This window comes from Monodelphis domestica, chromosome 1, assembly GCF_027887165.1.
Source record: "Monodelphis domestica isolate mMonDom1 chromosome 1, mMonDom1.pri, whole genome shotgun sequence".
Taxonomy (NCBI): Eukaryota; Metazoa; Chordata; class Mammalia; order Didelphimorphia; family Didelphidae; genus Monodelphis; species Monodelphis domestica.
The window spans coordinates 501,052,287-501,124,375 of record NC_077227.1 but is presented as its reverse complement, the minus strand read 5'-3'; the positions used below and the strand labels follow the sequence as shown (position 1 = coordinate 501,124,375).

The following is a 72,089-nucleotide window of genomic DNA, read 5'->3' as shown; positions in this document are numbered from 1 at the left end:
GACTATATTTTTATTTTAAATTATTTATTATTATTATTTTTTTAAAACCCTTATCACCTTCCATCTTGGAATCAATACAGTATATTGGTTCCAAGGCAGAAGAGTGGTAAGGGCTAGGCAATGGGGGTTAAGTGACTTGCCCAGGGTTACTGCAAAAATTAAATTTATATCTCTAATAATAAAAATATTATATTTTATGAGGTTTATTAAAGAACATTAGAAATCAAGGAATAAAGAGGATACAAAATAAAAACCACATATCCATGGCTGATTAGCCCATTTAAAATCCCTGTGCTTAGCTTACCACCATACTTGCTGCATCATCCCAAAGAGTGCCAATGGGCGGAGTTACCTCCAGTTAAATACCAATAACGTGATCCTTCCAACTGGAGACACAGGAGAGATTATAGGGAATTCTGAGAAATACCAAGGACTTCTGGGGAATGAAGTCAAAGGTTCAAATCTCCATTTACACATTACATAGATGGGAAGTGTCTAAGGTCAGATTTGAACCTAGGACCTTCCATCTCTAAGCCTGGCTCTCAATCCACTGAGCTACCCAGCTGCATTCTTAAGACTATATTTTTAATAGAAGAAATTTGGTAGGATCTATTACTTTGCTATTTTAATAGCTTATATAATGTTGGAATTAATTTTTCTTAGAATGTTTGATATTTAACTTATAAATTCATCTGTATTGTTTTTTTTTTCTTAAGAGTTCACTTATAACTTATTTGAATTTTTTTACTCTGGAGATGGGGTTGTTTAAAATCTCCATTTTTTCCTTTGTTAATCTGGATATTTTATATTTTTATAACTGGTTTGTTGGCTTTGTTATCTTTATAGATGGGAATAGTTCTTAATAGTTTCTCTTATGTATTCATTTGTTGTAAATGTTCCTTTATTCATTTTGGAGATTTGCAGTTTATTTTTCATATTTCTTTTAAAAATCACTTAAGCTAATGGTTAATATGTAGTCTGTTGTGTTTTTAAAACACAGCTCTTAGATAATTAATTTAGTAATATATTTTCTTTCATTTTGTTAATCTCTTATTTTTCATAATTTTTATTTTGGTCTTAAATTGGGGTTTAAAAATTATTTTCCAGGCTTTTTGTTTTATTTCTAATTCACTGATCCTTTCTTTCTTTTATCAAAAGGCCCACCAGTTTTCAGGATAAAGTTTATAATCACCAATGGATTTTTAAAAATTAGTTTTTGTTAATTTTTCTCTTTCATATTATCATAGTTATCCCAAATATTTCTTCCTTTCCTTCTCCTGGAGAGCCTTTCCATATAACAAATGGTATTTTTTTAGAGAGGAAAAAAAATCAGCACAACTCATCAGTACATTGAAAAAATGTGAAAATGTATACATTGGGTAACACCTCTATGAAAGGATGGGTTGGGGGTACCTTTTTATATCTTTTTATTTGTGTCCTTTTTGGTCTTTATAATTTTGCTACATTTACTTTTGATTCTTTGGTGTGTGGTTGCTTTTCCCATTTACATTGTTGAAGTTTATATGTATATTATTTTCTTGCCTCTGCTTACCTATTCCATGTCAGTTCATATAGATCTTTCTATATTTTTCTGTATTAATAACAGACATAATTTCTTTTTGTGAAGATTGGATTTAGCTATCTCCTGATTGTAAAAATGAAGGTACTTAGCTCTTCCTTTATTGAGAAGATTGAATTGTAATCCATAATCTAGTTTTAGATTTTAATCCCCAAAAGGTGGTAACTCAGTATTTGAAGTAGATCTACCTATTTTAATCTACAAAAAGTGTATGACTGCTACTGTCTAATATAATTTCAGGTCTGAAAGTATGAGTTCCCTTCATCCCTTCCTTTTTTTCATAATTTCTCCTGACATTCCAGACATTTGTTTTTCCAGATGAATTTTGTTATAGTTTTCTTAAATTCTACAAAGTATCACCTTGTAATTTGATTGGTGTACCACTAAAAGTATAAATAAATTGTGGGAGTATTTTCATTTTTATAATATTGATTCAACCCAGCCATGAGCACTGGATATTCCTCTAGTCCTTTATGTTGTTTTTTTATTTCTTAGAGGACTTATAATTGAATCTATATAAATCTTTTATGTACTTTGCTATGTTGATCTTCAGATATTTTATGTATTTTGTGGTTATTTGGAATGGGATTTCCCTTTCTATTATTGTTTCTTAGATTTTGTTATAATTGTATAGAAATACTGTTGATGTTCAAATATTTTTTTATGATCTTCATCTTTGTTGAAGCTATGTTGCAATTAGTATCTTTGCTGATTCCCTAGTTTCCTTATTTATCCCTTTTTATTTTTTGAATATTTGTTTTTGCTCTGTCAGATGTCTTAACTGCAATTCCTACATTTAAGATCTGTATGATACATAGTACATCTTTCCTCCAATCCCCTCAGGCTTATTTTGGACATATCTTAATTTTTAAAATGCATTACTTGTAAGCAAAAATATTGTGGGGTTAAAAAAATCCAATGTCACTTTTTTCATTTTATTGGAATGTTTAATCCATTCATATTTAAATTCATGAATTAGGATTATATCTTCTTCCATCTTTAATATTTTAAAAAATTATTATCTTTCCTCACCTTCTGCTACAACACAGCCTTATTTTTTTCCCTTCAGCTACTTTACTTTTGTCTTTTTAAAGTTTTTCCTTTTCCCACTGACTCTCTTCCCTTCACCTCTGTTCTTCTCTTTTTGTTTGTCACTTTATTCTCTTTGGATTTTTGCTTATTAGTGCTTTTTGTTTACCTGCTTTTCTCTGGTTATATGTCACTACCCTCCACTTTTTTTCTTTATGCCAAGTAAATTCCTCCTTCTTTTCCCCCTTATTTAAGTGCCTTTCCATTTGTTTTTTTTTTAGATTTCATTTTTTTTTGCTTCCCTTCCTAAAATGATTTCTCTGACTGTCTTCATTATTTACTTATTCTTTGTTTTTACTCTCTGGCTTCAATTTCTGATTCATGATCCCTATAATTATCTGATCTCTCTTTTTTTAATCTGTATTCCTCATGCAATCAATACTTCTTGGGTAATTATTCTAGAATCTCCCTTATAGGCAGTTTCTGCTGCCTTGTAGAGCTTGTTCTTTGGATTCCTTTCTTCCAATGTCCTTCACTATGAGAACAAGGGCAATCATTGCAAGTGTCAGAGAGGACCCATAGTTGGTCCCCACCTCCACCACATCTCTGGTTATGGAGCCTATCATGGATCTATAACCTGCTCTGGTATCTTTTTCCCATTTGCCTCAAAATCTCCTCTGGGCCCATACTCTTTTGCTCCTCCAGGTGCTAGTCACCCTTTGGAATTTTAACTAACTGGTCATAAGGTAGTATGAGTAGACTTTGCAATCACCAAATCCTTCAGACATCTTCCCAAGGTTCCCATCTTGCTTCTCTTCACCCACAGAACATTCCTCTCTGAATACTAAAGTAAGATCTTCCTGTTCTTATTTTTCAATCTTTCCCTTTCCTCCTTACCTACTCCCTTGTAGGCTTTCCTCTTTTTGAGACTACAGGAGCCACTTTCTCCTCATTATTATCCTTTGATTTTACCTAGCCGATCAATACGTTCCCTGTCAACTTTTCACACACTCTCAAGTTGTAATATATTCTTACACACACACACACACACACACACATACACACACACACACACACACACACACACACACACACACCCCAACCAAAACCAAAAACAACCAAAAAGAGTGTTTTGCCTGTAGGGAGGGTGTTGCCAGATTCTGACCACAATGCCCTATGACATCCTCTTCACTGTTACCTCCACCAGTCTTACCCCTTTCTTCTAGCGTGTCATTAGAAAGAAGTTTTTTTAATGTTGTCATTGTTGCCATTACTGTCCTTGGCTGGTACATTTATTTAATCCTCTTGCATTTCTGTTGTTTGGAGTATTTGAAAAGTCAGTAATTTCTTCAGTTTTGGTTTTCATTCCGGAAGTGTTTCAAACCCCTCTTTATTATTGAATATCTCCCCCTCCCCCCATATGGTTAAACTTAGATTTGTAGGATGGGCCAACCTGGGCTGTACCCTGAATCCATTTCTCTTCAGTACACATTCCATTCCTTCTCATGTTTTCTAGTGAGTATAGAATAACTGTTACTTAAAATTCTTTTCCTTTGTATTTGAAGGTCTTTTTTTCCTGATTGCTCACAGAACTTTTCTGTTTATGAATTTTGAATTGTTAAATTTAATCACTTGGAGTTTGTAGCCTTCGTTTTTTTCCCCTGGAGGTGATCTATGAATTCTTTCAATTAGGTTTTATTTTCTATGTTCAAAAGTTCTGGGCAATTCTATTATTTTCCATACCGTGGCGCTGAGTTTTTTTTGCCCCATTGTGCTCTTCTGAGAGATCTATGATCCTAAGGCTGTCTATATATACGGACTTTGAGAACAGTATGTTTTTGCTTACTTATTGAGCATATTTTCTTTTCTTTTTTAAATCTTTAAATGGAAACTAAGTATTGGACCTAAGGTCAAGGGCAAGGCAATTGGGGTCAAGTGACTTGCCCAAGATCACATAGCTAGGAAGTGTCCAAGGTCACATTTGAACCCAGGACCTCCCATCTCTAAGCCTGGTTCTCTTGTTGATTCACAAGCTACTCCTATATTCTCTTATAATACTATCATTTTTGCTGCTCTTCTAGATTGTCCTTTACTTTTGTATATTTTTCCATCCTATTTCCATTTCCAACCTATTTTCCCCCTTTTGTTTCTTTGGTAAGACTTGCCATCTCAAAATCCAATTTTTCTATCCTGCCCATTATTTCTGCTGTGTAGCCCATAAATTCTGTTTTCATAATTCTCATTTTACTTCTGAACCACTGAGGAACAGATTTGAAGGAAGTTATTCATTTGCTATTGTGTTTGTATCTGTGGGTGTCTTTGGATCCAAAATAGCTTTTCATCACGGGTGCCTTAAATTTCTTTCTTTTTCCAGTCCTAATTTGCAAATTGGAACTTTGTATTGGGGGAGGCTCAGTGTACCTCTGGAGGGAATGTCACAGCCTGATTAAGCTATGTTTTGCGTACTTTGGAGTTCTGTTGCTGCTTTTCTCCAGGTTTATTTTTGCCAAGAATCTTGGGATGGCTCAGGCTATCGACCCACAAACTTTCCAGAAATGCTGCAAGCAGTCTGATCTAGAGTGAAGTCTCACTGCTGCCCTCTAGGTTTGGGTTTGCAAGCTCTTGAGCCCAGTTTGGGTGTGGATGACACAGCGGCACTTTTGCCCCTGTTGCTCCAGTTTGCTAGCTGTGAAGTCCCAGGCCCTATCGCTTAGCTGGAAGACTGCAGATTCAGAGAAACAAGCTCATGTGCCAGAGAATGTCAGGTTCACCCTTGGCCTGAGCCCTTTAGTCTGGTTTAGCTGTGGGCTCCACCATAGGTTTGTGAGCAGGATCTGTGACCCTGTACAGGTCTGAGGCCGAGCCACAAAGCTGCCACTGCTTCTTTTCCTGCTGCTAGTTCAGTTCACAGTCTGTGAACAATTCTCAGCACCCCTGGATGAACCCCAGCCTCCATCCATGCTGGATCACTGACCTAGCTCCAGGGTCGGAGTGATATCTGTAGATTAGGTCACTAATACATATACATTGACTTAGCTTTAAAATGTTATCATATTTATGTTTTATTTTTATTTATTTTGTTAAATATTTTCCAATTACATCTTAATCTGCTTTTAGCCAGGAGAATTAAGGGCTAAATGTGGTAACATGTTTGACAGCTCTGTCCTAGATTTTCAATTTTTTACTTTCTAGTTCCTATTTCACCCAAATTATAATGCACAGATCTAATTTTATCACTCCGTTCATCAAATCTTCTTAATCTCTCTCTCTCTTTTTTTTAATAAAACCCTTACCTTCTGGAATCAATACTGTGTATTGGTTCTAAAGCAGAATAGTGATAAGGGCTAGGCAATGGAGGTCAAATGACTTGCCCAGGGTCACACAACTAGGAAATATCTGAGATCAAATTTGAACCCAGGACCTCCCATCTAGGCCTGGTTCTCAATCCACTGAGCTACCCAGCTGCCCCCCTCTTCTTAATCTTTTAGTTGCTTCCAATTTGACATAGGATGAAATAGAAAATCCTTACTTAGCCTGACATTTAAGGATCTACAACTCTTATTCCAATCAACCTTTCCATTTAATTGCATAGTATTTTTTATATATCCTGAATTATAACCAAACTGGATTATTGCCTTGATCTTGTCCTATCTTGAATTTATACAAACTGTACTTCATCCATGTCTAAATGTGCTTCCACCTTATCTCTGCCTATAAAAATCCTTTTATTCCTTAACATCCAGCTGAGGTTCCAGCTCTTACATGAAGTCTTCCCTGATCACTCTTATTCTGGAACACTTTCCCTGACTCTGTTCTTCATTATTATATTCAACCTTGTATCACACCTATTTATAGAAGCCCTTACTAGATTTTAAGCTCCTTGAAGTCAGGAATTGTATGGTTTTAAAAAATATATCATTTTTCATCTTTGTATCATCAGTTCCTAATATAACACCATTAAAATATCAATTTAATTCAGTAAAATTGGATAGCTGAGGTCCAAAGATCTAGTTAAAAGAAGAAAGGAAAAGGATGATATCGGGGAGAGAAAATAAGGATTAATTATAATATAGTTGGCAAAATATTTTTTTCAGTTTCTAAGATCTTTTCTTTAGGTCATCTCATTTAACAGACAGGGCTTCACAAACGCTTGCCAAAGTTGAAAAAGAACAGGACAGAGAAGATACCTCTTCTCATTTTTAGTTCTGTATTTCCACACAGTGGGTTGGGAATGATTTCCATGTTAGGAAATGGGCTTTGGTCTACAATAAGCCAGGGCTATTTTAACTGGCTTCACCCTAGTTATACACTCTTCTAAAGATTTTGAAATATCTTTAAAAATACTAAATTGTTCAAACTTTTCATTAATTCAAATGTACTTTTGATCTTCAGTTACATTCAATTCAACTCAGCATTTATTTAAGATGAAAGAATCACTGATTTAGAGGTGGAAAGCCCAGCAAGGGTCACCAGGACCAATCTCCTCATGTTACAGATGGTGAAACGGAGACCCAGAGAAGTTAGATTTAGCTCTATCTGCCACACACTAGATCTGCAGCCTTTGGCAATTCACTTCCTCTCTCTGGTCCTCAGTTTCCTCCTCAGTCAAATGAGGAAGGGACGCTAGACTCTAGATCTCTAAGCCACATTTCAGACTCTGAGTCCCAGAAGAGCACTGTTCTAGGTCCTTGGAGCAGATGCAAAGTTAGGGAAGACCTAGCTCTTGTCCTCAAGGAGTTTATAGTCTACGCAGGGAATAGGGCATTAGTAGAAATAACATAACTGCTGTTCAGTTGTTCAATTGTGTCTGATTCTTTGTGATCCTGTGGTTTTCTTGGTAAAGATACTGGAGTCATTTCTTCTCCTGTTTATCCCTGTTTTACAGATGAGGAACTGGGGCAAGCAGGGTTAAACGCCTTGGTCAGGGTCCTATAGCTAGTGAGTGTCAGAGGCTGGATTTGATTCCAGGGCCAGTGCTTTATCCACTGCACTGCCTCCCAAACAATATAATACCTTTACTCAAATTAGTCCATAGAAATCCTGTTGTACCTAAGTTCTAAGGATTTTAATACAATAAGATCATGTCTTTAAAAAAAATTCCCCAAATAATTTATTCAAAAAATCATATGAAGAGTATTTCAGAGGTTATCTTTCATTACAAAAAAAAAAACTCTTAGTAACAATTCTAAGACAGAAAGGCAAAGGCTAGGCAGTTGGGATTAAGTGATTTTCTCAGGGTCACATAGCTAGGAAGTGTCTGAGGTCAGAATTGAAACTAGGGCTTCCTGACTCCATGCTTGGTGCCCCCCTATTCTTTTATTTTATAAATGAGGAAACTGAGACCAAAAGAGGCAACGTCTCTTGGTCATCCGGGAGTGACAGGGCTGGGATTTCAGCTTGGGTGCTTTGAGTCCAAATCTGATGCTTTCCACTGCCTTGCACTCCAATCGAGCTCATAGATTTCTTACTTATCTTGAGAATGACATCCCAGAGTAACAAGAATTGTTCACACACATATGGTGATAAAAGTCTATTCCTCACCTAAAATGTCAGCAGCCTTTTTATTTCTGGAAGCTAAATGTAGAAAGGTATTCTGGGAAGGCAGTCAAATGTAATTTCCCAAAGAACAGTTGTATTCTGGTACCTGAAATCATTTTCTTTGAGTTTCAGTCATTTCAGGATTTACATTTCAAGACAAACTTGTTCGAATAATCTATTAGCACCGCCTCCACTTTGAAAATAAGGAAACTAGCCTTGAGCCATCAGTCACTGTTTACACATAAACAGGTGTTATTTCCTCAATTCCTACTTCTGCACTTCATACCACTCAAATGATACAATTAAAATGATTGGTCCAGTCTTGTTCCCATGAGATGAAGTAAGAAAAAAAGGACCCCAGCCCAGGAATCCCTAAAGATTGTTGAAATGATCCCAGTTCTGTTATCGGCTAGTTGTGTGGTCCTGGGCAATTTACTTCTCTCAGAGTCTCAGTGTTCTCATCTGTAAAATGGAATGCTACTCCTTGCATTGCTTCAAGCTCTTGATAGTTGTTAACCTTAATGTGTTCTTGAAATGTGAACAGTGATATATACTTCTATATACTTCCAGGGGAAAGTATGGGCATTCAACAAAATAGAAGACTTCCAAATATTTGTAAAGAAAAGACCAGAACTAAACAGAAAATTTGACATTGAAATACAAAAATCAAGAGAAACATGAAAAGGTAAAATAAGAAAGAGAGGGGTCTTATTTTTTGTTCTCTAAGGGCCTCAATAAGGCCAAATTGTTTATATTCCTATATGGAAAAATGTTATTTGTAACTGTCAAAAATTGTACTCACTATTATAGTAGTTAGAAGAATTATCCATCAGTAGAGATTGGGGTACTACGTGGTTTAAAATCATATATAAAAAAAGAAGAAAGAAAGAAGGTGGGGAGAGAAGACGGCACCAAGAGAAATGTGAAGGAATAAGAAAATTAGGATAATCTATACTACACAAAAAGACACATGGGAGGGGGAGGGGAAGAAGACAACTATACGAAGGAGAGGAAGAGAGAGCTAAAAGGTAATACTCAAACCTTGCTCTCAGTGGAATCCATTCCGAGAGGGAAGAGCATCTAGATATAGACATATTTTCAAACCATCAATTTCCCTATCTCCCACTTTTCACTTATCTCCTCAGTCCGACAGAAACAAACGGATAATTTCTTCCCAGGTAAGAGCATCAACATTTGGCCTGATAAGGACAACCGAGTAATTTAATTTACAACCTATTACTTGCAGAAAGTACAAATCGGGCTGGGGAAAAAAATTGTTAAATGTAAAAATCTGCCTTCCGCCGCAGCAGCACGTAGGTATTTGAAGCTTATATCTTGATCTCTGGCACCACCTACAGCCTAAAGTTTTTAATGCAACTTTTTTAAATGGCCTCATGAGATCCGGTTCAGGAGTGGTGTAAATCGGTTTTAAGAGTTGGAAGGGATCTTGAGAAATCTTCTTTATTTTACAGATGAAGAAACTGAGACTTGGAAAGGTGAAATGAGTTCTCTAAAGTCACGTAAACTGTTAGAGGTCCTGAAATATTGGAGTTGTTCAACTTCTCACTAACTTTATAACTAGGTATGGAAAACCAAGGATAGCTAAGTGGCATGGGGCATAGAAAGCCAGGCCTAGAGCCAGGAAGACTCAACTTCGTGAGTTCAAATCAATCTCAGAGACTTATTGGCTGGGTGTGACCCTGAGAAAGTTGCTTAACCCTGTATGCCTCAGTTTCCTTATCTGTAAAATGAGCTGGAGAAACAAGTGGCAATATTTTTTCCAAAAGAAAATCCAAAGGGATTTTCAAATTTTTTCAAAAAACAAAGAATGACAGAACAGCAACAAATGAAAAGTGGAAATCCATATCTGTGGATATTTTCAAGAGAAATGTGGGAGAGGAGCCTTGGTTCCAAAGAAAGGTGCAGAGAGGTAGATTTATGTTTGATGTAATGAAAAACTCCCTAACGATTACGGCTCTCCCAAAGTGGGTAGTGGAAGGGGTTCTTCAGTACTGGAGATCTCTGAGCAGAGATTTGATGATCTCTGGTGTCATATGTGATGCAGAGAACTCTTGGTCAGGTAATTAATGGACTAAATGTTTTCTGAGTCCCCTTCCAACTCTGAGATTCTAAAAAAAACTTCTATTAATGACCCTACCAGAACAAGTTTTAATTTCTCACTCTCACTGTACTTTGGAAAATAGCCAATTAAATAACGCCCCCCCCCCCAAATACCAACTACTGATTAACAAGAAAACAATGTTTGCATAGAATTTTTTTTTTAAAGAAAAAAACATCTGATGTCCCATGAATCATTGTGATAGCATTATTTAGGACTTCCAAAATAACTTGCCACCAGAAAAAAAATATCATGCTTTGAGTCCAAGCTTTCAAAACAGAAATATGAGCTGTGATCTTTATGGCTGATGCAAGCATTTCAATGTAGAATTAACAGGAAGCAAAGAGTTCTCATAATATTTATACCACTGCATGTAAAACATCTGTGGCTTCCTGTTAACTTGTTACATCATGGGACACCACAATCAGCCTCACCATTATTATGATAGGGGCTAAGTGGGGCAGCTGTTATAAGTTTGGGGAGTAAGGAGCTGGGAGTGGAGGCTGCCTCCTACTGGTGTGGAGCTTCTGCCATCTCTTTTAGTCCAGTAAACTTCTTATACTTCCAATTTTCTTCTCCACATGGGCCCATCTGTTTCCCACCATCACCACCATTTGCTTTCCCCCAGGGTATCTCGCTATCTCGGACATAGTCCTTTTCAGGTTTTCTGAAGTCCACCTTCTCCCCCTCTGGTGCCACTCTCCCCACTTCCCTGATTAGTTAACAAGGGGGAAACGTGTAGGGGAAAAGCCTATCTTTTTCATTGAACAAATGGTGGCATATGAATGTAAGAAAATATTATTTCAAACTAAGAAATGACTTTGAGAAACCTGAGAGGGGAAAAAACCCTTCCCTTCCATTTTAAAATTAATCAAGGCAGAAGGGTGGTAAGGACTAGGCAATGGGGGTTAAGTGGCTTGTCCAGGATCACACATCTAGGAAGTGTTTGAGTCTAGATTTGAATCCAGGACCTCCTATCTCCAGATCTTGCTCTCAATCTACTGAGCCACCCAGCTGCACCTGATACCTGAGGCTTTTATTAACTGAAGCAGAGTGAACAGAACCAAGAGAACAATTTATATGTGATGACTGCAATAATATAAAGGGGAATAATCTTGAAAGACTTTGGTGCTCTGATCCATGAGTAATCGTGACTTCAGAAGATCCATGAGGCTTATTTCTCACCTCTTGTCACAGAAGTCATGGCCTAGAGGTACAGGAAGATGGACTAAAGGTTATAGACACTTGAGTATACTTATTGGTCACAAGGAAGGGCTTCTGCTGGGAGCAGAGAGGAAATTCATAAGATTGTAGATTTAGAGCTGGGATCTCACTGAGTCCAATTTCCTCATTTTATAGATGAGGAAATCTAGAGAGGTTAAGAGATTTTTTAAGTTCAATCAATCAGTCCGTATTATTAGGTGCCTACTATATTCCAGGAACTGTTTGCTAAAGGATAAGATCACACAGAGAATTGCAGAATAAGAATTTAAACTCAGGATATCTGTCTTCAAATCTAGCACTTATTCCATACTTCACCATGATACCTTCTCTGGATTACCCAGAACCAGTTCCTTCAATGGGTCCCTTAATGGAATAGTTTTTGGTCTCCTCACCTTCATGTTTGGCCTCTTCTGGTTATAGTTCAGCTTGTCAATATTCTTTCTAAAAACTGCCCAGAACTGAACACAGTATTCCAAATTGGGTCAACAAAGCAGGACTAGCACCAATATTCCACAAACTTTTATTAAGTGCCTACCACATGTAAGGCACTGTATTACATTCTTGGAATCTAAAGACAACAAAATCAAGCCATCTTTTTCTGGTCCTGATGGAGTTTACATTCTATTGGGAAGTGAGGGGGGTACAACAGATATGCAGATATGTAATGATTCTCTTTTGTAGGCTGGCACCAATTTGGTGGACAGTGATAGTGATGCAAGAAAAAAGGAAACAAAATTCACAGAAGAGAGCAGAAGGAAGTTCAGAAGGGGACACAGATCAGTTGGATAGTTTTGTTCCTATTAAATGTAATAGAAAAAAATTAAAGCTTTAAATAGGGTGTGTGTGTAGGGAATCATGAATCAGGTAGCCATGGAAAAATATTCTAAATTAAAAAAAAAAAGGAAAAACTGTAAATAACCAGAAGTCCAGTTTGGAATACAATCCTCCTTTCTGTTCTTTGTATCCTGAAATACTTGTGTTTATTGAAGATTAAATTCACAATAAAAAGGTTTTTTTTTTAAAGGGCACAGTCTAATACTTTATTCAATTCTAATATTTATTTACATTTAAATTTGTATTTTCAAGGAAGTGAAATGTTTTAGCTTGGCATCACCAACTGAAATTAGCTATCGTACACAAAATCTTTTGAATCAATTTAACATTTATATTGAATAAAAAACAAAAATACAAAAACCCAAGTATCAAAAAAAATCTTCCTTTTCTCAACTACAACTCTTTTCCATCCCCCAAATCACTTTTTTAAAAAATGTAGACTGTAGGAGACAGCTGCTCCTAAGTCTAATGCTGAATCTTTGTACAGTAGCACTCAAGTATATTTCCTTATAGGAACTAGGCAGGTCAGGGTAGAACTGGGATGAAACTTTTGAATTGAAAAGGCTGCTAAGATGCTGCTGTGAGATGACGGGAGAGAAAATCATGGATTTTTACTAACTTCTCCCTTCCCTCTGTAGATATCACCTTGTGGGTGAGACAAAATTACCCAAAAGCCGAAGGTCTGAAGTTGGGTCAAAAAGTGGAGATGGGAATAAGGTGGAGCAGCATGTTCCAAGCTAGAGCTGGGAGAGGGTAAAAATGCAAAGGAAGTTCCCAAGGATGTTGTCAGGGTAAGAAAACAATTAGTTGAATATAACCTTTCATATGTAAGGATCACATGGTAAATCATAAATGTAGATAAATCGGGATTAGTAAATCCTGGTTGGACTGGCTAGATTTTAGAATTCAAGTTCCATAAGAAAAATAAACATTTTGCTTCTTTTAACTGAATTTTGTGTTAAAAAGCCACATGAGACATGAGGGGGAATAGTTAGTTCCTTGGATCTTTACTGGAGTGTTGAACAATCCAAATGTATTACAGGGTGATAATGGGAACAAGTCTGTCATTCATAAGGCACCTATATCATGGTATGGAAATATAAGAAAAGAGAGCCAAAAAAATACTTGCATTCCCTATTGCTTAGTACATTTTACCTGTTTTTCTTCATCTAATCAGTAGTCTTGGAACATTTAACATATAGTGTTTATTATATGGCAAAGTTTTTACCATGTGAAAATTTTGATCAATATGACAATATAATTTATTTTTATTTTTCAAGGACCCAACGTGGAAGTACTTAAATCATCATGAGAAAACCTCAGAGTATTTTACTGAGATGTTTTAAGCAGGTGAAAGAGGGAATTTTGAAGAGAGAAATTTAAAAAAGTTAATCCGGTATGGAATCTGCCGGACAGAGCAAAGCTGAGTGGGCCCCACCTTGAATGATGGAATAAGTCTGTTTGGGTAATTCCTGGTGTGAAGAAGAGGAAAAGATGGGAGGGGCAGTGGTGGATACGGTGATATTTTGGCCTCTATCGCTGACCACAGTCACTTCGGTTGCCCCTTCCTGAATCAGGGCATTGAGGCCTTCCAAATCTGAACAGCTGATGCCGGAGCTGGTGATGAAAGTCTGGCTGGTTGGGCCTTCGTGGTTAGTGGCGGAAGGCGCAGGAATCAGAGTCTGGTGCAAAGCGGTCCCTTCTGTCTGATCGTGAGTGGTCAACAGAACCGCCCCGGGCTGCCCGATTGGCCCGGCCTCGTTCTGACACACAGCTGGCTGAGATGGGGCAATCAAGCTGACCTGGCGCAGAATCTGCAGCCGGTTATTACTCGGGAGGTCTTCCTGGCCCTGGCCACCTAGGGCCGGAGGCACGATGTTTACGGAAGTCGCCTGGACGATGGCATTCGGCTGTGGCACCTGATGGCCCACGATGATCTTGACCCGTCCTTCACTGAACTGGGGGATCTGGCTTGGCTGGAGGGGCACCTGCAGGGGGCTGACTGTGAGAGGGGTGCCCACAGGGCGGCCGGACTCCATCTGAAGCTGCAGAACTGCCAGCTCGGCACTTTTATTGCCGTTGTATTCACTGTGTTGTTTCCGGTGGCTCCGGAGCGAGTCTTCCCTCACGAAGGAAGCTTCACAGGCGTCACACTGAAAAGCCTTCTTAGCATCAAGCTTGGCTACCTGACTGGAGCCGCTGGCTTTGGCCCGGTCCCCTCTCCCGGCCCCGCCTCCACCTCCTTTTTTCTCCAGGCTCGGCTTCTTGCTCTTGACCTTGTCGCTGTGCACCTTCTTCACGTGCGTGGTCAGGTTGCTGCGCTGCTTGGTGTCGAAGCTGCAGAAGTCGCACTTGAAGGGCCGCTCCTCACAGTGGATGCGCTCGTGGACCTTGAGGGCGGCTTTATGGGCGCAGGAGTAGCTGCACTCCGTACACTTCACGGGCTGCTCGGGCTGGTGCGTCCGGGTGTGGTGCCGGAGGCTGGTCTTGTTGCTGCACTGGAAGTCACACTCGGCGCACTTGAAGGTGTTCTCCGTGTTGTGCTTGATTCGCACGTGGGACTTCAGATTGCCTTTCATGGCGCAGCGGACCTCGCAGAACTCACACTTGTAAGGTTTCTCCCCTGAGTGCACGCGCAGGTGTCTTTTCAGGTCCGAGTTGATTTTGAACTTGGCGCTGCACATCTGACACTGGAAGGGGGCATCCCCTGCCAAGGGAAGGTGCGGAGGACAGTGAGCCCAGGTAAGAGAATCACTTCCTGAGGCACCCCAGGTGCTCCTGCTGTGCCAGCTTTGGCGGGGTGGGGGGGAGGGGCGCGAATCTGCAGCCTTCCCCCACCCCCACCCCAAACCGAAGCTAACATCTTTTATTTTGGTATCACAATACAGAACGGAAATGGGAGATTAAAAGGGCCTCTAGTTTTCCCAAATCAAAATGCAATTTGTTAATGTACTTAGTGCATTCTTCCTCCTTAATAAGCAAGCTACGGTGCATATGGTTAATTTGCCCACTTTGCCAGTTAATGTTTCATGGTTGTATAATTTTGCACAATTTGTTGATTGAGTTACATATTATACTGATTTTGCTACATGTGTTTGAATCAAGCAGTATCATGCTGTGCTAATCAGGGTATATTTTTTAAATGATTGAAATGCTTCGCTTGTATTTTATGCAGATTTTTTTATTAATAAAGATGCATTGTTTACTGCTCTGATTTATTTATTGTACAATCCCAGCTGTATGCTCTGATAGTGGAGTTAGAAAATCCAGCTGCTGGTTACTTAAAAACACCCCTTTCCCCTATTTTACTGAAAGAGGTCATCTTGATAGAGGAAAATGGCCCTGCACATACTGTCCACTGTGGTCCAAATTAATTTACTCCTGGTTAAATTCTTTCAAGTGGCTGTTTTAAGGAAAAGGCTACAGAAGATGGGGAAAGAAGATCTCTAATTTTTTTTGCAAATGAGTACATCAAATATAATGCTTAGACTGCAGAGACTGTATTTTACATTTGTATAAAAATAATAGAGGGAATAAGATTAGGGAGTCAGCCTGTGATATCAACATGGGGAACTCCCAGATGAGGAAACTCCCTCTGTTAAGTTGTGAATTTGCACTTTCTAGGCAATTGTCTTAAGAGCATTTCTGGACTTGCTCAGGGTTCTACAGTCAGTATGAGCTAGAGGCAGTTCTTAAACTCTGGTCTTCCTGGTTCCAGTCTCTAGGTCCACCATGACCACTGAGAGCTAAAAATTGCACGGGGGTTTTAAGATTTGCATAGCACTTTTGTGGAAGAGGCATGAAGGAAGAGAGAACTTCATGCATGCAAGACAGAAAGCTGGGGACATCATCTGTCAATCAAGGTGAACATTCCAAATAGAATGTTCCCAGGAAAGTCAGTTGGAGAGTCAAGCCAGGCTGAAGGGGGAAGAAGCTCTGAACTGAACCCCTGTTAGCTTCTGCCCTAGGCTGAAGGTCCCTTGGTGGGGGGGGGGGGGAAGAGCTAGGCTGAGAAGAAATTAACTTTTGTTGGTGGCTTAGAGTGTGAAGAATTGATTGCATAGGAAGAAGAAAGAAGATCCAACAGTTATCCTCCCATCTCCTTGACAGATTTTTGTGTCACAGCTGTGACAGGACAGACATTTCTCAAAATCCTCCTAATCCTCCTTATAGAGAAGGGACAACCCTATCCCTCTTACCTCAATTACCATCCTTGTCCTATTTTTCCCAATAAACCCCCTTACTTGAGAAAGGAAGAGAAAGGAGTTTTTCTTCTCTAAACCTCACAGTTCACCTTTGAATTACTTAGAAGGGTGGCTGACTAACGGGGGGAGAGGAAGGGAGGCAGGAGGGTGTGAGTGGAAAACTGGGAGGTGAAGGGTGGAGGGTAGGAAAGATCTAGATCTATTAGCCATCAGTAGTGATCAATAGGCAACCCCAGATATCCCCTCTAGTAGTATCTCTATCTCTCAGAAGTATCTCTATCTCCAACTAGGCACCTTCAGGTTTCCCCTAGTATCTCTCTAGTCAGCCAGAGTATCTCATTTATTACTACCAGAAATATCTCCTCAGTATCCTATTTCTATTATACTTTGCTATATAGCTTGTACCATCTTATTTGTTCCTCACAACATGAGAGCAACAAAGGGGAAGTACATACTATTATCATCCCCATTTTACACTTGTGAAAACTGAGGCTGAGCAGATAAGTGACATGCCCGGAGTTACAGTTAGGGAATGTCTGAGATCAGATTGGAACCTACATCCTTTGGACTCCAGGGTCTATCCACTGTGTTAACCTAGCTGTCCTAAGAGGTATAGTTTGTAACAAGAATATGGAGAAATAAGCTTTAAACTTGAATAATCCCTTGAATAAATTGTTATACCTGAGATGACATATCAAAACCCTATTATAATCTGAAATATAATTATAATCTGAATTACAATCTCTGAGGTTCCCCTTTTGTATGTCTTAATCCTATGACCTTAGCTGGTCTTTGACTTGCTTTCTTTAACTTCAAGCATAATTAGTCAGTGTGTGTGAGTGAGAGAGACAGAGAGAGGGATGATCAAATCCTTTTTTTTTGTGTGGTAAATTACCTGTTAGAGGTGTTTTGGAGCAAAAGTGTCAAACACACAGCTGAACCAGAATAAAATGTAATTGGGAAATATATGACAAAAAAATAAAAATATGAAATGCCAATATGTGGTTTTTTAAAGTCAATATGTAGCCTGCAAGAATCCTTACAGTGTCATATAGTGTCCCCATTTCCATTTGAGTTTGACACCACAGTTGAAGGGGGAATTCTTGCATCATGCAGGGTTCAGAATGGATGACCTTTGAGGTACCATTGAACTGGAAAAATCTGCTTCTCTGTAAACTCTCAGAAGGCTAAATCCCAGGAAATTTGGACCTCTCATAGCTAAGCTGTCGAGCCTAAATTCTTTTTGAATAAGGGAAGCATTAAAGCTGAAATAAATCTCTTCTTTTGCTAGGGATTTATTTTTTAATCAGTAGAAATAAATCCTTCGGGACACAGGCAAACCAATATAAAAAGAACTTAGAGATACTTCTCAAGTTCAGGTTTCAAACTAAGAGGAGGCCCTCATTAAGACTTCCCTTGAAACTTAGAATCAAGATGGCAAAGGAAAAAAAATAATTTCATAGGTCAAAGGCTCAAAAAGAATAGGTTGAAAGTAATGCTATTTCTACTTGTTAAGCTAATTAAAAATATTCCTGTTACATGTAACAAATTCTCTGGCAATTAATAATACATAAATAACAACTGGCATTTTTTTTTAAACTCTTACCTTCTATCTTGGAATCAATACTGTGTATTGGTTCCAAGGCAGAAGAGTGGTATGAGCTAGGCAATGGGGGTTAAGTGACTTGCCCAGGGTCACACAGCTAGGAAGTGTCTGAGGCCAGATTTGAATCTAGGACCTCCCATCTCTAGGCCTAGCTCTATCCACTGAGCTACTCAGCTGCCCCCACAACTGGCATTTCTAAAGCAATTTTAGATTTACAAAGTACTTTCCTGACAGAAACCCCTAGGAAGTAAGGAATACAAGTACTGTTTGTATTTTACTGATGAAGAAACTGAGATTGGAGATATGGAAAGAATTCAATACTTAAGCCTAGAAAAAACCTGGGTTTTAATCTCACCTCTGACATTTAATATCTGTGTAACTTTAGACAGGTCTCTTTATTATGACGAGCCTATTGCCTCACCTGTAAAATGGGAATAATGCCAAATGTGCCTAAGTCATAGGCTTGTCTGAGAGTCAGTTGAGGTAATTGTGTTATAAGTGCTTTGTAAACCTTAAAGCACCATAGAAAATTTGGTTCTCATTATTACTAACTGTAAACAAATCACATAGCTACAGTCAGAAAAAAGGACAAAAAAGTCTATTGATTATTATTACTAACAATTATTAATACAATTACTGACAATAGTACTTACATAGCACCTTAAGGTTTGCAAAGCACTTTAAAATTATTTTATTTTATCCTTACTAGAACCCTGGAAGGTAGATGCTATTATTATTCCCATTTTAGATGAGGAAAATTAATCAGAGAGAGGTTTAAGAGACTTACCCAGATCAGTGAGATAGGAAATATTTGAGGATGCATTTGAACTCAAGGCATCATGATGGTATTTATATAGCCTTCTAAGGATTGTTAAGCATTTTACAAATATTATCTCATTTTATCCTTACAACAACCCTGGAAGGAAGGTGCTATTGTCCAAATTTTACAAATAAGGACTTAAAGCAGAAAGAGGTTAAATATTTTGCTCGGGATTGCATAGGTAATAAGTGTTGGAGTCTGGATTTGAATTTAGTCTTTTCTGACTCTATGCAATGCACCACCTAATCTGAAGATTTCTATACTATTTTGGGCTGCTGTTTACACCTCATTTAACCATCCATACAAATGAGTTCTGCTTTCCTTAACTTATTTTTTTTTAACCCATATCTTCTATCTTTTTACTGGTTCTAAGGCAGAAGAGCATTAAGGGCTAAACAACTGGGGTTAAGTGACTTGTCTGGGGTCACATAGCTGGGAAGTGTCTGAGGCCAGATTTGAACCCAGGATCTCCTCATTCCAGACTGGGCTCTCTATCCAGTGAGTCACCCATTTGCCCCAATCTCTGCTTTTCTAACAGAGGCAAGGGAAATGACAGAAGGGAAAGAATCCTTTCTGTATCAGCTATACTGGACCTCAAATTTCCAAAGTACAAGTATGCTACACTTAGAGAAATGAGCTGGGAGGAGGTGTTCAGGCCTGGCGCTTCCTTACCAGTGTGGGATCGGAGGTGCACGGTCAGCTGGCTGGAGTTCCTGCTGGCATAGGGGCAGATCTGGCACTTGAAAGGCCGCTCGTTAGAGTGTATTCGCTGGTGCTTGTTCAGGCTACTGCTGTCGGCAGCGGCATAGTCACAGTTCTTACACTTGTATGGCTTCACGCCTGTGTGTGACCGCATGTGCATCTTCAGTTTATCTTTCCGGCTGAAGCACTTGCTACAGACTTCACACTTGTGGGGTTTGTCTCCTTCAAACAAGACAGAATCATCAGTTGGCTGTGATCAGGGAAGAGGAAAAAGGCCACAGGGAGGGGGCCAGGCTGGAATAAACTATTTTAAAGGGTAAGATTATTGCACATTTAACTTGTTTTGTGCCATTTCTGAGGTGTAGAATGAGGGGCAATGTTGGGGTCCCTGGAACTACCACAGCAACTTAGCACTCTGGGAATTTGCCTGAACTATTTTGTAAAGAGAGAGAAATAAAGTACTTATTGCATTCTAGAAACACATGACTTTAAACATATGATAGCAATTCTTAGACCAAAGGGGATTACAGAGTTTACCAAACATCAAAGCAATGTTGCTTATAGAAATCTTGCTCATGAAGTTTATGTACTCTATTTCTGTTAATAATTTAAAACATAGTGGTAAACTGAGCAACTGTTTGAATACATTTATTCATTCTTCCCGCAAACTTTCACAAAATGCTGACTACATGTAATGCAGAGGCAGATACAAAGATGAGAGAGTCCCTATTTCATTCTTAGAAGCATATTTGAGAATTAAGTTCTTGAAAAAAGTGACCCACTTCAGAATTTTATAACTTTTAAAGATCTGATACAACCTAAAAATAGCTAAAAAGGTGTCACCCAGTTCAATATTAAAAAAAAAAACACTCTGGGAATACATGGAATAAAAAAAGGAGATTACAGATACTTACCTGTGTGGGTTCTTAAATGACGTTCCATATCTTTCATGCCATATGCTGTCTTGAACTGGCAACCTAACAAGACAAACAATAACTTTAAAAATGACTCCTAAGTTTTGGGACCAACCAGAACGATGAAGGTCTTCATTAAGGTTGGTAGCTGTGTGAATAGAGAGAAGGTTTAAATGTGAGAGATGCTGTGGCAAATGCCTGGATATAAGAGGTGGGCAAGGATGAGGAGTTGAGGATAAAACCAAGGTTACAAACCTGGATACTGGAAGGGAGTAATACCTTTGGCAGAAATAGTGAAGTTGAGGAAGAGGAATAGATTTTTTTGGGGGGAAAGATATTAAATTTATGTTGAATTTGAGATATCCAGTTTGGAATGTCCAATAGGCAAGTGGTGATTAGGTACTAAATGTAAGCTTAGCTCATAGAGATCATCTGGTTATGTAGATGTGAGAGCCATCTGCAAAGATATGATGGTTAAATCCAAAGGAGATGATGAATTTACTGAGAGGAGAGATAGAAGAGAAGAGCTCTTAGGACAAAACCTTGAATGCTAAGAACTTCAGAGAGGGCCAAAACAACGTATTATGTGATGTCTCAGAAGAGAGATCATTATTGATGGGGGTAGGAATCAAAGAAGGCTGTATGTACTCAGGTAGCATCTGAGTGAAGCTAAGGGAGCATATGCATTTACTATAGCAGAGAGTGCAAAGAGAGAAGAGAAATAAGACAAAGGAAGGACCTCAAGGGGATGGGACAAGGATGAGGGAAAAAAAGGGATGAAGCAAAAGCAGTGAGAAAGGAAGGAGAACCTCTCTGAAGCCAAGTGAAGAAAGTCAGAGCAGCTAAATCAGTAGTCTCAGATGTGGCAGGGAAGTCCAAGAGGATGAGAACTGAACAAAAGCTAGCAACTGAGAATTTCTTAATGACCTTAGAGAGGGCTGTTTCAGTCAAGTGGTAGGTAGTGGTATCTCTTGATAACTAGAAAATTTGATCACTAGATAATATAATCTTAGGAGAGTATAGAGGAGAAAGATAAAATGTCATAGCTGGAGGGGATAAAGGATCAAGAGAGGGTTTTTTTTTTTAAAGAATTGGGAGGTCAGAGCATACTTGAAAGCAGAGAGCAAGAAGTGAGAAGAGAGAGAGGCTAAAAATATACATGAGAGACCAACAGTTGGAGATATGATCTAGAAGGGGTAGGACTGAATGGGATCAAGGGGACAGGAAAAGAGATGAACTGATTATCTTTCCCCAAAATGCTCTCCCCCCACCCCCACCCCGCAACCTCCAACTTTCCCACTTTCCCATTACTCTTAAGGATATCACCATTTTCCCAGTCTTCTAGGGTCACAACCCAAGTCTTATCCTTGAATCCTCACTCTTTCTTGTCCCCCATAACTAATGTGTTGCCAATGCCTATTAATTTGATCTCTGGAATATTTCTTATGTATGTGATTTCCCCACCTCTGATATTGCCACCATTCTGGTGCAGGATCTCATCACATCTTGCCTGGACTATTATATTAGCTGGCTGATATGTGTGCTTGCCACAAGTCTCAATCTACTCCAGTCCATGCTCCTCATAGATGTTAAAATGATCTTTCTTAAGTACAGGTCTGAAATGCCACCCTCCCACCTCAGTAGCTCCCCATTAGCTCCAAGTTCACATAAAATCCTGCTTGGCTTTCAAAGACCTATATAACCTTTTACCTAACTCTCTTCCATTTTCTAGTCTTCTTAGGTCTTATACCTCATCATATACTCTTCAATCCAGTGGCAGTGGCCTCCTTACTATTCTCTGACCAAGAGACTCCAGCACTAGGCATTTTCACTGGCTGCTCCCCATTCATGGAATGCACTCTCTCTTTCCTCAACTCTGTCTTTTGGCTTCCCTGGCTTCCTTCAAGTCCCAGCTAAAATCTCACCATTTACAGGCAGACTTTCCTGATCCCTGCCAATTCTGGTGCCTTTCGTCTGTTGATTATTTCTGACTGACCTTATGTTTAACTAGTTTGAACATACTTATTTGCATGCGGTCTCTCCCATTAGATTGTCCTTAAGGGCAGGGACTTAAAAAAAATCTTTCTTTGTATATTTAGCAATTAGCACATTGTACTGATCCTTACTAAATGCTTATTGACTTACTGACTAAAATTTTTAGAATAGTCATTATAGAGAATGAGAAGAATCTGACAAGGTTAAGTGAACTGGGGAGCAATAGAGAGGACTCAGCTAGAATCACATGCCAAATATGTCTAGTATATTTCCCCTATCTGCAAATGTTCTCCTCTTTCCCTAATGAACATATTTAACTACCTTGCATTTATTTTCTTTAGAATTTATTCTGTATATACTTCTAAAGATATTTATCTCCCCAGTTAGAATGCAAGCTCCTTGAGGGTAGGGATTGATTCAACCTTTGGGTTAGTACATCTAACCCCCAGTACAGCATCTGGCACATTGTAGAAGTTTAATAAATGAATGTTAGTAGACAGTGGGTAATATGATTTTAATTTTGTAACTTTCTCCAGTGATGCTCAGAAACCCAGGAGAATTTGAAAATAAATAAGACTATGGATATGGTGACCAAATGAGACATGTATATGCATGTGTTGTTGTTTAGTCATCTTCAGTTGTGTCTGACTCTTGTGACCCCATTTAGGTTTTTCTTGGCAAAGATACTGAAGTACTTTGCCATTTCCTTCTCCAGCTCATTTTACAGATGAGGAAACAGAGGTAGAGTGAAGTGATTTGCCCAGGGTCACAGAGCCTCTAAGTGTCTGAGGCCAGATTTGAACTCAGGAAGGTAAGTCTTCTTGAGTCCAAGCCTGGCACTCCATCCACTATGCTGCCTGACTTCATGTGCATATACCCACATATGTGTATTTATACATAGAGCTATATATGCTGTGTGAAGGATATTTACCCTCTCCCCTTTCTGGGGTCCCAGGTGACATCATCTCCTGTGACTACCTGCATACCTGGCATCAGCCTGAAATTGACTCAGATGGCTAGGATAGGATCAGGGGAGCCAAGAGGTTATAAAAAGGGTGAAGCAGGAAGTTTGCTCTCTCTGACTCTAGCACTCTGCCTATAATCTTTGCTGCTGGGGTCTGCCAGAGGAGCCACGTGGGAAAGTTTAGATTAGTGTCCCTTTTCTCCCTCTCTCTCATCTTCTACCTATCCAAATAATCCTAATAAATTTCATTAGAATCTAAGGAAACAAAGCGTACATTATACGGAGAATGAGGAAGTTTATTTTGCTTGACTCTGCATATTTACTAGAAGGAATTAGTTTTTCTTTTTTTTCTTTTCTTTTTTCATGGGATTGTAGAGGATGAGAGAGAGAGAAAAAAAATTTCTGTTAATCTTGAAAAAAACTTAATCAAAGAAAGAGAGGGCAGGTCCTATAGATGTAGAATGCTGGATATGCTTTCAGAGGAGGTCGCTGTAAAGTTAGCTTTGCTCACTCACTTTATTTTGTTACAAGAAACCTCTTGAGGATAATCTGTGTTTATATATAAATATAAAACACATCAATAAAACTTTTATAACCATAAAAAAAGGAAGAGGTTCTAGGGTAGAGGCTAATGAAGCACTGAAGTGCTTGATTGCAGGATCAGGGCTGGATAGGGAAGCAAGAGAGGCCTGAGTGGGAGGGAATATGTTGGAAGAGCAGGGATGCACCAAGGGTCCAAGGACCACAGGGTGGATAAAGGGCAAGTTTTCTGTGAGTGAAAGGGTAGGAGCAGTGAAGTGAAGGGTAGATAAGTGATTAGAGGGGGCAATTTCAAGTTTTGGATCTTGGTATCATTCTCAGAGAGAGTGAAGTCTCAGTTGTGACTATGTCAGTATGGGAGAACAGAGCTGGTCTCAACTGGGGCTGAGGACTTATGTACAAAATGCACATGCACAAAATGAGGTTCCTGTGGGCCATGGCAGGGGGTGATATGGAGAGGAAGCCCTTGGCCTATGAAGTCATCTAGAGACCTGGGAGAGAAGAATGACCTCAAAGTCAGTAAATAACAATAAGAAGGATAGAGAGAGAATGGTAAATTGGATTATGCAGATTTCAGAAGATGTTCACAGAGATCCCCAGCTAGTTTCACACCAGGGTTAAAACACTGCAGGATGCTGTTGAACTAAGTAAGCATCCAAAGGGGGCAGCTGGATGATGGCTCAGTGGCTAGAATGCTGGGCCTAGAGTCAGGAAGTGTGTGTTCAAATCCAACCTCAGACACTTAGGAGCTGTGTGGTCCTGGGCAAGTCTCTTAAGCTCTGTCTGCCTTAACCCACTAGAGAAGGAAATGGCAAACTACTCCAGTATCTTTGCCAAGAAAACCCCAGGGACAGTATGGTCCTCACGGTCATGAAGAGTCAGACAGGAATGAACAACAACAAAGTAATGACTGGTGAAGCCAGAATAGATCTGATGACTTTAACAGTAGCCTGTGAAGAGTAAGAGAACAGGAATGCTGAATTCCCATTTTAAACCTGGTTGTGTCACTCCAGTACACAAGGAATAAGATAAAATTAATGTTTACCTGGATAGCAACAGTTAAGTTTCTTCTGGGCAGGGGAGGTTGCAGGCTTTCGAGATCGTGACTTGGGAGGAACTGAGATGACTGTGGCAGTCTGGGTATCACTACTGTCTGTGGGCAGGTAGGTTTGGTAACCATGTTCAAAAACAAATTCTGGAGCTGAAACTAAAGATTCAAAAAATGTTAGTGTTCATGGCACTAATTGATAAAAATGATCAAAAGATAAAGAACAGACAGTTTTTGGATAAAGAAATCAAAGTTATATGTAACTATATGAAAAATGCTATAAATTATTATTGATTAGAGAAATGAAAATAAAAACTCTGAGATTTCATCTCATACCTATCTGGCTAAAATGATAAAAGGGCAAAATAACAAATGTTGGGAGGATATGGAACAATGAGGACACTAATACACTGTTGGTGGAACTACGAACTGATCTAAACATTTTGGAGAGCAGTCAAATTATGCTCAAAGAGTTATACTGTGTGTACCTTTTGACTCAGCAATACTGCTATTAGGTTTATTTTCTTAGGCGATCAGGGAAAAAGGAAAAGAATGTTCTAAAATATTTATAGCAGCTTCCTTTGTGGTAGCAAATTGAAGAGACACCCATCAGCTGCAGAATGGCTAAACAAGTTGTAGCATATGATTTTTTAAAAAACCATACCTTCTGTCTTAGAATTGATATTAATGATACTAAATATCAATTCTAAGACAGAAGGGTGGTATGGGCTAGGCAATTAGTGTTAAGTGATTTGCCCTGGATCACACAGGAAATGTTTGAGGCCAAATTTGAACCCCCTGGACCTCCTTTCTCTAGTCCTGGCTCACTCCACTGAGCCATCTGGCTGCCCCATGGCATATGATTACGGTGGAACACTACTTTGCAGAAAGAAATAATGAGCGGATTAATTTTTGGAAAAACACAGAAAGACCTACATGAAATTATGAAGAGTGAAATAAATAGAACCAAGAGAACATTATATAACAGAAATGTTTGAGGAATAACTTGTATATGTTCACCCCCAGAGAAAGAACTGATAAACAGAAAAAAGACATAGTTTTATATATACATAAATCTCTTTGTCAAAGGATGCCTTCTGTAATGGAGGGAGGGAGTTAACTGGGTATTTTAACATAAATAAAAAAAATAAATAAAGTTAAGTTGAAAAAAAGATGCATCCTTGGAATTATTTTGTCAGTGAAATAAGTCTAGAAAGGTAAATTTGAGTCATATTTTGAAGTCTTAAATGTCACGCTGAGAAGTCTGTGTTTTATTGTAGGGACAATAGAAAACCACTCAAGATTTCTGATCGTGTGGTTAGTGTGCTTTAGTTACTGTGTGCTTTGGTTACTGTGTGGAGGATGGATTGGAGAAGTATTGATTACTGCTCCAATGTCAGTGTTGTATGAAAAGCCATGGAGAAAAGGAAACTAGAAAAGCAGCAAATGTCCTGATTTTCAGAAAAGAGAAAATGGCACCTATGTGCATTTGGGCCAGTGAGTCTGATCTCTATCTTTCCCACAATTCTAGGATGCCTAAATAAATAAAGTTAGTGATTATTAGAAATGGAAGAGTTGGCATACCTTCATTAAGAACAAGGCTAAACTGATTTCCTTTTTTGGCAGGGTTACTAAATTGGCAGATCAGGAAATACTATAGAAAAATGGAGATATATGGGCTAGACCCTAAGATGGATTAGGGATTGGCTAACTGGCCAGACTCAAAGAAGTAGTTAATTAATGGTATGATGTTGATTTAGAAAGTCTCCAGTGACCTTTGCTTGGCCCAGTATTGTTTAACCTTTTTTATCAACTGAATTATCAAAGTTTGCTAACGAATATCAAAAACATATCAATTTCTTTATCAATGACTTGGAAGAAGATATGGATGGTATCTTTACCAATTTTGTAATGAGAAGGGAGAGATAATATTTTGGGTGACAGAATTGGTATCTAAAAATATCTTGATAGGCTATAAAATAGGGCTGAATCTAAAAAGATGAAATCTCATTGAGATAAATGTAAAGACTTACATTTCGATTTAAGAAATCAACTTTACAAGTGTAGTATTATGTGATACTCAAGAGATGGGAGGTCCTAGGTTCAAATCTGGCCTCAGACACTTCCCAGCTGTGTGACCCTGGGCAAGTCACTTAACCCCCATTGCCTAGCCCTTACCACTCTTCTGCCTTGGAGCCAATACACAGTATTGATTCCAAGATGGAAGGTAAGGGTTTAAAAAAAAAAAAAGCTAGGAAGTGTTTGAGGTCAGATTTGAACCTAGGACCTCTCATCTCTGGGCCTGACTCTTAATCCACTGAGCCACCCAGCTGCCCCCATTTTTTTTTTTAATAAAAACCTTTACCTTCCGTCTTGGAATCAATACTGTGTACTGGTTCCAAGGTAGAAGAGTGGTAAGGGCTAGGCAATGGGGGTCAAGTGACTTGCCCAGGGTCACACAGTTGGGAAGTGTCCGAGGACAGATTTGAAAATAGGACCTCCCATCTCTAGTCCTGGTTCTCAATCCACTGAGATACCCAGCTCAATTAGTAGAAATTTGTGTGAAAAAGATCTTGAGGTTTTAATAGACCAAAAGGACAATGAGTCAACAGTGTGATATGACAGTCAAAATTTTTTGGACTGTCTTAAGAGAGACATAGCTTCTCGAAATTAGAAATTGATAATCTCAGTTTATATTGCCTCAGTCAGGCCATATCTGGAGCACTGTATTCAGTTTTGGGTGCTACATTTCAATAAAGATTTTAATAAACTAAAATGTCCATAGAAGGGCAACTTTTAAAATTGTAAAGGGCCTCAAATTCATTCTACCTGAGGATTGATTCAAGGAATATTTAGCCAGAAGAAGAGATCTGGCAAAGAAGTTAGTTTTGTCATTTTCTAGCTATGTGATCTTGAACAAGTCATTTAACTTTTCTGGGACCTAGTTTTCTAATCTGTAAAAGAGGAGAATTAATTAGAGGACCTTCAGAAGTCCCTTCCATTTCAATGACCTGATGGATAAGGTGGCACACTGGATAGGGTGCTGGACCTGGAGTTGAGAATACCCCAGTTAAAATCTAGCTTCAGACACTTAGTAGCTGTGTGATCATAGGCAAGTCATTTAATTCTGTTTGCCTCAGTTTCCTCATCTGTAAAATGATCTAGAGAAGGAAACGGAAAACTCACTATCTTAGTCAAGAAAACCCAAATGAGAATACTAAGAGGCTGAAATGACTGAACAATTTTTATGGGAAGGAATTAGCCTTACTTCTCTTTGGTTGAAGAGGACAGAACTAGAAGTAATAAACAAAAATGAGAAAAAAGGGAAATTTTGGTTTGATATCATGAAAAAATTCCCAATAATTGGATCTATCTAAATGTAGAATGTATGGTTTTTAGGGATGATGTACTGGGGTTCTCTTCATAGGAGCAAAAGCTAGAGGATTACTGGTCATGTGTTGAGAAGTGAGGGATTCTTTTTCAGGAGTGAGTTGGCCTAAATGGCTAAGATCCTTTCTAATACTGTAATTCTTTAATTCTATGAAGGGAGAAACTAGAAATAGAAAGGCCAGATTAAAGGTAATGAGGAAGGCTCCAACCATAAGGAGAGAGAGAAGGGAATGGATGTAAGACCTACTAAGAAAGTAAGACTAGAGTAGGAGAGAGAGAATTTGGAATTCAAATTGAAAAAAATCCCATCAAATAAATGTTAAAAATTGTTTCTACATGTATTTTTGGGGAAAACTCCAAAATAATTAAAAAAAATAAGGTATAATTCCTAGAATTTGGCCACTGATTTGATATGGAGGGAGAAAGAAGGGTAGAATGTGATTTGGAGGATGACAGAAAATGGTGGTATATTCAAAAGATTTAGGGAACCATGGAGGAGAGGCAAGTTTAGGAGGAAAATATGATGAGTTTGAGAAACCTATGAGACATCCAGGCTGGAGCTGGTGATTTGGGATGGGATTTAAATAAAGATTTGGGCTGAAGACAAAGATTTTGGAAACTGTAGTGACAGAGAGATGAAATCACCAGGAAAGAGTAAAGAGAAGCAGGGAAGGGATTAAGTATTTAAATGCCTATTCTGTGTTGGGCATTGAACCAAATATAGAGCCAGGCCTAGAGATGGGAGGTCCTGGGTTCAAATTTGGCCTCATCTACTTTCTAGATATGTGATCCTTGGCAAGTTACTTAACCCCAAATGCCTAGCTTTTACCTCTTTTCTGCCTTGGAACCAATACTTAGTATCAAGGGTTAAAAAAAAAAAGCTGATTAGGGCCTTTGGATTTAGATTCCAAGATTGCTGATAATTTGTAGAGAACAATTTAAGTAAAGTGACAGAAGAAGCCAAGTCAAGTCAACAAGCATTTATTAAATGTCTGCTATGTGTCAGGCACTTGCAATGCAAGGAAGGAAGGAAGGAAGGAAGGAAAGAAGGAAGGAGGGAAGGAGGGAGGGAAGGCAGGAAGGAAGGAAGAAAGAAAGGAAGGAAGGAAGGAAGGAAGGAAGGAAGGCCTAAGATAGTCCCTGGTCTCAAGGAACTCATCATCTGATGGGGGAGACAAGATGCAAACAACTCTGTACAAATAAGACATATACAGGCTAAACTGGAGATAATCTTAGGGGGAAGACACCAAGATTAAGGAGGACCAGAAAGAGTTTACAGAAGATGGGTCTTTATCTGAGACTTTAGGGAAGCCAGGAGGTAGAGATGAGGAGGGGGAGAGTTTAAGCCACGAAGGAAGGCCAGAGAAAGTATCCAGAAGTGAGAGAGTGTCTTATACAAGGAACACCAAGGAGGTCAGTGTCACTATCAAAGGGTACAGGGAAGGTAGTAAGGTATAAGAAAAGTGAGAAGAGGTCAGGGTAGGAAGGGCTTTAAAAGACAAACAGGATTTTATACTTGATCCTAGTGCTAACAGAGCTGGTAGGTAGCACAGTGGATAGAGCACCAAGCCTGAAGTCAGGAACTCTCATCTTCTTGAGTTCAAATCTGTTGGCATTCTGGATGAATCACTTCACCCTGTTTGTCTCAGTTTCCTCATATCTATAAAATGAGCTGGAGAAGGAAATGACAAACCACTCCAGTATCTTTGCCATGAAAACCTCAAAGAGTATCATGTGGAATCGGACATGACTGAACAATTAGTTGGGAAGGGGGGAGACTGCTGGGGGAAGGATGAGTTAACTCTTGAGTTTCTGATGTTGAGTTTATGACATCTATGGCATATCCATTTGAGATATCTAATAAGTTGATGGAGAGATGAGACTGGAGGCCAGCAGATAAGTTAGGACTAGACAAATATGTCTGAGAATCATCTGTTTAAAGAGGATACTCTTTAATAGATAACCTATGAGAACTGATAAGATCACCAAGCAAAAGAGTATAGAGGAATAAGAGAAGAGGGACCAGCACAGAGCCTTGGGGAAACCCATGAATAGCACATAAGATCTGGATGAAGATCTAGCAAAGGAGACTGCCAAGGAATGGTCAGACAGGTGGGAGGAGAAGCAGAAAAGAGCAGTCATGAAAACATATTGGGAAGAGAGTATCAAAGAGAAGAGGGTGCTTGACAGCATGAAGGTTGCAGAGGGGTCAAGAGGGAGGAAGACTGAGAAAACATCATTAGATTTTGGGGCAGCTAGATAGCTCAGTGGATAGAGCACCAAGGTTGGAGTCAGGATCACCCAGTTTCAAATCTAGTCTTAGACACTTCCTAGCTGAGGGGCCCACAGCAAGTCACTTAACCCAAATTGCCTAGCCAGTAACAACCCTTCTACCTTGGAACCATTATCTGTTTTGATTTTAAGACAGATGGCATGGCTTTTTGTTTTGTTTTGTTTTTTTAAAGAAACTGAAAAGATCAATGGTAACTTTGGGGAGCAAAGTTAAATAATGAAATCAGAAGCCAGATTGTAGAGAATTTAGAAGAGGATAATGGAAGTTAAGGCACTGATTTTAGATGACTTTCTCAAGAAATTTATCCATGAAAGGAGGAGAGATATAGGACAATAGTAAGGATGGAAAGACCAATTGAGGAGTTTTTGAGGATGGGAGGCTATAGGCATATATGTAATAGGAGAAAAATAGCTAGTAGAGAGAGACTGAGGATTAATGAAAAGAGTGGGAAAAATAGAAGGGACAATATGCTGGAAAAGATGGAATGGAATGGAACCACTTGTGAATAGAGAGGGATTAATCTTGGTAAGGAATAAGGCTACATCATCAGGTAAGAAAGGGTGAGGGGGGAAATAGTGGCAGATCTAAATGGTATGAGATGAGGAAGAAGGGAGAAGAAGAGAATTCCTAGTGAATGACCTCATTTTTTTCAGTGAAATATGAAGTTCTTGGCTGAGAGGTTGAGAAGACAGGGATCTGTGGAAGATTTGAAAAGATTCAAAGAGCCATTTCAGAGAATGGGTAGTGAATTGATTAGGCAGACACAAAATAATTCCTTTTACATAGTGAGGACTGAATTGAGATTATATATTTTGTAATATAAATTTATAGTGGATCTAATTGTTATGGTTTTAAAAAATTTTTCTCTATCCCTTTTTAGCAGCATGTGAATGTAGGAGTGAAGACAGTGGATAATGGAAATAATGATGCTTGATGAAGCAAGAACAGCAACAGTATAAGGAGACAGTGGCCTGGAGAAGACAGCATAGAGTTGAACTAGTTCACCAAATGGTCAAGATACAGAAAGGGGTGAGGATTTGGGAAAGAACTGATAGCAATTAGAGATCAGGATAGGATTAAAAACAGGATTCAAAATATAAGGCAGAGGGAGAGGTAGAACGATAACAGATTACAAGATAAAAGAATTTAAGATTTTATAAACATGGAGGCAGGACACTTGTGGGTGAATGCAAAATCAAGATTATTACTATCTTCCTGTAGAGCTGAGGTGGGGCAGTGGAGTAGCTCATGGGAAAGGAGTAAACTGAAGAACTGGGAAGTTAGGATTTTTGAGAGAGTATCTCTATATCTCTCTATCTTTCTATTTGTCTATCTGTCTGTCTATCCATCCATCCATCCAACCATGTTGAAGTCCCCTAATATGAGGGCAGGAGTTGGTGGATAGAAAAAAACAAGTCAGCTAAAGAACTCACTGGAGGAGGAAGGAGAGTATCCTGGAGGTCCTGTAGATAATAGCTTCTAGAGTCTTGATTGGGCAACAAATATGGATTAAATGAACCTCCAGGAAGGAGAGACTATTGATTAATGGTTGTAATGGGAGAGTCTGGAAGTGGTATTGGGGTATAAGGATTATTCCGTCTCCCTCACCATGATCAAGGACTGACATTATAATCAGTGATGGAAAGGGTTGCTAAATTTTAGGGGTTACAAGAAGATGAAAGAAGCAAAAAAGAAAAGGCTTAAGATGAAAGTTAATTTGTTACCTATAGCAGGTATTTTAAAGAACACAATAAAAGGGCTTTAGGATGGGACAGGATGTTAGGGCTGGCATTTAGTTATAAGGATCCTGTCATTTATGGCTATATTTTAATTTTCCAAGTTATTAAAGCCATACATACCTGTGATGGTCTGGGTCTCTGAAGTGATAGTTCTTGTGGTGGTCTGAGTCTGGGTAGCTGGCACTGTTTCCTCTGACACAAACTGAACTGTGCTGGGAGTACCTGGAGTAGCACTGGTCAGCTGACAACCACTTTGCTTATGGGCTACAAAGGCATCCAGGTTATTAAATTGCTGCTTGCAAATGCCACAGATGTGAATATCTGGGGTTAGCTCCACTAAGACAGTGGTGCCACCAGGAACTACATAAAATGAAAAGAAAAAAATTCACAAGTGAATTAAAAACATTTTCAAAATGCAAACTGAATGGGCTTTTATTGTTGGAATTAACAATAAAGATAATAGATCAGGGTCATAGGTTTGGAGCCTGAAGGGACCTCTGAGTCCATCTTTCTCATTTTACAGATAGAGAGAACTAAACTGAAGTTCAGGGAAATTAAATGATTTGTTCAATATCAAACAGGCAGTTAGTACCAGAATCAGGATCTGGACTCAGATCCTGATACCATATTAAAAAAAAAAAACCCTCAAATACTGACAAATTTTTCAATTAAAACAACAACAACAAAAACTCTTAACTTCTATTGTAGTATTAATTCCAAGACAGAAGAGTGACTGGGACTAGGCAATCAGGGTTAAATGGTTTGCCCAGGGTCATGCAGCTAGGAAGTATCTGAAGTCAGATTTAAATAACAGGATTACCTGACTCTCTATCCACTATGCTACCTAGCTGCCTCCACTGCAATTAAAAAAAAAAAAGGTTAAATTCTTATAACTACTACTAAAACCCTACTTTGTGACTTAACCTGGCATGGAGGTAACCCAGAGTTGTCCAAAGTTATGCAGTGGAGAGCAGACTCTAGGACTGTGATGGTGAACTGATGGCATGGGTGCCAAAGATGGCAGACAGAGCTCTCTCTGTGAGCACAGGCACCCCCTCTCCCCCAGTTCGGTACTAGAAAGGCAGAGGGACTTGAGCAGAGGTGTTCTCCTCCCCCTCTCCTTGGTGACTGACATCTTTTCACATCCCCTGTCCCTCTGTTCAGAGGCCCAGTGGGAGAACTTCCTCCCTCCCCTGTGTGGGGTCAGGGGTAGAGTGAGAAGGGGCATGGCAAGCAGTCTCTGGAGGGGGCAGGGGTTGGCATGCTGTCTCTAAAAGGTTCACTATCACTGCTCTAGGAGGTTTTGCCAAAATGCAAAGATTCTAAGAATACTAACATCAGACTAACATCAGGCATCAGACTAACTCAGGAGCAGGTTAGCTAAGTGCAGAAAAATATCTGGAAAAACCAGCCCACGGAAATTCATGAAAACCCATGTTAAGTTACAGAGAGATTTCTAGCTGTTTAGGTGGAAGTATAGTACAGATCTTTTAAAACACTTATAAATTTCTGGTGAATTTTAAAATAACAAATCCACTTAAAGTTACATTTTCAACTTAATTTTTTTAAAGGAGTAAAGCCTTTAATATGTGATCTCTGAAAGAACTGAGTAATTTCCCTTTCTGTCTCCTAATGAACAGATGTCCTCTGTATTTATTTTTAGTAAAGTAGTAAGCCCAAAATTATTCTTAGTATTTTATCACTGATATTGCTATCATAATGATATTATCAATAATATTTTAAATTTAGACAGCCCTTTTCTTCTAAGGAGTCCTTCATAATTCTAATTTCTTCATAGCTATTCCTCCTACCTACATTTGACAGCTGGGTTAAGTGAGGAACTGAGAAATGACAGAGAGAGATTATATATTTTCTCAGTGATGGATCAAAGCCTCACTTTCTAATTGGGTTAAGAAAGATGAAATTGGCAGATGATGTAACTCATAAGGTTGTGTTTAGTAAAATCAAAAACTTCCCGAAACTGCCTCTAACTCAAGGAGTAGCTAGGGTTAAAAATGGATGTTAAAAAGAAAGTCATTTCTCTCCCACCAAGCCCACTCCACGGAGTAATAAACTGCATAATTTGCTGAAGCTTCTTCATCTTAAGCTAACTCTTATTTCCTATTGATGGGGACATGCAATATGCATTTTGCACAATTATTAATGCTGTAATCATATTTCTCAACAACAATGCGGGATTTGGTGTTAGTGTGGCAGAACTTTTCTAATTTTATCTTTGCTGGGATTTCTTATAGCTTACCCCCTTTCAGCCTCTCTGGGCGTTGTGTCCCTCAACTCCCCATTGGGAGGGGACCACGAAACCAGGGTGGGGGATAACTCAAACTTTTCCCCCAAGCTCTGGTCCCCTGACTCCCTCCAAAGGGCCTCTAGATTCTGCAAACACATTGGTGGGGAGTGGGAGATAAAACCCTTCGCGGTGCTGATGCAGGAACTGTCCTCGGACGCAGCTGCAACCCACCCCGCCTGCCCCGGCTCCAGCATAGTGCAGTACTACCCAGAGAAAAAGCAAGCGAGTAGAGTCCCTGGCTCCCACGCCCTCCTCCGCCCGGCTAGGCGCGCGCTATTTCCCCAGCCAGGTTTCCGGGCTGGGGCTCGCGCCGGCAGGTTGTTGCTACCCAGGTTTCGGGGCTCCCGACTCGGCCCACTTTTCCCTCAGTGTGTTCCAGCCCGGGCCCCGGAGCGCGCCGTGCGGCATAACTTACACTGGACTGAGCCGGGGAAGCCCTCGCCCCCGCCGCTCGCGTTCATGGCCTGGGATTGGAGTCTCGCGGGCTGCAAAGGCCGGGGTGCATAGGGCTGATGGGGCGAGGGGGGGCGGTGGAGGTGGTGGGGTGAGAGCGCGTGTTTATTTACATTATGCAGTGACTTTTCCTCTCCCTTCCCCTCCCCCTCCCCCTTCCTCCTAACTCAGCGATTCAAGAGGACGGATGTAAAGAAAGCCACACTTCCGCTGCCTAGAGGGCGCTTTAAGGCTGGCATCCACCTGCTCCTACTTCTGCACGCTCCCCTTTTCTGCAGAGGCTGCTGCAAACCATAGAGAGACGTCTCCTGGCCCTGCTTTTCTGGGTTATTGCTCCTGCTCTCCGTTAAGAGAACCGTAGCTCCAACAGCCGCCCCGGCCACGCAGATCCCGTCTCAGCACGTTGCTCCTAGAACGTACCCCTCCCCCCTCTTTCTTTGCAGCTGTTAGAGGCCACGCAGCAAGAGATTCACTTTCTCTTTGCGTGATGCGCGTGCGTGCTCTCTGCCCTTCAAAGAAAGCAGAACGGACCTCTCCCCCTGCTGGTCAATTGCAGAAGGCAGCGGGTGGGTCGGCTCTTAAATTGTAGAGTGGGAGTTAGCATTAGTAGTGTACTAGCTGCCTTGTTAATGGGTGTGTTTACTTTGAGACAGTCACAGATGACTGGAAGCATTGTAAAGGCTCTAGAACCTTTTTAAAAAACAAGTTCATTATTTATTTTTTTAACACTTATTTAAAAAATTGAGTTCCTTTATATCTAATCTATATATGTGGATATATATATATATATATAGCTGAATATATATGTATACATATATATACACACAGGTGAAATCATGCAAAACATTTCCACATTAGCTTAGCAATGTGAGCAAGAGTTTTTATTCTGGGGTGCACGAATGTGTCATTAAAAAAACTTTAATATTAATATATTTGACAACAATTTCAAAGAATTGGCTTTCTTTGTAATCATGTATTTTATAGGCAACTGAATATAGTATGTACAGTACAGTGGATAGAGAACTAGTCTTGGCATCTGGAAAATCTGAATTCAAATTTTGCTTTAGGCATTTAATAACTGATCCTGAGCAACTGGTTTAACTGCTTCCAGCTTTAGTTTCTTTATCTGTTAAAGGAGGATTATAATAGAAGCACCTACCTTAACAGAGCTGTTGTGAAGATAAAATGATGTAATTATCTGTAAAACATTTTGAGAACCTTAAAGCAATTTATAAATGCTAGTTTATGCAAAATTCCCCTCCCCTTTTTTTAAAGAAGGGGTCATAGGTTACACCAAACTGTCAACTTCAATTTCAGATACCATGTAAAGGTCCATTCTATACTGGGCACTGTGATAAGTGCTGGGGATGCAAAGAAAGAGAAAAAAAATTAGTCCTTGCTTTCAAAGTTTTAATGGTACACAAAACAAAAATGATTCATAACTCCTTTCCAGAAGGATATGTAACATCTTTAACAGATGAGGCCCAGAGAGGTAAAGACATTTTCTCCAAAGCCTGTCCTTTAGTTATAGACCTGATACTTTAAGGATCCTCTAGAGAGAAAATGGGCAGCTAGGTGATGAAGTGAATAGAGTACTGGGTTTGGAAAGTGTAAGTTCAAATCCAGCCTCAGACACTTACTAGCTGTGTGACTCTGGGCAAGTCACTTAAACCCTGTTGACCTCAGTTTCCTCATCTGTAAAATGAGCTGGAGAAAGAAATAGCAAACAATTCCAGTATCTCAACCAAGAAAATCCCAAATGGAGTCACTGAAGAATCAGACAACAACTGAAATGACTGAACAAAAATAACAGAAAGGAAATAGAGTAGTGAGTGGATAGAGAAGTATATTTGAAGGCAAACTACCTTGGTTTCATTATTTGGGACTGTGGATAAAGAATCAGGCCTGGGGTTAGGATAGACCTGAGTTCAAACCCAGTTTAAGACCTTTTCTACCTGTGTGACTCTGGGCAAGTCATATGAGGTCTGTCTCAGTTTCCTCATTTAGCACTTACTCCCAGGATTATTATATTTATAAAATGAGATAATTATTTGCTTAGCTATATTAATGCCATATATTATTCATTATTCATACCCTGTCTCTGACCCTTTCTATATAACCAACCTTTTTGTGTAATGTATTCCTTTTGGCAATCTAGTGAAATCTACCTTCCTGAATGATATTTTTAAGCCTATAAAATAAAAGAATTAATATTATAAAGGAGAACTATTATATGTACATACATTATTAAAATATTTTTGGAAGTCATTCACAGGTCCCAAGATGAAAAAACTCTGGCATTGCTATTTATTGTAAGGCTTTAATGTGGTGACATATAGAACACCTTTCAAACCTTAAAATTTTCATATAAACATTTATTCTGAACATTATTTTGTATAATCCTGGTCAAGTTTCTTCACCTCTCAGGAATTTCAAGCAACTTTCTCTGAGTATAAAGTGCAGAGAAGGTACCAATCAGCATTGGTACAAGGAGTTTCCTCATACAGAACTCCTTATACTAATAAAGTCATACATCCAGTTTCTATATCTATCTTAATATTGTGGTTTAAGTCCAAGCTCCAAGGCCCAGAGAAGTTAAGTAACTTGCTCCAAGTTACAGAGATAGTAAGTAGCAAATTGAATTTTGGTACCAACGTCAAGTTCTCTGATCACAAGCCAGGTGCTTTTTCCATGACATTGGCTGCCTCAGGTTTTTTTGGACAGTCAACAATTACCCCCATAGCTAAGAGAATAAGAAGAGGTTAATGAAATAGCTTTGTCAATAATTTTTAAGTGCAATGCATTCTAAGGGTTGCTTTCCATCACTGTTTTTTACTCTCTTATTTCTCTGGGAGTATAAATCCAAGAGTGAGTCAAATGGTATGTACAGCTTATAACTTTTTGCTCAGAGTTCCAAATTTCTTTCTAGAATGTTTGGGCAAATTAGCATATAAGGTTTCCTGCAGCCCCCTAAACCATTGCAATTTTCTTTTTGTCATCTTTGAAAATCTTATAGATATGAAGTAGAACCTCAAAGTTGCTTTTGTTTACATTTCTCTAATTATTAGTAATTTGGAGCCACTTCCCCCTTCCCTTATCTGACATTTGTTAATAAGACTTCTTCCTTTTAAACCTACATGCTTATGTTTTTTTGCTACTTATATGTTAGTAAATGTCTTATTCTTATAAATTTCACTAGTTTCTTACATATCTTGGAAATCAGATTTTTATCAGAGAAATTACTGCAAAGATTTTTTTCATCTATTTCTAGTTTCTCATTTAATTTTAATTGAATTGGTTGTGCTTGTGCAAAAAAAAATCTTTAAATTTTATATGACCAAAAATTTCTATTTTGTCTTCTGTAATCCTTCTATCCTTTATGATTATGAACTCTCCCCTTATACATAAATCCTAAAGGTAATTTCTTTCTTGCTCCTCTAATTTGTATATGATGTCATCCTTTATGTCTAAATCATGTATGTAGAATTTATTTTATTGTACAACATGAGATGTTGGTTTATGCTGATTTTCTGCCGGGTTGCTTTCCAATTTTCCCAGAAGTTGTGTCAAATAGGGAATCCTTATACCAGGTTACCAGATTCATTTGTAAATCATCAGTTCTACTGATCAAGCTTTCTCTTTTTCTTTTTTCTCTTAATTCATTAAATTAAATTTTATTTTCAGTTTCAGATTCTCTTGTCTCTCACCCCGTCTTCATCCACTGAGAAGGCAAGAAATTAAAAAAAAAACTATTACAAATATGAAGTCATGCAAAACAAATTTCCTCATGTTCTGAAAAAAGAAAAAATTTCCTTTAACTTTAGTTCTCTATTTTTCATCCAGTGCCAAATAATCTTTTATGATTGCTATGTTAGCATTTTATATAAGATTTAGTAGTAATAGACCCCTTCCTACTTTTTTTTTTTTAAACCCTTACCTTCTGTCTGGGAAGAGTGGTAAGGGCTAGGCAATGGGGGTCAAGTGACTTGCCCAGGGTCACACAGCTAAGAAGTGGCTGAAGTCAAATTTGAACCTAGCACCTCCAGTCTCTAGGCCTGGTTCTCAATCCACTGAGCTACCCAGCTGCCCTCCCCCCCTTCCTACTTTTAAAAATTATTTTTCTTGAGATTCTTAAACTCTTTTTCTTTCAGGTGAATTTTACAATTATTTTTCTAGCTCTATAACATGATCTTAGGTGGTTTAATTAGTATGGAACTGGATAAATTAACTTAGGTAATATTGCTATTTTTATTATATTGACTTTGCCTTCTCATAATCAATTAATATTTCTGCAGGTTTTACATTTTTTATTTTTGTAAATAGTGTTTTTATGGTTGTAGTCATATACTTCTGATGTGTATGTTGTGTGGTAGAGTACCAAGTAATTTATAAATTTTTAATAATCTATAATTTAATAGATTTTATAATTCTAATATACAAATTACAAGTTTTTATACTTTTATAATTTTAATAAACTTATTTTAAATATAATTTTTATAATGGAATTTTTCTTTCCGTCTCCTTTTGTGGAATTTTGTTAGCAAGATACAGAAATTCTGGTGATTTATTTAGATTCACTTTATGTCCTACAACTTTGCTGAATATATAGTTAAATTAATTTTAATTTAATTAATATTAATTTGAATGAATTAATAAACTAATTTAATTAAATTGCAATTTTAATTTTAATTAATTTTTAGTTGGATTTTCAGATTCTTCTAGATGGACTATCATCTAATCTTTAAAGTGATAGTTTTTTTGTGTCTTTTTGCTATGGCTACATTTCTAGCTATATTACTATTATATTTCTAGCATTTCTAGCTACATTACATTTACTACTATATTACATAGTAGTAATGATAATGGATATCGTTGCTTTATCCTTGATATCCTTGGAACAGTCTCTAACAATTCTCCATTAAATATAGCGTTTACTCTTGGTTATAAAGAAAAATGAATTCTTTTATTCTTCAGCTCTCTAGTTCTTTTTTTTTTCTTAAAAAAACAAACAAAAAAAAAGGAACCAAACATTGGATTTTTAACAAAAGTTGCTTCAGCAACTGTTGACATACTAATGTGGTTTTCATGATTTTTGTTATTAATATGACCCATTATATTTATAGTTTTCATAATGTTGAACCAATCCTACATTACTGGTACTAACCCAACCTGGTCATTGAATATAATCTTTTAATTATGTTTTTGTAGTTTCTTGGTTAATTATTTTGTATAAAAGTATTGGGTATATTGTGTAGTGTTTGTTTGTTTGTTTTTTTTTTTTACAGCTGCTTTGTCTCTCCCTGATTTAGGTATTGACTATATCTGTATAATAGAAAAAGATTGGAAGGATACCTTATTTTTGCGAACATTTAATGTGATATTGGAATTAATTGTTTTTGAATGTTTTTTTGTTTTTCTTTGTTGTTGTTTGTTTTTTAAACCCTTACCTTCCACTTTAGAATCAATACTGTGTTTTGGTTCTAAGGCAGAAGAGTGGTAAGGGCTAGGCAGTGGGGGTTAAGTGACTTGCCCAGGGTCACACAGTTAGGAAGTATCTGAGGTGATATTTGAACCCAGTACCTCCCATATCTGGGACTGACTCTCAATCCACTGAGCCACCCAGCTGTCCCCTCTTGAATGTTTAAGTGAAGAGCTAGTGCATTCCAAGCATGAGTGAGTCTTTGAAAGTAAGATGTTATAGCAGATAGCATACTGAGTTTGGTTAATAATAGGACAGTTTTGGGTAGTAGAAATGAGTCTAGAAAGGTAGGCAGGAGCCAGATTTTAGAAAGATTTAAATGCCAGATTGAGGAATTTCCATTGTATTTTTAAAGCACAAGGGTGTAGTGAAGCCACTGCATGGGAGTCATTGAAAACTTTTGAGTACAAGACTGAGAGGGTCAGGTCTGCTTTAGGAAGACGGAGTTTGCAGTTACATGGGAGAGATTGGAAATGACAGAAGAAGGATCAATTAGGAAGCCATTGAATAATCTAGAGAAGAGTTGCTTAGGTCCTTAAGTAAAGCAATGGCCCTGCGAATGGAGAGAAGGAAATAAATATGAGAGTCTTGTGGTTGTAGAATTAGCAAAATTTGACAAATGGTTGGATTTAGGGAATTAAGGAAAGGAAAGCGTCACCCCAAGGATGGGTAGCCTTTGAGTGGTAAATTCATTCGAGGTCTTCAGATAGAGGCTGGATAAACACTGAATCTAAGGTAGAAGGACATTTCAAGTTTAAATTGGACTAGATGATACTTTCCAATTATAGCATTCTGCTCTTACAGATTGGGTGACTAGAATAAAAATAGGAATGATTCTCATGCCCATCTACTACAAATTATTATTATTATTGTTATTTGGAACAGGGAAAGGGACTTTTATCATTTTTTCTCTTTTGAGTTCTGTAGCAATTCATCAGAGGAAGGAATCAAGAAGTATATGTAGAGTATTTTCAAGAAGAAAATAAAGAAATGGTAGGGGAAACTTTCTTTCCAAGAATTCATGGCAGAAATGGCCAAGCAAAGGTTGTCAAGGAAATAGGGATGGTTGGGAAAAGAAGGATCTAGGAAGAAGAAAAGAACCATGGAGTCAGGAGAGAGAAGAGTTTCAGAGCTGCGTTACCAGTCTGGAAGTAAAGCTGTTTCACTAAGAATGGCACTGTGGAACTGTATGATCTAAGGTAGCAGCAGCAGATAGCAGCTATGGCACATGTTGATTAAGAGAAATGGATGGCAACATTGGGAAGGCCAAAGCAAGAAATAGGCTAAGTGGCTGGCAGATCTGATGCAGTACCTATACTTGCCAGGAGACTAACAATCACAGTGCATTCATGCAGTTAATTGTTACTCTAGACTTTCCCTCTGGCTGATGTAAATTTTCTGGTACTGAAACTACATTGAGAGAACTGCCTAGCCTAAGAGTCATGTTAAAATGAGTTAGATGATGATGATGATGATGATTTCCAGTGAGAGGTTCTAGATAGGAGTATGAGCAAAGAGATGGAATATTAAGACTCTTTAAGGTTGGTCTCTAGTTGGAGTGATTTTTTGAGCCTTTCTTGACATTTGGGTTGTGTATTATCCATTATTATATATGCATATATATAAAATATAAGGACCCAAGTTTATATAGCATTGAAAAAATTTTAAAATTCATTTTCAGCTTCTAATTTTTCCTGCCCCACCTATCAAGAAAGCAAAACTCCTGTTAAAAATATGTGGAGTTAAGCAAAATAAGGTCTTGCCTGCCTTCTCTGATGCACAAAACTGCACACCGTCCATCTGTTCTTTATCTTACAGGTGGGTAGCATGTTTCATTATGAGTCCTCTGGAACTGTGGTTGGTCCTTATTTTGATCAGAGTTCTAAGTCTTTCAAAGTTGTTTGTATTTACAATATCATTGTTATTTATTTATTTATATTTTATTTTTATTTATTTATTTATTTTAAGATTTTCTTTTTTTTAATTTTTAAACATTATTTTATTTGGTCATTTCCATACATTATTCACTGGAAACAAAGATCATTTTCTTTTCCTCCCCCCTTCCCCCCCCCTTTCCCTCTCCCATAGCTGACACTATATTTTATTTTATTTTATTTTATTTTTATTTTTAAACCAATTACATGTAATAACAAATTTCCGTACATGTTTTCCCAAGTTATATGATCAAATTTATCTTCCTTCCTCCCTTCCCTTCGGTATCCTGGTGCTGGTAGGCAATTTAATCCGTGTTATATGTGTACTATCATACAAAATATATTTCTGTATTGTTCATTTTTGTGAGTATTCTTATAAAACCAAAACCCCAAAACATAAACCCAAATAAACCATTGAAAAATCTTATGTTTTCTTCTGCATTCTGACTCCAACAGTTTATTTGGAACTGGAAAAGTCTTTGTAGAACCTTGAGAATCCAATCCTCTAGTTTTGTAGATAAAGAAACTAAGATCTAGAGGGGTGAAATGACTTGTCCATGGCCATAGTCAATAAGGGTCAGAGCCATAATCTGAAACTGTGTCTCCTTTCTCCAATTCCCAGTACTCTTTTTGACATGAATTATTGCAACTGTTATTATCATCATCACTAATAGCAGCTTACTGGATAATAGATAATTTTAGGGATAGGCTGAGGGAAAATTGTAGCCTAAGTAAAGTTTGTATTTGACATTTCCAGTATTTCCTAATGGTGGTTGTGAGGGTATGTATTCAAACTCAGGGCAGGGAAGGGATTGAAGAGGGAAGTGTATGCTAATGGAGATGTATGGTAGCAATACAGCCCACGTCTTTCTCTGATATTATATTAGAGTCAAGGTGGCATTCTATTTTCCATCTTCTGCCTGCTTTGAGACCACAGAGGGAATTAGAGTGCTAGTTCCTGATATGAAAATGTTGGCATGGAAATGTCCTTAAATAACTTGCTAATATAATAAAGGACTCAAAGAAAGCCTGGGACTTGAATTAAAGCAGGCTTTTTATTGAACCTGGATCATTTATATGGTTTTTGAAATGTATTCAAGTCCCAGAGCTCATATTAATGGAACAGAATGCTACAGAAAGGGTGAGAAATGAAGATCCTGTTGGGTCAGCATATATGTCTAGCCATAGCACATAAAAGGAGTTTATAAAAGTCTAGTAATAGGAAATAAAATTTGTGTTAATGAGGCTATCTTTGGGATGTGTCAGAGGTAGAACAAGGTTAGGTAGCAAGAGTAACCAACTTAAAATTTTCCACGCTGCAGAGGAAGACTCACGGTCAAAGCATAACGAGCATCCTTTTTTTTCTTTTCTTTAATAGAGGTTTTTCTCTGTTTGTGTAAGTTTCTTTTTAGCAGATAAAAGAAGTATGAATATTTTTTCCACATAACTAATTTTGACTCAGTCTGACTTGCCATTACTCTTTAGATGTGTGTCCTAGACCACTTGCTTAAGAGGGGAAAAACAAAACAAAACTATCTTTAGCCTATCAAGTTGAGTAACCAAGCTGAAGGGGAGAGAGGGAGGAAAGAGGAGTGTGAAGTGAAGGCCTTCAGAAGCACAGTCCCACATGTCCCACATACTCCCTCTTGTCTTTCCTTAATGGTAGTCTAGATAACCTTTTGAGGATCTGTGCAGAGAGTTAGGCTGAGAGCTAAAGTGATGGGTTGAGTTGTTGTTGAAAGTCAACATTATACGTTTTTCTTATGGCAAATGAAAACACTAGTTGTAGAAGCCTTTAAAGGAAAGGAAGAAAAAGTTGCTCAAATGACATTGTGTATCAGGTACAGATATAGGAAGAACATGTGGTATTATCAGTTGGGTGAATGCTCTACATATTCCATTTATGACTTACATGACTCCTAGGGAATTGCTTATAGATTTAGGGATGTGCAGGAAGGCTCAGGGACCTGATTGTTAAATTTCCAGTATGGGCATTTACATTTCAAAAATCATGAAACCCTTCAAATCAGGGCTTGATTTATTGTTCTGTTGATTATCTAGACATAAGAGAATGATGGAAAAAATGTTAATAACACAGGTCACACCTAATAAAAGTGGGGTGAATTCATAGATGAGAAAGCCATTTGTTAAATTTTTTCAGCACACTTCTGCTTATAATAAAGAGGTTAGTTCTTTTGTTCAGTCACACAGTGTCAGAGGCAGGGTTTGTACATATTTCTCCCTCTGGCTCTGAGTCAATGGAATTCAATGGAAATAGCCCTGACTTTGGAGTCAGAGGACCTGGGTTTGAATCCCGATTCTGATGCTGACTACAGTTATGCCCTTGGGCAAATCACTTAACCTCCCTGAGTCTTACTCAGTTTCCTCATCTGGTTGAACTAGAGGTCTCCCAGGCCCCTTCCAGCTCCATACCTGTGATCTCTCCATTATGTAATATTATATCGATGTTATGTTTAAATGTATTTATTTAACCTTGGTGGGTGGTGTGAAGGCAAAGAGGCTTTCAAATCTGATTTTACTTGTCATAGTTCACCCCCTTCAGCCCCATATTCAATATCTCTGCCTTTTCTCCTTTGGTCCAAGGGGTCAACAATGTAGTACTATTCCATAAAGATCTAAAGCTAGAAGGGATTGTAAAAATGGATTTATAGCATGTCAGACATGGAAGAAAAATCAGAGTATGTCCAATGTAGCCTACTCTTTATATACATGAGGTACTAAGGCCCATAGAGATGTGATTTGGCTAAAGTTATACTAGTAGATAATGGCATAATTAGGACTAGAATTTGAACCCTGATCCTATGTATCTTCCATGATACCATACAGCCTCTCCTAATAGAAGAACTACAAAGAACAGATGGGAACTCACTGAATTCAAGCCCTTCATTTTGCAGAGAAAGAAACTGAACCTCAGGAAGGTGAAGTGATTTGCCTTAGGTTACCCAGGTTGCCCAAATGGGATTTGACCCCCTAGTTTTCTTACTTCAAGGTCACCATTCTTTCTATTTTGACACACTATCTTGCATGAGACTTTATCAAATGTTTGCTTAGAAGATATGGCACGGTAAGAGTTAAACTATAACTTTGCTCTGAACGTTTAGGTGTGTGTGTGTGTGTGTGTGTGTGTGTGTGTGTGTGTGTGTGTGTGTGTGTGTGTGTGCCCAGTGAGATATCCTCCAACCTAGCAAGATTCTCTCACTTTGCTTCAAATAGAGAGAGGGCAATCTTCTTCATGTTTTTTTCCTAAGTTGCTTAATATTATTTTAGGCTTGAAAAATCTTTACTATCAAAGAGAGAACAACAACTGTTCTCAGGGGTTTTCTTTTGCTTCTTAAAATAAATGAGGATGAATAGGACTAGTAAAAAAAGAAGAAAATGACATAAAGGAAGGAAATGTTTTTGTTGTTTGAGTCAAGTAAAAGCCCCACACTGTAAAATTGCCTCTGTCCTCTTTCCTTTGTATCTCCCTACAGAGCACAGTAATGACTGTTTTCTCTACAAAGTAGGTGGATGCTCAGTGACTGTTGGTGAGTGTGTGGCTGATGAAAAGTTATGGAATCAAAGTATGTGAAGGAAAAAAAAGCAAATAGGCCAGAAGGATAATGAAGAAAACAAGATTTGCCTGAAAGAATAGGAAGTGAAATTAACTTTGAAAGCTCCCATCTTGTACATAAAATTGTGATTGACTTCACTAAGGAGGTTTTCAGCTGGATGTGAAGATCCCATAGATCTCAGTGAAGAAAGAAGATTGGAATTAGAAACAAATATCCAATATCATAAAAAAGGTAATTTCTTTAAAGTCTTAAAGACCTTGGAAAAGAATACTTTGATTTACACCTATTGATGAATGATCCCATTCACTGTTGATAACGTACCACAAAAGGAATTATGTTAAGATAATAGTCAATCAGTCTCTGATATATGTAATTATGATTTCCCTAGTTCAGATTTTATGAAGTCATTTGAATTCATACAATAGTGTTACTTTGACATTTAATTTGATATTTATGCAACAATAGTAAAAAAATAATTATGTTCTACTTGGAAAATATTCAGAATCCACATCCTGGCACTCCTTACTGCCATGTGAACATCAAAGTGCACATACGTGAAAATAATTGCTGAGGCAACACACATAATCACATTGACAACAATGAATGTGTCAAATGAACATTTTGTCAAAATAGTAATTTGTCTGTTTCTTTGCTAATATGTATAATTATTCATTGTCAAAAAGTATTCTTAAAATATTAACAGGTAGGTTGTCAGAGCCGTGCCGTGGTTTAGCCTCTGAACTTGTAGTTAACTTTAATCCGAACCCTTAACATTTGGGATTTTCCTGTCTAGTATGTCCTTTTACCTTGTATAAGGTAAACTACAATTATGCTCTGGACCTAAATCATACATTTGAAACCTGTGATCAGGAAGTTTGAGGGTAAACACTGACAATACTTTCTGGAGAGAGTATTCTCTTCCTACAGAGACTGTACTTTTATTTGTGTTGTGTGAGCTTTCCAGATAGCATCTGATCTGATGTTATATATTTCTTATGGGGGCTCAGCAGTTCATAATTGCTAAAACAAATTTCATAGCCTTGGAGCCTGGATTACCTGAGATTTTGGATCAGTTTCTAAGTTTTTCTCTGTCAAGGGTTAGGCAGATATGTAAATAGAATTTATCCTGTTTTGCCATGACATGACACCCCACAAAAGGCCACGTATAAAAGATATTTCCTTTCAGCATCTCACCTGAGAAGAAAAAGTCCCTTTTCCCTGGGAGGAGGTAGTCCTAAGAGAATTATGGTTTTCCTCGACCCTCTACAAAGAGAGTAGGAGGCATATCCCTGGTAGAAAAAGGCATTTATCATGACTTTGCAATCAAAAGATGGGTTTTCAGATCTCTAATATTTACTAACTAATGAGTTTGGGTAAAAAACTTCTAGGCCCTGAGTTCCCTCTTCTGCAAAATGGGAGGATTATATGGCTTTCGAGGTCCCTTCAAGCCCTGGAGCTATAATGTAATCTTATTTATAGAATCAACTATGTCCAACCTAAGACTCTGAGTTTCCTCTGGTTTACTAATTTGCTCTATGATCTTGGGGAAGTTAATTAATTGCTTGATCTGTATCTCATTGTTTTTTTGCATTTATCAAATGGGATAAGAATACCTGTGTTATCTCTTTTATTAGGCAGTTATAAAGATGAAGTACAAATAAACAATAAATGAGATTCTTTGAAAAGTACAAATTTCTGTTTAATAATGAGTTTGTAATAATAATGAGTTATTGCAATCATTATATTTTGCTTACCTGTATTAAAAATTTGTTAGTTTAAATGAATCCATCCTATTTAACTTTGTACACAGAATTAAACATTTCCCTTTTCCCTTTGCTAGCTTCTTGTAGATATTTTAACTCTTGTATTTTGTTCATGTATCCAGTTTCCCCTCCACTGGGGATGCCCTGAAAATTATCCCAGGTTTGAGGCACATGTGGGTCTCAGAACCACAGCTCATGAGTTACACTAATATTTCTTTTTATCAGAACAATCAAAGGATGTACTAGTTTAAAGCAAAATACATTTAATTAAGCAGCATAATAAATAAATGAGAAGGAAAATTTCTTCCCATACATACAAGGGTACGTTCATACACAGATTCCCATACACCAGTTGGTAAGATAATATATACACATGTATGTATAAAACCATATATGTATATACACACATAGGTGTGTATTCATACACATATCTATATCAGTCTGTTTGTCTATCTATCTGTCTATCTATCTATCTATCTGTCTATCTAAGTTTGGGGGCCTAATTGGTTTCCCCCTACCACTAACCAGTGAATGCTTTCAAAATGAGTGTTTTTTGTGGTGTCAGTTGCTATAACAACAACAACAAAAAAGACAACCTTTTCCTTTTCACCCCCCCCCCCCAAAAAAAAACTGATTCAGATGGAGATAAATTTAGTGGGATACAATTTGAAACTGTGTTCGTTTAGTCTCTGTTCTCAAATGGGCAGAAACATAGCTGCTGAAAAATAGACTCTAGAATGCTTTCAGGGTCGGACATATTTCTTCAGGCCTACTGGACGGTCTCTGACTCCATTGTTGATATCTTTCAGTGTAAGTATTGACAACTTGGATGCACTTCCTCAAAGTCTGAAGCAGTCCAAAGGTGAGATTTTGTTCTTCCTTTATATACAGAAAGGGGTCTCATTTCTTCAGGTGGGCTATGAGGCTCATTTCTCTAAATTTTCCCTTCTTAAAACTATGAGCTTAATGTTCATTAAGAAACAAAAACATGAACAATAAAGAATAAGAAAGAGGCTTATATGAGCAATTGAACATCCATTGTTTTCAGCTAAGATGCCAGTAGACAGGCCAATATACAATAGATAATTTTATACTCTAGATATATACACTAAGACTATGGACATATCCTATACATTGAATAAAACAGAGTAGTAAGAAATCTGAGCTATTTCTGTTCTCTTCTACACTTATTTCTGGTTTTCTTGTAAACCTCAAAATTTCTCAGACTTATGAATGTTAGGGGTTTCCCCCATTGGGGAATCTTCTACTTAAAAAAAAATTCTTTAGCAGATGGTGAGAACTCTACTTGAGTGTGGGGGCTCCTTGCCTTGGGAATATCCCTACTCCACCCTACTTAAGACTGCTTTAGGACAAAAAAACTGCTTGCTAAACAATGAAAGTACTTTGATCCATGCTTATGGAAGGGACAGGAAGTTCTTTGAGTCATGACTGTTTTAGAATTGATACAATGGGATACTAAGTACCTATAAAGGTGGGGCAACTTGTAAACTACTTAAACCTAAAAGGGTGATAACTTATTCAGAGGTTTTTTCTTAATGAAATTTGTCGACACAGCAGCATTTTTTCCTGACTTACTAAAGAGATTAAAACTACTCAGCTGTGAATTCAAAATGGGTGGTCCTTTAGAAACATCTACAGTGATTGGTAGATGTAAGGACTTAGGGGAGGTGACAGAGGAGATTTTGCCCTTAAAAATAAGCTCAGAGAAGAGAAGAGGGATCTCGATTTCTGACTCTCATTCTGGAGGAGAGCTCCTTGAGGAGCTCCTCTGAGGGGCTCTGTCCCTCTGGGGTAGGAGCTCTGGAGGCTCTTGAGAGAGGCCCTTTGAAACAATCTCTGGCTGGAAGACTCTTTGAGGAAGGACGCTGGCCTGGTGTCACTAGTATCCTTGTTTAGTCAGACCTTGTGGTGAGCATTAAAAAACTGACTGATTTCTCTTTTAAGACTCAGGTCTAGGCCATATTGGCTTGAGGCCCTTCATACTTATTCCTTTCTTACTCTCTCTCTTTCTTTGATTACTCATTGTATTATTAATTAAAATCTCTATAAAACCCAATTGACTTGGCTATTTGAATAATTGGTAATATTTCCCTGGCGACCACCTTATATTTGATTTTAAAACCCAAGACACTGTAGTGAAACATATTTCTGTGGTCAAATTTACTCACCCTCTCTTATATCTATCACAATTTATATCTTCCACTATTTTAATCACTACAGTTTAAGACCTCAACCATTTTAAATCTCACATTCTTCTATACATTTTAATCATTTTATTGACCCTTTTTGAGTGTGACTATGCCACCACCTTTTAGCCTTCCACCCCACACCTCATCCCACATCCCTGAGTAGAAACCTTCCCTTGTAACAAATATGGATAGTTGAAAAAAAAAGTACATACTTGCATTATCCTAGTTTTTTAGGATGAAGTAACTGTATTGACCAGCTTGGCAGTTTCTGAGGATGCATATTTCCCTGGGCATCTCCAGCCCATTGCTTCTCTGTCAAGAGGTGGGAGGTATATTTCATCATCAGGCTTTTGAAGGCATTGATTCTCACTACTTTGATCAGGATTCTGAGATCTTTCAAAGTGCTTTTTCTTCATAAAAAGATCATTGAAATGATATAAACTGTTTTCTGGGTTTTGCCCATTTCATTCTATATTAGTATGTATAAGACTTACTGTGTTTCCCTTAATCCATCAATATTCATCATTTCTTTGTTTGCAGTGTGATAGTCCAACAGTTTCTCCTACTTAAAGGTCTTTTATTAGGGCTTCAAGGTCAAGAATCACTGGTTCACTTTTACCACAAATTAGAGTTAAATCCCCCCCCATTTACACATACATACATGCATATATTCATATCATAGTATAATTTTTTCTAATAATATACATGATGAAGTTTATTTGTATACAAGGGCTGCATACATGTTATTGATATAACAGAGAACAGATTTACCTACTTTTTGTAAATATCACTAAGCAAAAAGAGCTATTAATTTTCATTCTTTATGCTGTGGATTTAGATTAATTTTAACCAAAGGAACCAGGCAAACAAAGGGAATTTTCTCTTTGATAGGGATGGGAATGGAGGAGAGGGGTCTGATTCACTCTTGTACTGCTCAGTAAATATAGAGAAAGGAAAGGCATTTTTAATAAAAGTAAAATTATATGTTTATTATGTATTTTAATATACATGAATATGAGCACAGATATAAATATGAACATGCATATATGTAAAACATCACTGTTTTTGAATTATAAAATTAGGATAGTGCAAATATATACATATATGTATATACAGCTAAAACATGTGCATGCACATACTAGTACATATGCATACACAGATATGCACATGTATATACAATACCCATCAATGATATACATTTGTATATAAATGCATACATGTATCACATGTGTATATTTATATGCATCCATATATATGCATATATTTCAGATCAGTGACATAGTGGATACAGTGATAAGCCTAGAGTCAGGAAGACTGAGTTTAATTCTAGTCTCAACACTTACTAGCTGTATGATTTTGGGCAAGTCATTTTATCCTTGGTCTGCCTCAGTTTGTTCATTTATAAAATGGGGATAATAATAACCCCTAATTCTCAAGTTGTTGTAAAGATAAAATGAAAAGAATATTTCTAAAATACTTTCCAAACCATAAAATTGTGTATAAATGCTAGTTGTTACACAAACACACACGCACAAATATCTATATTTGGGTTTTTCCAAGATTTTCCAGTGAAAATGATCTCTTCTTAGAGATTGTTTAGAAAGGAGGAGGGGGCATTGCTAAACATTTCTTTGATCAATTTTCTTAGGGAACAAGATTATTGTCAATCATTCCATTAGGTGATTATTTAAGCAGATGAAAATGTTATAAAAAAGAAAAAAGCAAGTAAGTGACAATATTTACCATTTATTGCTGCTTTTAAGAAGGACTGGGTGAATCTGGAAAGTGAGAGGCTCGACTTACAGTTTTAGAACTGAAGGAAACCTTGTCTAGAGCCTCTTTTGTTTTGTTTTGTTTTTTGTTGTTATTTTTTACATTTGAGGAAACAAAATTAGATAAGCTAAGTAGTGTATTCAAGGTCATTTCAATTCAACTTAATAAACGTTCTAAAAATACCTACTATGTTCCAGGCACTGTGCTAAGGTTGGGGATTTAAATAAGAAAAAGAAAGTCCTTGCCATCAAAGGAGCTTACAATCGAAAGAATATTAATATAATATAATAATAATTATTATTAATAATAATAAAGAAGCTGGAAAAGGGAGGCAAGGTGTGCACCAGGGGATCCCACATTGGAGGGATATGACTCTTATTTCGTGGAGTTCAGACCAAGTAGAGCTGCAGATGGAAAGGTCACACAAGTATGAAGTAGCAGAGTTGAGCTTTGAATCTTGGTACTACTAAAGCACTTTTTTCATTGTGCCATGATGGGGCCATTTTAAGAACAGATATATAGCCTAGAACTAGAAGACAAATGGTTTAACTGGGGAAGTGTTTTTTTTGAGGGGGAGGTTATTGTCTTAGGATTTATTTTTATGCCCTTCCATTCACATCTCAACCTTTTTCTAGGGATAAGAATTTAGAATCTCGTAGAACAAGTCATCACATACAGTTTATTTTAAGATTTTATTTATTGATTTTATTTATCATTTGAATATAATATATTTTATTTATAAGTTTGATATAATAATATATTTATTTATTATATTTTATTTGTTATTATATTATATTATTCATTTATTTCCTGGTATCTATGAGATGAACAGACAGACAAGTTGAAAAAACTTAGGAAAGTCCAACTAAAACATATACTGAACACAGATGGCCATGTGGAAAATGTGGACTTTTAGGACAACATACTCTTAGAGAGTCCTTGCTGGAATTCCTCTCTATTTTCACTATTGAGTTCCTCAAAGAGCTGCTGAGGTCATCTGCTGTTGGGTGATGTCATTGAATTGAGGCTTGCTTTCTCAACAGGGATCATCTGCTGTCATCTCTGCTAAATGGCTCTCTGCTCCTTCCTGTTAACTTTTGGTACTCTGCTGAACTGCAGCGTCCATGAAGTCTTTTCAGAATAGGAGGCTACGTCTCGGTTCTTTTAAATCATCACACCAGGAGCCCAGAAGAAGCAGGTACAATGCAACGCCCTCTGCTACTCTGCCAGACTTCCTGCTCATGAGCTCAGATGCTGTCGGGAGGGCAGATGCAAAGGGAAACTTCTCTCCTAACCTTCCTGCGATTACTTTCTTCTTTGGCTAGACATTGATTCCCTCTCCAAGCAGGGAGCCAAAACTCTCTACTCTATTAACTTAAGTAAACTCCCTCCTTTTCAGGGGTGATAAGCCTCTCCTTTCTGAGGTGTTTTGGGGGGACCTTTCCCCTACTTAAAACAAAACAAAACAACTCTTACTCTTCATCTTAGAATCAATACTGTGTATTGGTTCCAAGGCAAAAGGATGATAGGGGCTAGGCAATAGGGTTACATAGCTAGGAAGTATCTGAGAGACCAAGTTTGAACCTGGGATCTCCCATCCCTCAGCCCGTTTCTCAATCCACTGAGCTACCTAGATTACCCTTCCCCTACTTTTTTTCAATATATATTCCTTAGTTTCTGGTCAATTGTGATCATAGTCCAAATTTAATTCAATGTAAAATTCTACCTAGTGGCACAATTGAATTTTACCTAATCCTAGAGATTTTTCTAGTAGTTATCTTAATAATTCAGATTGATCAATAAATATGATTAAAAAACCCTATTTTATTTTAATTTTTGTTAGTTAACAATGCTTCATTTTCTTTCTTTCCCACTCAACCACCCCCCAACCACTGGTGGGGGTGGGGGAGGGATAAAATCCCTGGTAACAAATAGCATAATGATTTAAAGCAAAATGAATTCTTTTAATGTCTTTGTCCAAAAATATGAGTCTCACTCTGCATATTTAGTCCACATCTCTATATCAGGGAGTGTTTTTTTTTTTAACCACAGACAATTTCATATTGATCTAGGAAACAGATGAAAATGAAATATGTAATGGACAACATTTCTTTTCCATTTCTTTTTCAAAAAAGGGAAGAAAAGGTGATAAGAGTGACACTACTTTAGACCTTTTGCAAACATTAATTGTTGGTATTTTAAATATAAATCTTTGCCTGACAATCAGAAAATTGACATACTATTAGAGGATTTGGACCACATTCACACTGATGTTCTCACTTAAGTGGATCCAACAGAAGTTGGAGTGTAAGGGAGAAATGGCTTGCAGTTTTTTCTTCAGGAGGCAAAGGAGTTGGTTTCCAAGGATGTAGAAACCTTGAAAATGAGCCAAAATACACGGTAATACTCAAGGAATTCAAAATGAAGGTGGGTACAGGGTAGACCAGCAAAATATGGGTTGGAAAATATGGTTTAAGAGTAAGAAATGAAATAGGACAAAGGCTTGTATATTATTTAGACGCTTCAGACCTGTATGTTGTGAAAATACTTTTTTCCCCCCATAAAGTGAAATAGAATATCCAGGATATGAATATTAAGCAAGTGTCACAAAATAAATGTTATTTCTTAATAGAAAAGAAAAGATGTATCTCGTGGGAATTATTTCAGAATTAACTATCTGTGTGGCCATATTGTTGACTGATCAGAGGAAAGACTAAAGATCATATGGAACTAGAAGACAGAATAAAGATGAGAGGACACTGTGTATAGTTACAACTCATTACCTCGCTGATTTAAATGAGCTATTGATAATGAAAAATAGATAAAAATAAAGACATAGATTGGTAATTTCTATTTCTAAGAGAAATTTAACTGGTATAAAATAGTTACAACAATAAGAAGGTCTAAAGCTCAGATACTGCCTTAAGTCAACAAAAATTTGATCTCCTTGACAAAGAGAAACATGATCCTTATGAGACCACACAGAATATTTGCCTAATGAAATCCCAAAGCAGACTTTGGAGCATGCATAGGTATCTTGAAATTGTTTCCAGTCTCCTAACTATGAAATGAAGAAGGGATTTTTTTGATTACAAAAAGGATTTTTAGAGCTTTTTGGGGGGAAAAGAAGAATGAAATAAATGAAAGGAGAGTATGATAGCTTGGGGTGGATGGGATAATGATAACCAATAATAAAGAAAACACAGAGCTATTCAATATTAATTTTGCTTCTGTTTTCTCTGCCAGGGAGACAGATCTTAGGACTGGAAAGGACAGAATGAAGATCACTAGGAAATGGTAGGGAGTTGTTATATAAGGAGGATAATAAAAGACCATCTATCTGTTGTTAATTAATTTATGTCAGTTCTAGATAATGAAAAAAAAACTGGCAGTCATATCTGCTGAGCCACTATTTGTCATTTATATATTTTGCATGTTATACAATTAAACAAGCAAATGTAATACAGTACAAATGTTTTATGCCCATTCTAAAGGTGAAGAAATGTAAGTGATTTTTAAAAGTTCAAGAAGAGCAGAATTGTCAAAAGACTAGAGAAGGGCAAATTTTCTCCCCATTTTTTTAGAAAAGGGAAGACAATGGAGCTTTCAGAGGATAACTGGGCTTGACCATTATTCTTGGCAAAATTCTAGAAGATTAGCAATGGGGTGATTAATAAATATTTGGAAAAGATTGGTAATGGCTTCAAAAACAATAAATAATACAAGAGTGCTCTGTTTTCCTTCTTTTAAAACAAAGTTACTACTAGCCTGGTATTTAGGAATCAATCAGTCTACAATAATTTAAATTCCTTTTAAGATCAAGAAATGTACAAAATGTAAAATGAATGACTTTGATTATATCAAATTAAAAAGTTTTCATACAAAGAAAACCAATGCAACCAAGATTAAAAGGAAAGCAACAAACTGGGAAAACATTTTCATAATGAAACTCTCTGACAAAGGTTTAATCTCCCAAATATTTAAGGAACTAAGTCAATTGCACAAAAAATCAAGCCATTCCCCAACTGATAAATCGGAAAGGTACATGACTAAGCAGTTTTCAAATAAAGAAATCAAAACTACCAATAAGCACATGAAAAAGTGTTCTCAGACTCTCATAATTAAAGAAATATAAGTCGAAACAACTCTAAGGTACCACCTTACACTTAGCAGATTGGCCAATATGACAGTAAAGGAAAATAATAAATGTTGGAGGGGATGTGGCAAAATTGGGACACTAATACATTGCTGGTGGAGTTGTGAATTGGTCCTAACATTCTGGCAGGCAATTTGGAGCTATGTTCAAAGGGCTTTAAAAGACTGCCTGCCCTTTGATCCAGCCACACCACTGCTGGGTTTGTACCCCAAAGAGATCATAGGGAAAAATACTTGTACAAAAATATTTATAGCCACACTCTTTGTGATAGCAAAAAACTGGAAAATGAAGAGGTATTCCTCGATTGGGGAATGGCTGAACACATTGTGATAATCAATTGGTGATGGAATACTATTGTGCTAAAAGGAATGATGAACTGGAGGAATTCCATGTGAAGTGGAAAGACCTCCAGGAATTGATGCAGAGTGAAAGGAGCAGAACCAGGAGAAAATGATATACAGAGACGAATACACTGTGGCACAATCGAATGTAATAGACTTTTTTACTAACAATAATGCAATGACCCAGGACAATCCAGAGGAACTTAGGAGAAAGAACACTATCCACATCCAGAGAAAGAAATGTGGGAGCAGAAATGCAGAAGAAAAACATGTATCACGTAGTTTGATAGGGATATGATTAGGGTTTTGATGTTAAAAGATTACTTTACTGCAAATATGAATAACATGGAAATAGGTTTTGAGCAATGATACACATATAACTCAGTCCAATTGCTTGTCAGCTCTGGGAGAAGGGGAGGGAAGGAGGAGGGGAGGGGATCATGAATCATGTAACCATGGAAAAATATTCTAAGTGGATTTTTAAAAGAATTTAAATTCCTGTTTTGTGCCAGGCACTATCTAAGGTGCTGAGGATAGAAGTACAAAAAAAAATGAAATAATTCCTACTCACCATGAACTTACTTTCTAATTACGGAGACAAGACCATCTAAAAAATACATCCAACATAGGCCTAATTTTAGTAAATACAAATATATACCAAATGGTAAAATAAAAGGTAATTTGAGAGGGAGGGCATTGGAAGAGCGGGAATTTGGAAAATGATAAAAAAAATGAAATTGGGAAACTAAGAGAATGATGCTACCTTTAAAAACAAAAGAGAAAGGTTTAGGGGGAAAGATAATGGTTTAATTTTTGATGTGACGAGTTTAAGATGTCTCCAGAGCATTTAATGTGAAATATCTACTAGGCCAATGATAATATGGAACTGAAAGTTCAGAGGAGATACTGGGACTGAGTGTATAGAGATGGGAATCATCTGTATAGAAATATTAATTAACCCAATGAGATCTAACGAGGTTACCAAGAAACAGAGTAGAAAGGAAGAAGAGAAGAAGGCCTAGGAAAAAACCTTTAGGGAATGCCTATAGTTAAATAATATAATATGGATGATAAGCCAACAAAGGAGACTGAGGTGGAGGCATTAGACAGATAGGAGGTGAATCAGGAGAGGGTAGTGTCATGAAAACCTGGAGTGGTCAGAAGTGTCAAATGCAACAGATAGATCAAGAAGGCCCAGGATCTTTCACTTTTAATTGTGTTAAAACTAGACTGCAAAGGATTGAGGAGCAAGTGAGGATAAGAAATAGAGGCAGTGCACGTAGACAACTTTTTCAAGGAGTTTGACTGAAAAAGGAAGAGAAATAGGATGATAACTTGAGGGGATGGTAGGACCTAGTTAAGGTTTTTTTTTGTTTTGTTTTTTAAGGATTGGGGATATTTCAGCATCTTTGAAAACATCAGGAAAAGTAACAATTAATAGGGAATGATGGAAATATCTTACCTAGATTTTTGTTTAATTTAAAGTAATTTTAATTTTTTTCCATCATCTGCATTTCCCAATGTTCATCTCCATCTTTTACTGTCAGAGCTTCACTTTGAATTTAAGAATTAAAAAAGAGAAAAAAATAAGTTGAGAAAAAATATTCATTGTATCAAAAAAAGTCTGACATATGCAATGTCTCATACCAATAGTTCCCTATTTCTGTAAAAAAAGTTGTAGAGGTATTTAACTATAATTTTTATCTTTCACTTTATTTTTAATTATGTGCATTTTTAAATATTCCTTCTCTTTAGTGTCAACTAAAAAGGAAAAAAAAAACTCTTTGTAACAAGTATGCATGAGAAACTCTCCAAATTTCCACATTTTCCATGTCCAAAAACTATACATTCCAAGAAGTATACAATATATCACTTCTCTGACAGGGTGTGGCTAGCATATTTCATCATCTGTACTTTGGAATTATTGTTGGTCTTTGCATTTGCCATAGTTCTTAAGTCTATTAAAATTGTTTGTCTTTGAAATATTGTTGTTATTTTATAAATTATTCTCCTTGATCTGCATATTTTATGGCATCAGTTCATGTAAGATTTCCCAGGTTTCTCTAAAATCATCCCTTTTGCCATTTTTAATAGCACAATAGTATTCCATTATGTTAATATACCATAATTTATTCAGTCATTCCTCAATTGATGGATACCCCTTTGTTTCTAGTACTTTGCTATTACCAAAAGAGTTATTATAAATATTTTTATGCACATGGGCCTTTTCCCTTTTTCATGTCTTTGGAGTAGAGGCTTACTAGTAGTGGCTATCCCTGGTCCAAGGCAGAGTTAAGTGACTTTTAGGGAATAGTTCCAAATTGTTTTCCAGAATGGTTGTACCAGTTCACATCTACACTCATAGTACATTAATGTTTCTATTTTCCCTTGGCCCTTCTAACTTTTGTTATTTTTCTCTTTTGTCATCTTTGCCAGCCTGGTGGGTATGAGGTAGAAGACCAGAGTTTTTTTCATGTGCATTTTCTAATTTTAACAGGTTTGGAGAATCCAACCCTCTCATGTTTTTCATAACTTAAGTTTCTTCCTTTTAAACCTGTATACATTGAATATTTTGGACTAGGTGTCTCAAAGAAAATTAACTTACCCAATGCGCTTCTCATTTTATTTTCTCCAAACTCTCCCTTATTCTTTACTACTAAAGTCCTATCATCCTTCCAAGTCATCCAAGTTTGCAATCTTGGTGTCCTATTGGGTATCTCACCCTTACACACCTCCCATGTCCAGTAGCCAAATCTTGTTATTTCTTTCTCTATAAAATCTCTTAGATGTGTTTCCACTCCACTCTCACAGCCACCAAGCTATTTCAGGCTCTTATCATTTCTTACATAGACTCTTGTAGTACTTTGGATTAAATGTAAAATTCTTTGTTTGAAATCCAAAGAGCTTTACAACTGATCCCATCTGAACTTTCTGGTTTTCTTACATATTACTTACCTCCATGAGCTCTGTGGTCCAGCTATATTTGCTTATTTGCTGTTCCCTTCCCATAACCTTCATTTTCTATCTCCTATGTCTGTTCCCTGACTATTCTTCAGGTCTAAATTATTCTCTCTTTTCATGCAGGTTTATTTCTCTTTTAACCATTTGCTGCTACCCCATTGCTCAGGAGTGAGGTGGGTATTGTATTATATTGTATTAATACGAATATAAATTTTCAGCTTGAGACAAAATTAAACTTTGTGTGAAAAATTCTGTGAAAATGGGAGGATGTAAATATTTCTTTTTGAATGCTTGGGGTATAATACAGATAATTCTAAAGGTCTTCACCCTTTGTTCCTTATTGCTATCATTCATTCATAGCTCGAAAGGTAGAAAGGAACTAAGAAGTAGTTAGTCAATCAGGCAAATAACATTTATTAAATACTTACTGCATGTTAGGTACTATGTGTGCTAGGCTTAAGAGGCCTTATAATCTAATACTAACATTTTAAGGAAGGAAAATAAGAGCCAGAAAGGTTAAGTGATTTTTTTCGAGGTCACACATCTGTGTCAGAAGTGGTGCATACTATAGCTATAGAGATATTTGTTTTTATGCCTTATTCCCACTAGACTATCCACTCAGTGAGGCATGTACTTTGTCTTACCTAAACTTAATCTTCCCCTGTGTAGGTGCGGTGCTCTGTATGTCGTCAGTGATTAATGTAAATTTATTTTTGTGAAGTTGCTAAATTAAAAATACCAGCTATTTCCATAAAAATCTGTTACAAACTCTTGCCTTGCTGCTCCTCACTACTTGGTTTTTCTCACCTTGTATGTGCATGTTAATTTCTTCCTCAGTTATTCCACCATAACCTGAACAACCTTTAAAACAAATCACTGATTCTAAAGGTTGGATATGTCATAATTAACTGGTTATTTTGATGATGAATATGTCATATCTGAAAATAAACTAGTTATCTTCTGAGATTTATTTCCACACACATTATATAAATAAACCAGCAAAGGTGAAGCACTGCATGGATAAACGTGATAAAAAAAATATATGATGAATTCCGAATCGCAGGGCTCAGGTCTAATATTTAGTCATTTTTATTATATTGTTGGGTCGAAAATGTAAAACAAGATGAGCAGAGGGACTGTTAATACTCCATGGGGTTTTGCCTGTTTTCTGATTGGGGGTAGAAGTAATTCTAGTCTAGAAGCTCTTGAATGCTTTACAAGTAATAGAAACCAAGTGGGAAAAGCATGTTCCATATTTTAATGTTGACATTCTCATAGAAAAAAAATTAAAGATTCAGAATACTTGGCTGTGATTCAGTACCTAAAGACTTCCTGGTGTTTTTCAGAATTCCCTGGAGCCTCATAAATGCTTATGTGCTAGAGGTGCCCATTGTAGCCAGTCACTTATGCCAGTTTATCAAACTAACGAGCCACTGAGTGACGCTATTCCCAGGTTCAACTCCATGAGGGAGGGAAAGTGGAAAACAAAACTGAAATTTAGACAGAATAGTATTCCTAAGGGCTGGGACAACTACAATTTATTAACTCATACACACCAAAGCTTACCAAGAATAATATTCTTCTTTGAGGTTTTTTCCTACAAATCTTAGGATATTTCATGAAGTCTAAACATATAGATAATGCCACATGGTTTTAGTACTAGGTGATACCTATTGATCTAGACTTGAAAAACAGCAGTGCTGGCCCCTTTCATTATTAAAACATATGCAGTATGTCTGCAGAATGAATGACAAGTGCTCTTCTGTGTTAGGGTCTTATGTTCATCTGTTTGTATTTATTAAGATCAAGATTTTAAAATCTATTCAATAGATGAATTTTTTTTTAAATTGAAAAATGTCAATGATGGCCAAGATTGGGAGAGATGAAAAATGGAGATCTTTAGTTCTGTATGTAATTTGTAGTATTAATGTCATTGCTTTATTAATGGGCAAGAACCTACACCAGTAAAGAAATGAGGGAAAAAATGGAGCCTGGATGTTGTTGTTATTCAGTTGTTTCAGGCATATCCAACTCTTTATTATCCCATGGATTATAACATGCAAGGTCCTTCTATACTTCACTATATCTTCCAGAGTCTATCCAAGCTCATGTTTGTTGTATGCAAGTATATGTATATTGTAAAGATTAAAATTTAGGGAAACTGAGGCAGGTAGAAATTAGTTTCTCTCTGCAAGGAGTATTATATTTTTATGAGGTTTATTAAAGGTTAAGGATTAAAGAAAATACAGAATAAGAAAGCACATGTCTAGGCCAGAGAGGCCTAGACAAGATAACCTCATATCATGAAAGAGATGCATCTGCTCCAAATCGGAAGTCCAAAAGAGGCCGAGCCTATTCACAACCAGGTTTAAATACCCCGTCTCGCTCTCGGCCCAGGTGAGAATTCAGTGAGATTAGAGGGCATTCTGGGGAAGTGGAGCAAGGATTTCTGGGGATTCAAGTCCTGGATCCGAGTCTATTTTTACAATATGTTATTCATTGTTTTTCATGTGTGGCCAATTCAACCCAACCCCATTTGGAGTTTTCTTTTTTTTTAAAAAAATTTAAATGTATTTATTTAAAAAATATTTTTCCATGTTTACATGATTCATTTTCTTTCCCTCCTCTCTTCCCTCCCTCCTCCCAGAGCCAACAATCAATTCCACTGGATTGTACAAATGTTGTCACTTTATACCTATTTCTATATTATTCATTTTTGCAATAGTGCAATCTTTAAAGTCCAAACTCCAATTTGGAGTTTTCTTGGCAAAGATACTGGATTGTTTTACCATTTCCTTGTCAAACTCATTGTGTAGATGAGGAACTAAAGCAAACAGAGTTAAATCACTTGCCTAGGGTCACACAACTAGTGTCTGAGGCCAGATTGGAAACATATTGCTTAAAGATTCATGTTATATTTTATTTGATTTGCCATACAAATTGTATAGAATTTAGTAATGTGGCATCAGAGCAAAGCAGGCTAAATTGTATTAACTACCTAATCACATAGAGCAAATGAAAGTGTTAGCTTATGTTTGCTCTGTGCTGGTCAAAATTTTACCAGTGTTTTGAGATGTTTTTGTTTTGTTTTCCTTTTGGTTGAGTATAAATCCCTCTAAAGGAAATTTATAGAATTAACAAAATTAATTAATTGAGCTTTAATAAAACATATTGATTTTTAATTGGAATGCTGTTGAAATTTTGGCTTTAAGGTGTTTTTTAAAGGGTAATAGGATGTAGTGGAAAGAACTTTGGCATCTGAGTTAGAAGTCCCTGGTTTAAATCCTGGCCTGACAACATTTGCCCTCTTTCACTTTGAGCAAGTCCCTTCTCCATTTTGGCCTCATTTTCCTTTTAAGTCCCTCCAGCTCTAAAATCCTGTGATTTAACATCACAATGATTTTATTTGACTTTTATGATATACATAATTAGCAATTTGAATCCTCATGAGAAAGAGGATCTTCATGGGATTTTGATGATCCTTTTTTTTTCTTTAAAAGCATTAGCCTTTAAATATATTATTAGCTCTGGAAGTTTTAAAAAACTGCTATTAAAATGATTAAAGAAATTTCTTTCTAAAAGAATTGTCTCACATTATCATATGACTTAATTTGTGTAAGTTTCTTGCTTTTTTAACATTGCATTTAAGAGTCTTTCCCCCTTATATTTCTTTTAAGGAAAACAAGGTTGTATGAAATGTGTTCATGGATGACTTGTAATCCCACATGCTCTAATGTACTCTATATTGTATACTAACTGGACTATACTATAGAATGGTCTATGTATCAATAGGAATTTTTTGTAAGTTACAACAATGAAATAAATTTATGGTCTTGACCCTTAAGGCTGCTATTAATTCTCTTTTCAGTGTAAACAAGAACATTGCTTTATATAACTTAGTAGCCATACCTCCTATTTATTTTGGCTCAATCACCTGGCTTTTCACCTTTTTTTGCTACCTAATATTCTAAGAATAGTTTTATGCTAGAAGTAATCTCCACTTAAAGCAGAATACCAATGCATTTTCTTCCTGTTCTTAGGCAGACTGGATCCTTTTGGGGGAGGAATGGTTTTTAGATCTAGTAGAAATATGAATTCTAAAGTCTCAGTTTGAAATTAGTCACATTGTTTTTTTTCAGTACTGGAAGCTGAGAGGGTGGAAAAGCTCTTTTGGGAAATAATATTGCTCTCCCAATGAAATATGCACGATACTGCTTATGGAAGGATAAAAACAAGAAGTCAGCAGATGAATGTTAGCCATTTAAAAAATCTCTTCCTTTTTAATACTGACCACCATTATAATTGTTTGTTCTTGATGTAAAACATTCAGTGAGCAAATTATTGATATTACTCTGCAGAGTATGGCTGGTTTGTTTAGAAACTATGAAATTCTTTTAAATAGCTTATCCTATCCAAAAAAGACCAATGTGACTTCATATGAGAAGTCTTAGATTAACATAGTGGTAAGAAAAATAGAAAGATTTAATGACATTTGATAAGATTTAACAATTTAGAAGTCAAGTTAATATTATCTTTTCCTAAGGCATTCATAGGTTCCCTGCCTTGCCTTTCCCTGACTATGGTCCCATTTAAAAACATTTTTTAAAAGTTTTAGTAATGTCTTTTATTTTTATATTACACTCATTCCCCAATGTACCATCTCTTGTCCTCTCATTGAACTCTATTTTATAACAAAGAATGTTAATCAAAACCAGCTAATATTGATCAATGTATACACTGGGAGTGTATATATATATGAACAAATTCCACATCTATTGTCCTTGCCTTCAAAGGAGCAAGATGTATTTCATTATCTATTATCTAGGTAGGATAGGCCATAATTAACTAATTATTTTGATCATGAATGTATCATATATGAGAATAAACTAAATATCTTCTTAAATTGATATCTGTACTTATAATTGGTTTTTATAATCCATTGAAGTTTGGTTGCCTTTTAGTATTGTTTTTGTTTATGTTATTCTAAATATGTATATTGTTCTTTTAAGTCTTTCCAATGCATATAAGTCTTCTAGTGTTTCACTGAATTCTTCATATTCATATTTTATTCCAGTGAACAAGAAGTATACTTTTAAAATTCATATACCATAATGGGTTCCACTATTCATCAATTATAGACACCTATTGCTTCTAGTTTATTATTGAGGGAAGGAGTGAAAAATATGTTACTATGAATGTTTTGATGTTATATGCCTTTGTTCTCCTTAGGGTATTCTCATAATGATATCACTAAATTACTTCATTCTTTATATCTTTAACTCCAATGCCTGGAACATAGTAGGCACTCTCAATAAATTCTTGATTGATTGTTGAACAAACTAATGACTTTTCCCCTTACACAATTCCAAATTGTTTTCTAGAATGGTTGGACCTATTCATATCTTCATCAACAGTTTCAGGTCCAGGCATTTGCTCTGAAATGTAGAAAATTCAAACATGGTGATTATAATGCATTAAAGCAATGTGTGCTGGAAATACTCCAGTAAAATATTCTCATAATTACTCATCTCTTTCCAGATCTTCCTTTAGTAATATGGATATTTTCCTGACTGGGATTAGGGTCTTGGTTATAAGGGGAAAAAACACCATTAGTGTAACAATAAAGACTTTTAAACTTGAAAATGGCACTTTTTTGTGTGTGTAATATGGTTTCATAGTGCTTAATAGGGAGAGGAGAATGGGTTAGATTGCCTTCAGGAAAATGTAAAGGATGACCCTAAACTTCTCCTGGAAACAAAGGTTCATCTTTTTAATGCTATCATTCTACTGGTTTTGTATTCTATATCTATGAGATATGTAGTATAATGGCCTTCAAAGAATTGAAAAATGAATATCACAGAAGGTATTGGAGAGCATTCCATGGGTAAGTAAGGCTGAAACTTACAACCAATGAAGAACTTCAAAGAACAGGAATAAAATATATCAAGTATATTGATGTATGATAGGAAGAGGATATGGGGCAGCCAATCGGGGAGGCTTGTGAGTGTCATTTATTGACGGTCTCATTGATCTATTTTGCTCACCTTGATATCAGTAGAAAACAAGATGGGTGGACTCCAGACATGAATTTATGGGAAGAGGTGAGCAGGCACGGATGATTTATTTTCTATATGGTTGGGCTCACAGTTCTAGTTGAATATTCAAGCTTTACAATATGCTAAGAGTTCTTTCATGTATGTTTTCTCATTTTCTCATTTTTCTTTTAACATGCTGTTGTTGTTGGGCCATTCAGTTGTGTCTGACTCTTTATGACCCCACAGACTATATAGCATGCCAGATCCTTCTATCCTCCACTATCTCTCACAGATTGTCCAAGCTCATGTTTGTTGTTTTCATGTCACTATCTATCTCAGCTTGTGCTGTTCCCTTCTCCTTTTGCCTTTCATTTTTTCCAGTACCAGAGTCTTTTCTAATGAATACTGTCTTATTATATGGCCAAAGTATTTAAGCTTTGGCTTCAGAATTTAACCTTCCAGTGAACAATCTTAATTAATTTAAGTATTGATTGATTGATTTGATCTCCTTGCCATCCAAGGAACTCTTAGAAGTTTTCTCCAGTGCTATATATATTTAATTTGAAAGCACTAATTCTCTAGTGCTCAGCTTTCTTGATAGTCCAATTCTCACAGCCATATATTACTACTGGAAAAACCTTATCTTAGACTATGTGGACTTTTATTGACATGATGATATCTCTGCTTTTTAGTATACTGTCCAGATTTGCCATAGCTTTCCTTCCAAGGAGCAAAACACCTTTTAGCTTCATGGCTATACTTACCATCTGCAATGATTTTTGAGTCCAGGAATATAAAATCAGATACTGCTTTCATTTCTTTCCTCTCTATTTGCCAGGAAGTAATAGGACCAGCTACCAAGGTCTTGGTTTTCTTGATATTAAGCTTCAAGCCAGCTTTTACAGTATTCTCTTTTACCCTCAAGAGGCTTCTTAATTCCTCACTTTTTGCTATCAAAATGGCATTGTCTACATATCTGATATTGTTAATATTTCTTCTGGCAACTTTAATTTTGTCTTTTGATTTGTGCAGCTTGGCATTTCTCATGATAAACTGCATATAAGTTAAATAAATATGGTGATAATATGTAGCCTTATATTCTTTTTCCAATCTTAAACTAGTCAGTTGTTCTATGTACAACAACTATGTATGCTTCTTGGCCACATACAAGTTTCTCAGGAGACAACTCAGATGACCGCTATCCTCATGTCTAAGAATTTGCCATATTTTGTTGTTACCCACAGTTAAGGGCTTTAGTATAGTCAATGAAGCAGAAATAGATGTTTTTCTGAAACTCTCTTGCTCTCTCCATAATCCAGTGAATGTTGACAATTTGGTCTCTTAATTCCTCTGCCTCTTTGAAAACCAGTCTGCTAGTCTGGTAATTCTCAGTTTATATATTGCTGAAGCCTACTTTGCACAATTTTAAGGATAACCTTGCTGGTATATAAAATGAAAGAAATTGTTCAGTTATTTGAACATTTTTTTGACAGAGTTTTTCTTTAGGATTGGGATCTAAATCAATCTTCTCCAATCCAGTGGCCATTGTCAAATTTTCTAAATTTTCTGGCATATGGAGTATAGCATTCCAATAGTATCATCTTTTATGATTTTAAATAGCTCAGCTAGAATTCCATCACCTCCACTAGCCTTATTGTTAGTCATGCTTCCTAAAGCCCACTTGACTTCATTTTCTAGGCTATCTGACTCTAGATCAGTAATCACACCATCATGGTTACCAGTGATGTTAAACTCTTTCTTGTAGAGTTGTTCTATGTGTTCTTGCCACCTTTTCTTAATTTCTTTTACCTCTGTTAAGTCCTTACCATTTTTGTCTTTTCTTATGCCCATTTTTGCATGGAATAGAGAGAAATATCTCTATTTTTTAAAAGAGATCTCATCTTTCCCATTCTGTTGTTTTCTTCTATTTTTTTACATTGCTCATTTAAGAAAACCTTCTTATATCTCCTTGCTAATCTCTGGAATTCTGCTTTTAGCTGGGTATATCTTTTTCTCCTTTCCTTTCCCTGTCCTTCTTTCCTTAGCTATTTGTAAAGCCTAACCGGACAGCCATTTTGCTTTCTTGTTCTTTTACTTTGCTGCTTCCTGTATGATATTGTGAGCCTCTGTCCATAGGTCTTCATTCACTCTATCAGCCAGATCCAATCCCTTAAATGTATTCATAGCTTCTACTACTTCATATTCATAAGTGATGCTATTTTGGTTATGCCTATATGGTCTGATGGTTTCCCCTACTTTCATCAATTTAAGTCTGAATTTTTTAATAAGAAGTTCATGATCTGAGCCATAGTCAGCTCCAGATCTTGCTTTAACTAAATGTATAGAGTTTCTCAAACTTTGACTGCAAAGTATAGATTCAGTCTGATTTCTATATTGAACATCTGGTGATGCTATTGAAAAATAATATTTGCTATGACCAGTGAGTTATCTTGACAAAACTTTATTAGTCTCTGACATGTTTCATTTTGTACTCCAAGGCCCAACTTGCCTGTTATTCCAATTATTTTTTGATGTAGTGTAGTATTCCGATCCCATATAATGAAGTGTGTGTGTATGTATGTGTGTGTTTGTGTGTGAGAGAGAAACAGATAAAGAGAGAAGAGAGAGACAGAGAGACAAAGAGAGAGAGACAGAGAGACAGAGAGAGAGGGAGAGAGAGACAGAGAGACAGAGAGACAAAGAGAGACAGAAAGAGAGGGAGAGAGAGACAGAGACAAAGAGAGAGACAGAGAGACCGAGAGAGACAGAGAGAGAGAGAGAGAGAGACAAAGAGAGAGAGAGACAGAGAGACAAAGAGAGAGACAGAGACAGAGAGAGACAGAGGGAGAGAGAGACAGAGAGAGAGAGAAAGAGAGAGAGAGAGAGAGAGAGAGACAAAGAGAGAGACAGAGAGACAGAGAGAGAGAGAGAATGAGAGAGCATGGTATGGTATGTTATGGTATGGTATAATAAAAAGTGACCTTGACTGAGACTTGAGAATCTTGTTCTGATCCTATCTTTCAATCTCTGTCACTAACTCACTGTATAACTGGCAAGTATCTTTTTCTCCTTTGGCTTCTTGCTTCCTCATCTATAAAGAAGAGAAGGCTGAAATATGTGTTCTTTTAAGGTCCTTTGCTGACCTAAACTTGTATGATTCTATGTTTCTATGACAACTTTGTAAAATGGGAGAATCTCAACTTCAGATTTTCTAGTAATCTTTCTTTCAGTTTATTACCACTATATTTTCAAACCTCTTGAAAAGCCCTTCTTTTTTCCTATGTTTTCATTATTTTAGTAATTTTATTTTATAAGCATGATCCAATGCAACGAACTTCTATAATGGTGGCATGGAGATCATGAAAAGCTGGTGTGTTTTTCTGAACTGTAATATAGTTATATTCAGTGGAGTGTTGTCAATGCTGCCTAACAAAGGATTTTAAAAATTTGGTCATTATTGTTGTCTATATCAGGTCACAAGAAGCCATGAGCAGATTTATGGTGAAGCTAAATGAGGAGCATTGCTAAAAAGATAATCATAAATATGTCTAACAGTGATACCTTGTTTTCTTTTGGAGCCATCTTTTCTATTTCTAAACAAAGAAATGATGTTTTAATATTGTAAGTAGCTATAGGAAAAAGTGACAGTGATGTCCAGCTTTTTAGGATACATGCTTATAGCACTAGTGGAAGTACTTTTGTAAATTAAATTCATATTTTCTCTGAGATTTAACAGTTAAAATGTAAGCGAATAAAAGCTAAATTCAAGGCAATAACAGAAATATGAATTTTTTACTGCCACACCCCAAAACATTATCCATTCTATCCATTTCAAGTTTCAGATGATATTTCTGGAACTATAGCAAATTCAGAGTATTTTTAATAAATACTCTTGCCCACTAGAGGGTGGTATCTGGTTGTATATGCAACTTTTTATTAAAAATGAATATAGGGCTATGAATTTTGATACAATTCCTGTTGAGCATGTTATGAAATTTCCTTCCAGACATTGTTTTATTTTAGACTCATATGTGTGAAATTCCACTTTAACTAGTATAACATGACCCTGAATATTTTAATATGAATAAAATCCCAACTGCATTATAGGATGGTAGAAGCAAGAGCCATGAGTTTAAATTATTGTAACCCCTGGTGTCTTTTGACTGTAGTTTCTATCTATAAGTTATAATAAAAAAATCCCCAACAACTTCCTAGCAATATTTATTGCTGTCTGCCTATTTCTGTCATGAAAGGTGAAGAAAAGCAATGAATGGGGTCTAGGTATATGGCTCCCTTCATTCTGCCAAGATTCACTTAGGATATCTCAAATAATTTAATGAAGTCCTCTTTAATTTGTTGACCAGAACACTGCTCTCCTCAGCTTGTATTTGTTTGCTTTTGAAATATACCAGGATTCCTCCCTCTTTTCCTTTTTTTTTTTTTTGGCTGGGGAAAGCATTTCTATTGAACTTGTAGCTTTACTCTTTTCTCATTATAGACTCTGTCCCTAGTCCTCATTCACAGTCTTAGAATCATACATTATGAGGTGGAATGGACCTCAGCAGTCATCTAGTCCAACCCAGACACGAAATATTTTGAAAAGCTCTAAGGAAGGGGAGCGAGGGATATGCTGGAGCCAGCTCAATTGTTAAATTTTCAGTGTGAGCATTTATACCTCAGGAATTGGCAGATGCTACAAATCAGGGCTTGTTTTATTGTTTTTTGTTGTTTTTGTTGTTTAGACTTGAGAAAATGATTGGGAAAACATCGATGGTGATTAAATTTGTAAGTGTGTGTGTGTGTGTGTTTTTTCTTTTTAGATAGCTAGTTGTAAAACATTTACACAGCACAAGCCTAGGCACTGTGGCTCTCCAACCATCATCTCCTCTCTTCCCAAGTCAATCTATTCCAAATGTCAGGAAGTTTTCTCTGACATCAAGCCTAAACTGGCTTTTCCTCCCTAATTCTGCCCACTAAATCTGGAACTCATATAGAAATACATTGTCCTCATGGTAGAGCTTGGGTGAAATTCCTAACTCACAGGATCATAGAATGTTAGAACTGGAAGGAAACAGAAATCCAGTCCAAACCTGTCTCATTCCTTCCTCCAGGAGAGGCAGCTACTACTGCAGGAGCCAATTAAGAAGACCTGGGGAAAGAAAACCTCCTGGGAAAAGGGTACAAATTACAAGTCATGATCTAGTATAACCTGGTCAAATCCAAAGGCTAAATAAACAGGGTTGAAAAAAGAATGCTTAGCAATGCTCTAAAGGTAAGGAAATCAGCCCAGGAAAGGGGAATGTGCTATAAAAAAGGAGTACTAGTAGGCACTTGTAAGGTGACACTTTGTTTCACATCATTTTCCCACTGAAGACAATTCTTTTGTGTGGTAGGATGATAGTCATGCCCCCTTCTGGCTCTCCTACATCTATCCAGGAAAATTCTCTATCATTTTGTAAATGAGGAAATGGATGCCCACAGAGGTGACAGACGTATATATAATAGGTAGGATTTGGGACTGAAGTCCAGGTTTTCTGATTGTCTGCCCAGTGCTTTTTATATTCCACCTGGCTGCTTTTGAACCTTTACAGTGTAGGATCAAAGTGTCCTGGGCAAGATCCTAACTTTGACTAGGGAAAAATCTAATGGATTTCTCATCTTTACATATTTAGTTACCATACCATATTTGGTTATGCCTCCATCCCTGGCTGTTCCTAAAGTGTTGAAAGCTTATATTTTTGAATGATGTAAAAAAAAAAAAACCTTTGTCTTCCTGTTTTCCAGGGTTATTGCTAGTTATCAAGTGGTTCATAGAAAAGTCCTGCTGCTGACTGTGTCTGTATGCCCTAATCAGGGGCTTAGTTTTTTTCACCTGCAAAATGCAAATTAGTATAGAGATTCTTAATCTTTCTTATATCATGGACCTGTGGCAGTTGGGATAAAGCCTAAAGAGTTCTTCTCAGGATATTTTTATATGCATAAAATAAAATACATAGGATTACAAAGTAAGCCAATTATATTGAAATGACATTTATCAAAATATTTTTAAAAAAAGATTGCAGCCCCTAGATTAAGAACCCTTGCAATTAAACTAATGATCCTTTCTAGTTCTCTACTCTAGTTTTTACTCTAAAATTCTTTGAAACTATAAGATTATATATATTCTGTTGAGTTTTCTCTCAACTTTGACAATTTATGTGGTTGATGATTTAAGATATGTTCCAATTCTCACTTTCTATATTCTAAGGCTGCTCCCAATCTAACATTTCTATATTCAAAGATCTTTTCCAGTTTTTCCATTTTATGTTTTATGTATTATACCCTGGGCTATTAAAATCATTATTAATTAAAACATTTTAAAAACGGAAATTATTAAAAATGTTTAAATTTGATAATCTAAAGACCTTATAAAAAACATTGGCTAGACTGTTAAGAGGTACTTTATGTTTGAATTTATTGTCATTCAGAACCTTTGACTATTATAACAACTTGCCCAGGGGAATAGGGGTGCTTATACTATTTCTTTAACAGACCCCTTGCCTCTGGACCCATATGTACAGAC

General features: G+C 37.0%; 1 protein-coding gene across 1 annotated transcript; it reads right to left on the bottom strand.

Annotated features, from left to right (window-relative positions):
• Positions 1–11,992: 11,992 nt before the first annotated feature.
• On the bottom strand, positions 11,993–36,683 carry ZFP64 (ZFP64 zinc finger protein). The gene is made up of 6 exons (XM_003339708.4): positions 35,263–36,683; positions 32,660–32,899; positions 25,115–25,276; positions 20,571–20,633; positions 19,627–19,878; positions 11,993–15,030 (listed from the first exon to the last, which is right to left on the bottom strand). Exons 1-6 carry the CDS (start codon positions 35,306–35,308, stop codon positions 13,712–13,714), a joined length of 2,082 nt encoding a protein of 693 aa, XP_003339756.1. The 5' UTR covers positions 35,309–36,683; the 3' UTR covers positions 11,993–13,711.
• Positions 36,684–72,089: the final 35,406 nt, after the last annotated feature.

What these genes read in the sequence shown, in the direction of transcription:
- ZFP64 (XM_003339708.4), bottom strand. Translation starts at nt 35,308, where the DNA reads ATGAACGCGAGCGGCGGGGGCGAGGGCTTCCCCGGCTCAGTCCAGT. An exon ending in CTTCCCCGGCTCAGTCCAGT is followed by an intron (nt 32,900 to 35,262) that starts GTAAGTTATGCC and finishes CATTTTATGTAG; the next exon opens with TTCCTGGTGGCACCACTGTC. An exon ending in GCACCTCCGATCCCACACTG is followed by an intron (nt 15,031 to 19,626) that starts GTAAGGAAGCGC and finishes TTCCCTTGGCAG; the next exon opens with GGGATGCCCCCTTCCAGTGT.